Raw genomic sequence first — 60948 nt, forward strand, 5'->3', positions numbered from 1 at the left:
GACGAACCTTGGCGAAAGAGCTTGAAAAGAGCTATCGATTGCTTTTTTCCGCGGCTCTCTAGCTCTTCTAGTTTCCGAGCTACAGCGGAATATGTCCGGCAACACCGAAAACACTGAAATTTGACCTATGATGACCTCTAGCGACCTCAATATTGACCTTAGCGAAAAAATGACCGAAATACTTTCGAACGTACTTGTTATGGGCTTTCGTTTGCTTTTTTCCGCGTCTTCCTAGCCCTCTTCGTTTTCGAGTTAGACGGGGGGGGTCATTTTGGCCCCCCCCCCCACCAGGGCGAAGGTGGCTCAGACCCACACCAGGGCGCGGGTTATGAATGGGCGAATGATGGTCGCAGAACTTTGATCACCTCCACAAGTACCGGTTATTTTATAAGTAAAAGTGTTTTACCTGTAACTAGCCGATCAGGAAGCACCCACACCAAGCAGCTATATTTTATGGTCAGACGTAACCGCACAGCCGGACTTGCGGCGAGCTGTCTCGGTGAGTTCATCGATTCTCGGGTACAGCCGATGTCACCGACCACATGAGCCCTTCTGAATTGCGGAAAGAACAGTGACGGTGTGTATGATCTGCCCAAACTTGCGGTTATTAATGCGGTTATTACTTATTAGGGTGCGCTACATTGCAATAAGTTTTTTATTAATAATAAAGCAATATTTTTAGAAAACAATGAAGCTTTAATTCGAGGATAAGCTCGTCATTCAAATTTTAAATGCAACCATGCTGATAATTATATTTGCATAATATTGCAAGTGTTATCTTGTTAAAGTATATGTTGTGCCTCTTTTGCATTTTATTAACGTAAACTAGTAAGTACGACGCCACATCCTATTTGGCTAACATGAGATCGGATCCTTCCGACGAAAGCAAATGGCCCAAACCTAAATTATTGCTTTGGTACGTTTCACTCAAGAGTTATTTCGACATGTCCAAATTGATCACGGCTGTGATGGATCATTTTGCAATAGGTCCTTCCTGAATTCATTTTGTCCCATGGCATGACTGCTTGCAGGCCACAAATCACGGGCGGTGCGGCCCGAGATGCAATAGAGTACCGCGCCCAGCCGCCTAGGAGATGTCTCGGAATTTATATCACGGGCTGTGAGCGCCAATGAAATGTTTACTGTCCTGTTATGCGGGTGTTATGTTGTAATGTTGCTCGACTGTTGCCGCTGGGCGGGGACATGAAATCGTGTGGTAAGGGTTTAATGCCTAGCTTTTTTCGGATGTTAGACTCGTTGAGATTCTGATTTGGGTCGTCCAGTGTGTATTTGGTCAATGGGTTATGACAATATAATGAATGCCTTATAAGTATATTTGCAAACAAACGTCTCTTGACGGAGGTTTATTCCTAACGAGTCGTTATACAAGCAACTCAGATTGAAACAGTCAGATCACTTAATACGTGCATCGGGCATCGTGTATTTTGAAAATCATCCATTCATGTCTTGTATGTCGGTTGCCTCGAAATTGTGTCGTAGTTTTCCCCAAACCTATACTCCCGTTGGCATTTATAGGGTAGGGTGAGGCAAAGCGCCCACCCTAACTTTCCAGCCCCAGTATCTCTTTATCTTACAAATTTGAAAGACAACTAGGTAGCTGATCTGGTAGCTCATTACGTTGGCTTTCTTCGAATAACACATCAGAAACAAGTGGCATGCATGGTTTTTGAGATATGCCATCCGAATTGAGAGGACTACAAATCGGGCGTTTTGCCCCACCCATGGGGCATAACGCCCATATGAGTGGGGCATAACGCCCAGTTCTGAACGTTTCATTACACGCTCGGTACTCTGACAAAAGAATGCAGTATTTATCCATTCTCATTTCGTTTGACTTTAAATCGATAGATTACACCACTAAACACATCTTGAACACTGTTGTTACCACCCCACTCCTCATTCAGTCAACGGGCTGTCACCGCCTTGGAGAGCGGAGATAAGTTCGTGCGAATAAATTGTTCCAGGCGATACTAACCAGTATATTGCATATTTCATAAGAATCCTGAGCATTAGAAACGTATCCCGACACTCACTTTCAGCCAAAAATGTTCGCAAATACCCGTACTGTGTTAGTCCCATTAGGGGTAAAACGCCCATGATGGGCGTTCTGCCCCACACCAAAGTGGGCGTATTACCCCAACAGCACATTCAAAACGAAGTCCACCAAAATTAAGCGTGTGACGATTGTGTTGCAAACCAGTAAATGCTCAAAACATAGCTTAAATCCGCAGGTTCTGCGTAGCTAAATTTCATTGCCTACTTTAATCTCTATCAGACAAAGTTTTAGTAGTATGAAAACATGTAATTTCTAAAAATTGTCTGAAATAAACTAATCTTTATCTTACGTCCAGAACAACCCACTTGTAGAACCGAAAAAGGGGGCAAAAGTAGATTCCTGCTCGTTCTTGAAAATGGCTATCGAGAATTCTTCGAAAAGTCGAGCACTTCATAAAAAAGAGGGGTGGGCGTTTGACCCGCCCTGGGCGCTTTGCCCCACTCTACCCTATGTAAGCCGAAGCGGTTGGGAGTGCAAAATCGTCTCTCTCTTGATTCCGGCTTCCAGTATATTATAACCCAAACGCTCACGCCAGAATGCCTTGAGTATCGAGTACCGACATCAACATGTCTAACGCTCTCCGCGTCCTGAAACGTATTAAAATGCCATTAACATAAATCCCGTAATAGGAGCGCGAACCAAATTGACTAAAGCACACAAACTCATTACAGAAGCGAACATAACAAACATCCGCAAATCAGTCAAAATGATAAACTCACCGTTCAGCAGACGCACAGCACAAAACAAGCACAACGCCTTTCGCTGGCGCTCCGATCAGTTTGACCCGTCTGACGGCGCCGGCTGAACGGCCGAGCGCCGGCCGGCCCTCAGGCTACGTGGCCGCGCTCTCATTGGCTAACCACTAGAGCCGCAGAATACCGACGGTAACAAACACAGTACCTACACTCTTCCCCCTTAAGTGAAAAAAACAACAGAACAAAAGCACAGGACAAAACGGGCAAAAACTAAGCATAACATCAAACAGGTTGAGCATTACAAACAGGTCACAATTCACACATCCAGGTGGTCGACGTAGAAAGAGACGCGTTTCCATGTGGTGGAAACATGGCAACATCGGAGTCTGCGCGCTAGACACCTCAGTCGTCTGTCAGAATCCATTTCAGCCTTCACCAGCCCGGCACATTGCCCCAACAGACGGTAAATAACTTTTGAAAATACCAATTTCCAATTCTAGTGTTTTCTGGACCATAATTTTGCGAGGAATCCGATGGTGTGGTCCCCGAAATCTGAAAAATTTCCATTTTGTAGATAGCACCTATTTTTTGAAAAATAAATATTCGTCAGGCTTAATAGTCAAATAAATTTAAATATAATGAGTTAATTTTTGTAACAACACTAGAATGTGTCGAACATGAATTAGAGATATATTTTAGCTGAGATGATACTATATCTGCGCATACATGTACATGAACTAGTACATTAACCCTCGTCGGCCGAGAAGGGGTGGGGCGGGTGCCGCCTAATAGGGCTTTTCGCGATAGCTTAAAACTCGCTTAGGGTAGACAGCTGAAACTTGGCATACGTAATATTTTATTCAAGCTGGATCTTTTGACCTCAACTGCGTTTTCAGGTCAGGTCAGGTCACTGACCTATGACGTCATAAATGAGCCTCTGCGAGGTCCTCAGATGTTGCAACTTTGCAACGCCCTCAGTGCCAGAGGAACTTTCACAGGAAGATGAAACTTACAGGACGTAGTATCCTTCAGAGGTCTCACAACTTGTATATCTCGGATTTAACCTAAATGTCACATGAGGTCAGGTCGGTCACGTGACCTCACCATTATAAGTCAATGGGGGGAAATACGAAAACTGTTATTTTGGCGCCGGTAATGATCTAAAACTATCCCAAGCACATGAAATCGTGGTTTCATGATCGGACCTTACAAAGAGTACATGAAACCACGATTCCATGTGCTTGGGACAGTTTTAGATCATTTCCGGCGCCAAAATAACAGTTTTCATATTTCCCCCATTGACTTATTATGGTGAGGTCACGTGACCGAACTGACCTCATGTGACATTTGGGAAAAATCTAAGATATACAAGTTGTGAGACCTCTAAAGAATACTAGGTCCTGCAAGTTTCATTTTCCTGTGAAAGTTCCTCTGGCACTGAGGGCGTTGCAAAGTTGCAACTTTTGAGGACCGTGCAGAGGCTCATTTATGACGTCATAGGTCAGTGACCTGACCTGACCTGAAAACGCAGTTGAGGTCAAAAGATCCAGCTTGAATAAAAGATTACGTATGCCAAGTTTCAGCTGTCTACCCTAAGCGAGTTTTAAGCTATCGCGAAAAGCCCTATTAGGCGGCACCCGCCCCACCCCTTCTCGGCCGACGAGGGTTAATGTACTAGTTCATGTACATGTATGCGCAGATATAGTATCATCTCAGCTAAAATATATCTCTAATTCATGTTCGACACATTCTAGTGTTGTTACAAAAATTAACTCATTATATTTCCAATTTATTTGACTATTAAGCCTGACGAATATTTATTTTTCAAAAAATAGGTGCTATCTCCAAAATGGAAATTTTTCAGATTTCGGGGACCACACCATCGGATTCCTCGCAAAATTTTGGTCCAGAAAACACTAAAATTGGAAATTGGTATTTTCAAAAGTTATTTACCGTCTGTTGGGGCAATGTGCCGGGTCAAGAACTTTATCTGACCGTGTCCGTGCACAACGATTTACATATTACAAAACATCACACTCTACAGATCGGCATGAAATCTAACACAGTAAATATCACCTATCGTCGTACCCTAACCGATCAGGCGGAACACCTTTGGTTCGCCTGTCCGATCGTCTCGGAACGGCATCGGCCTGCCCATCGCTCTCCTGAGCGGCGGAACTCTCGCCGTCATCAGTCCCCAGACCAGGCTCCTGTTGCACTCTCTGACCAGGGGACCCACTCGGTGAACTGAACGGCACAACGGGCGTGAAACTCAACGCGAACGGATTGAGTAATGAAATGACTGGAGCTCGAGACTCGGGGATTACACTGGTAGGATCAGCTGGCTCATCAGAACGGCCATTCCACTGAGGTCCACCCGCCACCCCCTTTGAGTTACCACTCCCACATTCCATCCCTCGGGGAGACACACGCGCCTGAGTCCCAGATGAGAGATCAGCCGCAGAGCCCTGGCTAATCCGGGGCTTTAGTCTATTGTGGTGCACGAGGAGAGTCGACTTGGCACCCTCTGATCTAACACGGTAGTTCAGTTCCCCCACCTTATCCACTACAACTGCAGGCTTCCAAGGCCTGAGAAACTTATAGTAAGCTCCCTTAGGAACCACACCCTTATGAAGATACACTGCATCACCAGGGGAAAAATTAAAATCGTTGATTTTCTTCTCGTACAATGCTTTGTTTTTCTGGTGACTTAACCTAGAGTTTTCTAAAGCTACGCGATGCAAACACTTCAAACTGGACCTCAGCTCATCGAGATACTCTGAGATGCCTCGAGTGCGGCCACGCAGAGGAGCGTCGAGCTCCATCTGAGCAGGAAGACGTGGCTCCCTCCCAAACAGAACACAGTACGGTGATACACCTAGTGAGCGGTGGACCTGAGCTCGCAGGCCCAGTAGCAGCAGCGGAAGATTCTTGTCCCACTCTGAATGCTCGTGCTCTTCGAGAAACTTCGCGAACATGTTGATCAAAGTACGATTAGTGCGCTCGACAATGGAATTGGACATCGGATGAAAAGCTGTCGTGGTCGACCGACTGATACCCAACAGCTCACATGTCTTTCTCATGATCTCACCAGTGAAATTCGCGCCACGATCGGAGTGGATTCTTCTCGGACACCCAAAACGTGACACAAATTCACGAACAAAAACAGAAGCAACCTCAGCAGCCTCCTGCGTCCTCAGTGGATAGGCCTCTACCCACCGTGAGAAGTGGTCAACCACAACAAGAAGGTGGCGATGCCCACTTGGGGTCTCTGGTAAAGACGACAGAATGTCTAAACCGACTATGTCGAGCGGCTCAGAGGCCGCAAGCTCCCCCAGCGAAGCTCTGGGCGCTGGAACTGGAATGTTCCGCGAGCCGCATTGAGGACACTTCTTACAGAACGACTCTATCTCTGACAGCATCCGAGGCCACCAGAACCTGAGCTTGACCTGTTGGTACAGTTTGTCAGAGGCGAAATGGCCACCAGTCGGTCCGGTGTGAAGAGAAGCCAACACACTGCAAATCAAAGAGCGCGGTAAAACAATTTGTAACTGGTCGGTGTCAAACGGCCTTCGCTTGTACACTCGGTACAGTACACCATTCAGTAGTCGCAGGCGGTACCATTGCGAGAGAAACCGAGCTGCTGTTGCCGAAGGTTCCTTCTTTTTCGGCTTTCGACCGGCCGACAGATGCCTGCTGATCACAGACAGATCTGCATCTTGGTCCTGCTCATCTCTGAGATAGCTGACTGACCAGTCAGAACAGGACACACGAAACACATCGGGAGAAGCCTCGTCTGTCTGACAGGACTTGTCAGTGACATCCAGGGGTCGGCGACTGAGCGCGTCAGGCACGACATGCTCAGCGCCAGGACGATGCTCGATTGTGAATTGAAACTGAGCGAGAATTTCATACCAACGAGCCAAGACACCCGTCGGATTTTTGAAGTTTAACAACCAACGGAGGCTGGCGTGATCGGTTCGAATGATGAACCTGCGACCAAGTAAGTATGGGGCAAACTTGTCAACAAAGAAAACAACAGCAAACATCTCTCGTTTTGTGACGCTGTAATTCGACTGGCTCTTAGAGAATCTGTGGCTACCATAAGCTATGACCTTTTCGTCGTCACCGACACGCTGCTTCAGAACGGCACCTGCAGCGTCTTGAGACGCGTCGGTCTCCAAGATGAAAGTGCCGGCATCAGAACTGAAATCGGGAACAGTCAGGACTGGCGCTTCACATAGCGCAGCACGTAGTTTGTCGAATGACGCCTGTGCCTCCTCAGTCCAGACAAAAGCCTTGTCCTTGTGCAGCAAACGCTGCAGCGGAGCGGCGATCATAGCGAAGTCTCGAATGTGCTTCCTCATATAACTGGCCATGCCGAGGAATGAAGACAGCCGTGCCACAGAACGAGGAATGGGCCAGCTTCGAACTTTCTCAACCTTCTCTGGATCGACAGCTATTCCTTCAGCTGAGATCATGTGACCCAGAAATTTCACCGTCTTCTGGAATAGTGAACACTTCTGCAGGTTGATGGTCAGACCTGCACTGCGAAGTCGCTGCAAAACGAGCTCGAGCTTTCCCATGACATCATCAAAGCTTTTGCCACCAATCAAGATATCGTCAAAGTACGCCAGGGCGGTCTCTGGAGGAACATCACGCAGAACCAAATCGAGGAGCCTGGCGCACGTCATCGGCGCACCATTGATGCCTAGAGGCAAGCGCCTGTGCCTGTAGGATCCAAACGGAGTCACAACAGTGGTTTTGTCAGCGTCCTCGGGGGCGACTCCGATCTGATAGTAGCATTGTTTGAGATCGAGGACACAGAAAACAGAATTGCCACCGAGAGAATCAAGAAGAGTGTCAACTCTCGGAATACCATAAGCGGGAATTCGAGTCACGGCATTGACTTTCCTTAAATCGGCACATATTCGAATGTTTCCATCCTTCTTGGACACAACGCAGATGGGAGATCCCCAACTGCTACCGAAATTCTCCTCAAGAATGCCAGCATCCACCATGCGGTCCAGCTCTGCCTTGACTTTCCCTTGAAGAAACGGAGGGATCCGGCGAGCCGCGGACCGGGTAGGTGGAGCTGGAGCATCACCGGTATCAATATGATGCTGAACCAGAGGCGTGAAACCCAATCGACCATCAATCACGTCCTCGTACTTGGCGAGCAGAGAAATGACAGCTGATCGCTCCGGATCACTAAGATCGCTCTGAGAAAGATCGAGCTGCTCTCGCCAAGTCATTTTGCTGCTTTCCGTCTCAGCCAGCGGACTAGAGATGCCACAAATTTGCAATTTCATTACCCGCTCCGCCCCGCAGCTACCCCTTGCCCAACCACAACTACCCGCAAGCTGATTTTGGCTGAGCCGAACCCGCAAAAAACCCGCAATTTTAAAAACCTGCTTTTGCAAGAAAAAAATACAGCTGGGTCAATGCTAGAGCTATATAAACCTTACTTGCTTCATTGCTGTGCAGAAAAAGAGCCAAACAAATAGTAAGGACTTGAAATTGCTATGCTAAGACCTCAGGAAGTGCACACTGGATAGTGGAAAATGAATAATGCCTCAATACATTTGAAATTCCTTTCTGAAAAGAGTTCAGTAACATCTTTCTCACCTTACCCTTCAGCATTGGCTGAGGATCAAAATTTCACTCTGGCTCCCTCTCAATGTTAGGCTTCTGGAAAGATATTGTTGTCAAAATGAATGTTGATATAAAAAGATATGCGATTTCCAGTTAAAAATAAATAGTGACACGGTGAATAATGAGTATCCAGTCGATCTACACATAAAACAAATCATGCAAAATCCCAGCAAATGAACCACGCATTTTTGGAAACATGCGTCAGAAGCGTCACCAACAGCTGATTGCAAGGAATGTTACAGCGACTAAATTATTGCAGCCGTAGTTAGTGCGAACTTGTTGCGAAAACACCGTTGTATAATGCATATTCATGTGCCATTCTGATAAAATTATTGTACACAACAGCTAAAGTTTTACAATTCAGAGGTTAATCACCGGTTAAGAAATAAAGAGACAGTAAATACTAAATTAAATGTAATAATTTTATAGATGGTCTTGGTAATGCTCTCCGGCTGGTCCTCTCTCTGCATACAAATGATAAGGACGTAAAAAGACAATAGAAATAAATGCGACCAGCTACGTGGTTTTGTAACATGTATAACTGCTATTTTGAGGTATTCAAAAACCAAGACAGAAAAATTGATTGTAAAATTATTATTGCGTCATCAATGACAGCTTTCCTTCGCCTCAGAGACCAAAATTGACGCAGTCAAATGCCAATCCTTGTCAGAATGTCGGAAGTGCGCCAGTATTGTATTGCGTTATGTTTGGGCGGCATGCCAGTCAATATTCTGATTTTTTGTAAGGGTAATTGGTGTGTTATTTTCGTAATATAGGGTGGGACAGAACATAGAGTAGGATAGGTAATCAATGAATTGGCATCAAATTTTGTATAGCTGATAGCTCTTTTTTATGCCGACCAGACGCAAATAAAGTAACATGTGGCATTTGCTCTGATTTTCAACATCTCATTTTAGTCTGGGTTCTTCCATAATGTATATCTAGTGCACACTGCACATAGACTTCAGTTCAGCTTCCTATAAGTTTGCTTTCAGGTTCTTTTATGTGTTATGGAATGCTTTCATCAGCATTTATTTATGCTTTGTAGTTTGTTGCTTGTACCCTGGTTTGGTCATTGCTAGACTGTGGATGCTATTGCTGGTTGTTTTCAGTTTTGCATTTAAAATGTGCTTCCTTGATATATTTTTATATTTGGTTCTGTTTTAAAAATTGTTTTGATGAATATTGTATTGTTAACCTGAGCAAATGCACTTGGCATTGTGTTTTGCATCTAAAAAAAATAAAAAATAAGATTTATAGGTTCTTAAGTCTGACCGCCAAATACCCGCCACACGACAAGTTTTGCTTCTCGAACCCGCCAAAAACCCTGCGGGTTTTGAAAACCCGCAGAAAGCGGGTTCGCGGGTTCAAAAGTGGCATCTCTACAGCGGACACTCGGCAACGCCCACCTCAAGCTGTCCGAGCTCAGATCGTTTCCGAATTGTCACCGGTTCGCTGGAAATGTTTCTCACAATGCAGGGCACAAACTGGCCTGAAACTGAAACAAAGGAGGGCACCAGCTCCACTCCCTCCATATCAGCGTTCGGCTCAAACAAGGCTGGCCCTCGAAAGTCTGAATTCGGGATGAAGGCCGGTATCACAAGCTCATGACCAGGAGGGACAGAGATGTCTTTCTGCACAATCACTCGTCCAACAGAGACAAGCGAAGCAGAAACAGACCGGACTACTCGTGACGGCGTCAAAACCAGTTGTCCCCCAGCCAAATCAACAACACACGGACAGGATGCTAGAAATTCAAGGCCGAGCAGGACTGGGACATCGATAGATTCAGACACAAAGAACGGCATCACTGTCGTCTGACCCGCCAATTTAAGTGACACGTTTGCCCTACCGAGCAATGGCAGAGGGTCCTGAGCTGCGGTCTTGGCCACAACCGACGTCTTCTGAAGAGGCGGCCGATTAATTAGAACGTCGAAAACAGACTTGTTCATCAAATTGATACTACTCCCTGTATCGAGCAAAAGACAACATTGAACTCCTCCGACTACTCCATCAAAGGTCATATCCGGTCTCAAGGGAATCACGCGCTCGAAGTCCTCGGCGGACCCGACTCTGCTGCCGCTCGAGTCTGATGCCCCGGCGACGGCAGGTGCATCTGGGGAACAGCCATTCCCTGTGGATGTGGAAACGTGACCACCGGCGGTTGCACGCGCGGCTGGTGCGACCACTGAGCGCCGCTCTGGTGCGTTGCGCTCATCGCCCCTCGGAAACCGGGCTGGGGCCGCCCGGGCGGGACGGAACCGACGGCCCCGCTCGGGTTTTCCGTGCTCTCAGACGGACAAACCTTGGCCAAGTGTCCCTTGACGCCACATCGGTAGCAGACGGAATTGCGACTGCGGCAATCCCGACGGACGTGTCCCTCTCCACCGCAACAGTAACACGTCCTACGTCCGCTCCTGAAACTCCCTTTCCCCTGGAACCGAGCCAGCTTGGCCTCCAGTTCCTGTACCCTCTGGCGGAGCTGATCAGTCTCTGAACTGACCTGACGGACAGGGGCAGGCTGACTGATGTGCAATCGAGCTGCACAGCACATGTTGCGGACGGTCACCAGCGCAGCATCAAAAGAAGTGACCCCATCAGAAACCAACCGCGACTGGAACTGCATCGGTAGTGCCTGCATGAAGTAATTGAAAAGCAGAGCGTCCGACTCACTGTCAGGGAACGCAGCAGACACTAGTCCCCTTAACCGAATCGCGAACGCATCCAGATCAGAGTTCGGCTCGAATCGCAAACCTCGGAGCTGCACTTGGGCCTCTACAGCACTGTGTGAAGGAAAAGCCTGCTTGAGACCAGCAAATGCCAACGAAATTGACTTTTTAGACGGCTCTGGTAAGCAATCGTATGCATCACGGGCGATCCCCGATAAACACAAGGGAAGTAAACTAACTTGTTTAGTGTCATCCCAACCCTGAAAAGCTGCAAATGTCCGGAAATCAGAAATAAATCTAGAGACGGACCCCGTGTTCCCAGCAAAGGTAGGTAACCCAAGTGTAATACCAGATTGTTGAGCCATGATACCAGTATAAAGGTAATTTGGAAATAGGGAATGAATTTATAAGAGAAAAATTAATCAAAGTGCAAAGCAGCAGTAACCCGAGCCTGGGAGCTGATCGAGAGAAAAGTGGAAAGTATCCAGTACGAACGTCTGCACGGCCGCCAAATGATCTAACTATCTAACACAAGCTAATTATATCAACTCAATGACACAATATCAACTCAAGGAGCACGGCAACTAATGACAAAAAGCAAATAACAAAACACACTGCACAATACACTGTCACTTTCTCACCCTCAATTGGTCTCCCTCCCCCGCTGCACCTATCAGGAACACAGTAAGGCACCTCACAAAGTCATTAGCCCCACTTCCTCACCTCGAAAATCCACAGTCCGGCGCACCAGTAGCTCACGCGCGCGAGCAGTCCACAGCGCACGCAGTAGCTCACGGTGCAGTCAGCTGACGCTCCAGCGGTGACCCGTGTCCGCCGGTGCATCCGTCCTCCCGGCGTGCCACGTCAGGCGCCGGTCGCTGACCTTGGTCAGGCCGCAGTCAGCTGATCACGAGCCAGACAGCCGCCCGGCCGGCGGGCGAGGCAGGTCAGCTGACCAACCGCCCCAGGCCACGGCCGCCGCGACTCAGCGGAACCCGGTGTCCGCCAGCGCTGAGCCGGCCGCTGAACCGGGAATCGAGCCGGTTGGCGAGTCAAACTGAAGCTCACAGGCGATTCTGAGCCATCCAGTCTGCAGTTGCAGAGCAACTCCGGCCTCCCAAAGATGGGAAAAGACTGGAGACTCCCATCACTCTTGACGAATGGTGCCACGGCACTCCCGATCGGCCACGTGGGTCCGAAAAGACCAGGCTGCCACCAAATGTAAGCCGAAGCGGTTGGGAGTGCAAAATCGTCTCTCTCTTGATTCCGGCTTCCAGTATATTATAACCCAAACGCTCACGCCAGAATGCCTTGAGTATCGAGTACCGACATCAACATGTCTAACGCTCTCCGCGTCCTGAAACGTATTAAAATGCCATTAACATAAATCCCGTAATAGGAGCGCGAACCAAATTGACTAAAGCACACAAACTCATTACAGAAGCGAACATAACAAATATCCGCAAATCAGTCAAAATGATAAACTCACCGTTCAGCAGACGCACAGCACAAAACAAGCACAACGCCTTTCGCTGGCGCTCCGATCAGTTTGACCCGTCTGACGGCGCCGGCTGAACGGCCGAGCGCCGGCCGGCCCTCAGGCTACGTGGCCGCGCTCTCATTGGCTAACCACTAGAGCCGCAGAATACCGACGGTAACAAACACAGTACCTACATATATCACGAACTCAGGCCGTGGTTCACGCACACGCGACACTTCCCACATCCAATTAAGGCCAGTTCCCGGCCAACGAGCCTAAATTGGCCGTCGAGTCGACCGGCCGGCCTCTCTATTGTGACGTCACGCCGTCGACCCGTCGCGTCAGTGAGGGGGGGGTCACGTGACTTATTGACGTGACTGTGACGGTGTGACGTGACGATGTAACGTGACGCGGAGACCTCGAACAGGACACTTGTTTGGTGTTTGGTACACGGCCGTCGCCGTCGCCTGTTTTGTGCGATGTCTCGTCGTCGACAGTGTTACGGGCTATACGCAGCTGGGCCGTATGCTGATAGGGGTATCGAACGCCCACCTGTCCTTAGTAAGCGGCTGTGTGTGTGTGGAGAGGGGGAGGTAAGTAGTAGGTTTCCGTATGGAGTCGAAGATCATTGTACAATTTTTTTACAATGGGGGTCATACTGGCTGAAATAATTGGTAATCGGTATTAGAACATGTTTCAATACAGACGTAAATTACCAAATATAGCATTGCAAACGATCCGAACCACCTCATCGTCTCCCCTCTGCCAATAAGAGGTCATTGTTTCGTAAATTACCCGCAATACTGGGTGGCCATCATAGCATTATTGCTTTATTTTATATAACATTCTTGGTGGAATTATTTTTTAAGCGTCTTGGAAACGTTCAACCAACCAGAGGCCAGATTTGCGCTGCTTCTTTGGTGGAACCAACCACCGTCCGCGCGAAGGATGGCAGCAAATCCTGCGGAAGGCAGGTCGGTGCCTGCTTTGCTACGATTGTAGATGCTAATGGCCAGACATGTGCATGGATCCGAGAGCTGGATCTATGATCTCAGTGGATCTCTCGACAAAATAGAGGGGTTGGATCTATGATCCGAGTGGATCTCTCGACAAAATTCAGGGGTTGGATCTATGATCCGAATGGATCTCTCGACAAAATTTAGGGGTCGGATCTATGATCTCTGTGGATCCAGCGGGCAAAAATTTGTGGAGGACCTATGATCTGTATGGATCTCACGACAACATGTAGCCAATGAAACCCTTATCCTACATAATTGTACACCTTACAGTGCAATACAATTGAGAATTGTCACTTGTGAACATGCCTGGTTAAGACCAGTTGTAATCATTAGGTATCATCATTAAATTTGAATTTAAATCAACAACATTTGTACTACATTTAAAATAAACCAAGAACATGCACATTGCTACTTTTTGTGACCAATTGTAACTTTTCATGACAGCACTGATGACAATCTTATCAACAAGCTACAGCCACTTTAATTCAATGAACAAACAGTACAGACAGATGCAGTGGCAGCGGGGGAACTGCAGATTTTCATTTTGGTCCCATTCTTTCCATGCAACGCCAGTAGGGCTAATGTTAAAATGCCAAAATCTATGGGGGGGCACTGTACCCTGGTGCCACCCTCCCCCCCCCCCCCTGTTCCGCCGCCTATGGACAGATGTTAGGAAGTCAAACCTGGAAGCCAAATAGGTCAGTTTTGTTAAAAATAATCCAGCAATCCACTTCTGCCAGGTATGAAATCCCAATCCAGAATGTTCGTATGAGCTATTAGTATGTGCAACACAATTTCGTTTTAGCATAAGAATAGCAACCAACCTCTAATACTTTCCCAATAAAATTACAAGTTCAAAAATGGCATCAACTTATTCAGATTACCTACTTTTGGCATCGTGCCACATGTGGTGCCATGTTGTGCTTTCGTTATGAGAGAGCCTCCCAAAAAAAGACAAACGAAATTCACAGTCACGTTTTGGAAATATTGTTTTATTACGTCATTATCGTTTGACCAATGAAAAATCTTAATTTGACTAAAACCGTAATGATTCCAAAAGATTTCCCGTAATAGGCCCTTCAAACTAATGACGTAAGATATTGTGATCCTTTTGAAAAGTGAATAAAATAAACATCTTTTATTGTTTATCAATCAATTGTGTTAGCTGGGATTGGAAACTGGAAAGCCTCATGGTTGTCTAATGCAAGATTGTCTTATCAATATCATTATGTAGATTCTAACATGAATTGTGATGTGGTAGGTACCTAGTAATGTATTGTTCATTAGTCATTACTTTGACTTACCTCTATGTTAATTGTTAATGCAAACTTTTCTGTTGGTATGTGAACAATCTTCGTGTCACTCATTAGTCATTTCTCTGAAGTTGTGACCATCATGAGCCTCCTTTATTTTGTATTCTGTATAATGTAACTGGATGTCTTTACTAATATGGCCTTTGTATAAGATTGTTTGTTTCTAACCATACTTTGGTATTCATAACTTCTTATGAAAGAAAGTTGGTAACATTTTGAGCACCTATGAGCTATGATCCCAATGGATCTCACGACAAAATTGGGGAGCCAGATCTATGATCCGAGTGGATCTAGCGACAAAATTGAAGGGTCAGATCTATGATCCCAGTAGATCTCTCGACAAAATTGAGGGGTTGGATCTATGATCTGAATGGATCTCGGATCGGGATCCATGGGATCAGATCTCAGATCCATTTTTCCGGATCCAAGCACATGTCTGCTAATGGCAGCGTGCGCGCGCGCGCCCGTGTGTGTACATATGGATGAATGTATGCGTGTATGTCGCCATGTTTGTAAATTTGGTTCCGCATGTAAATATAACTTCTGAATGATGATAATGGTTTGTTGTCCTAGACGTCACCGAGCCGAAGACGGAATTTCTGGTTAAGTAATAAGCATGCCTTTCGCGGCGTAATTTGGCCGCTTCATTGATCTTTGCTCGAGGAAGAAAATAGGCTCTCAAAGAAGAGACGTTTTTTTGGCCCCATAGAACGAGTGCGAAAATGCAAAAAATCATTACACGTTTGTGTTAATAACAGTTAAACCATCGGCCGCCCGGGGCTGCCGTTTCATTAGTATTGGCTGGCAGTACGATATCTTTTTACTTTTCACTCTCGGGCCGCTCCGCGTGCTGGTCTGGCGGTAAAAAGGTAGACAATATACATGCAGCACATGCAAAAGAGCCATACGCAAGCTGCGAAAATACAAATTTCACAACCCATAGGCATGTATAGCACAAAACATTACCATATTGGCCCCGGCGGGCGGTCCGCAGCATGCGCTGTCTATGGGGAAAACCTGGCCGCTAGGGGCGCTGTAGTCGCCGTGACCGGGTAGACCCCATACGTCGGTGTGATATAACCACATTTTACATTCCATGGGAAAGCACTAGTCGATTTCAGGTTGGGGGAGCGTTGACTCGCGAGCGGCTGAATGAAGTGATTGCAGATTCATGTGGACCTATCTTTGATAATCAGTGATTTATCATAATAGTCACGGAGATTGCTTATCTCTTAAAAAATGTTGACTGTTGGCATTAACCGGCCGCTCAGTTGCGAATAAAGTTTTAGTTAAACATGGAACTATGGAGCTACGGCAAAGTTGTAGGCGCATCCGAGGCGCCGACCGTCAATTAACTGACCGGCGACTATCCGTCAAACTGGTCTATGACTTAGGCCACGAGGATTAATGCGCCATAGCTGTCACTGCGGCATTTCTTACTCTACCGCTGACAACGACGACATCAAATGAAAACATAACTTTTCCGCTCCGTGACCAGTATGGAGATGCATTAACATAAAAATCAAGTGATGTGTATAGTTCTTACGAGAGTTGATGCTTCTTGATTTACATCGAATCGGTATCAACGTAGATTGACTGTTACATCATACGGCTGCACTTGACCATAAAAAACTTCTACAACCATAAGAAGGTAGCTAAATAATGCGTCTTCGCAAACCGGGATTAGCAAAAACTCACATAGAAAGGTAGCCGATGTCATCTTAACAACTGAAATCATCGGAAGGCTGCAACAAAAGGAAATGTATTGGATGGCCAATGAGCTCACTGCTCCATCCTGCAGCTCTATCGGGTATGGTCCCCGATTCCGGCGGCTCTGCCTGTGACAGCTCTGTCATCCAGTGCTCCTCAGCATCGCAGAATGCACTCAGCGGATTCATGTCACGCCCAGCCGACGCAAGATTCCTCCGATTGCAGCGGCATGCGTGGCATTGGTGACTGGTGACGGCTGGTGACGACTGGTGATGGGGGGCCTAATGGACTAGTGGTTGCTGACGGTTGGTGACAACTGACAAGACTAAACCACTGATGACTGCTGATTGCCGCGGTTTCTGAGCCAAGGTGGCTGGTGACAGGACAGTGCGCTGCTGGCTGACACCTGATGACGGGAAGCTACAGGCCGATGACGGCTGGTGTGGTGATAGACGAGCGAGCTGGTGACGATTGGTGACGGTTGGTGACGGACAATCGACTGATCCCATGAATGACGACTGTTGGATGGTTTCTAGTGCAGCCGTCTCATCCCCTTACCCGCCTAGTTTGAGCTTCACCAGTCTGCCTCGATGCGGTGCCACAGCTGTGTGGACCCCTCCCCCCATGCAACACCCTCCCGGCGTATGCACCCCGCCGGGGGCCGGGGCCGGGCGACGGGGTACGCCAGGGCGACGGACGGTTCGGGTGCACGCCGGCCGGCCGGCGGCGTGCCGCGGAGGGCCTCAGTGTTGCCGTGACGCTCAGGCGAGCCAGGTGGGCCGGCCGTGCTGCTCAGAGACCGCACAGAGGTGACTGTGGTGGAGTCCCGGGAGGTCATCGCTGAGGAATACGGAATAAGGAGCAGAGGAGCGGCAGAAACGGTGGGTCTGAGAGACTACGCTACCGACGGAGAGAGGATGCAGACCGCGGCGCGGGGATACGGACCACTAAATAGTGGTATATCGTAGTATATGATAGGAATTAAAAGCGGGGTGGGTTTGACGCATAACGCATGAGTCATGACGGTATTTATTCTAAACTGGAAAGCGGCATGGGTGTACCCAATGTTATGGGGGCTTGGATAGTCGAATCCCTTGAATAAAGCTCCATGATGTCCATATCTAGGTTCGCTGCTGAGTGCTATAGTGCTGACCGATGTTCTTTTTTATACTGTAGAAATTGATTTTAGAGCATATTAGCGTTTTCGTTGTCATTGATCAGATAGGTATGTTCGTAAAGGTTATGATGCCCTTAAACTGCTTTTCATGAAGCTGCACCAGCCCATTTTCCTAACCGCCTACGACTAACCTCAATGCACATCACAATTCACATTTGAAATAGCCATTCTACAATAGCTCCCTGCACACTGCTATTGCAATGGTCATTGAGAGGCTATTTCGATGCTAAGTGGGCACTGGTCCATGATAACCAATCCATTCAGTCGCGCAGTAATGACGAAAAGTGCGCAGTTTGGCGGCAAATGTGGGCACCGGTAATTTTCGATCCGACATTAGACCCTGACACAGAAGGGCTGCACACTTGCGCCGGTGGAGGCCCCGCTGAATAAACAGTGGCCGTGTACAGCCGACTTCATCACTTTGGCCACCACTCTGGTCCATCACTTTGGTCTGTCTATGTGAAGCCGTCATCGCTACAATTAAATACTCAGGTACTGTGACCTTTTCTGTAATGGATCTGATGTCGAATCTGATGCAAAACCCGATCCATAATTTTATTTTAATATGAATACTTTTGTATTTACGGGTAATATCAGCAAATCAAAGACACTATTTTTTTTTTGTACACAGACAAAAAAAAACGACGCAATGTTCACTAATGCAGGTTTGGTGTATAAGCCAAATCTATTGAATAACTTGGTTCAATTATGGCGTTCTGGGGTCTCATGAATAACTGCTCATCAGAAACAGGGCCATTTTACACCAAAGGCCTGTTACAAATATACTCGTATATTCTCATCCCTAGAACTTGAAAATGTGAAAGAGCTTTTAGAACTCAATTTTATACCTGTTCGTCCTCATATCTTTTTTACATTTACATTTTAAATATTAAAAAAATGGCGATTGAAAGTTTCGGAATGTTCGGATGGTGAGAAGTTTTGCTTTATAATTATGCACTTGATTGCTTTTACAATGCAGGTTTATCTAAAATCAATGTTATAAACAAAGTAACTCAATCATTTAACCATTGCCTAGACCTTAAGTTCCTTTGATTATGCAAGATGCATGGCTCAACCCCAGCATTATTGGCCGTATTTATTGTCTGACTTTTGATTTACTAGATTCAATATCCTTCGCTGTTTTGCCCAATACCCATAATTCTATGGCGAAAAGATTGACAAAAACGCCTTCATCAAGGAGCTAAACTTCACTCTAAGTCGTGGTTGGTCAAATATAAAACAGGTTTGCTCGAGCGATGTTCCTGAAGGTTAACAGAGACTTTTGCCAGTTAGCTGTAACTAAGTATATCATAGTGTGCAAAATAGATGGCCATGGTTCACTTGCAGCTCTATCCATGTCCGAACACTGCCGCGTTTTAGTTTAGTCTGTCAACGTACTCAGTCGCACCGGCATGCGACAATGGCGTTGACACAGATCCCTTTTGGCTGTGAGCTGAGTGCGAGGCCATGACAGGACGGATTTTCCTTTGAGCCATGGAGCAACGAGTGGCCTTACAATCGCTCTGACATCGCGTGCAGGTCGCCGTGTCACCTGATAATGTGCTGAGTTGTAAATGTGTAATTAAGTGATAGGGAAATGTCCTCAATTACACTCAATAGCGTACATTTTCCGTAAACCTCCTCAACGTGTTCATGACTATACATTTACCTGGCACTTGACCCCTTGTCCATGACATTTGTAGCATATTACCTCAAAGGCAGGGGATACCTTTGTCCTTTTCTGGTCACTAGCCATTTAATAAACCCTTTTTTATCAAGTCATGTCTTTCATCCTCATATATGCAATATACAGTTCAAGTCAAAATAATAGATAGCGTTGACCCTCACTTTTCTCTCAAGGCCGACGAAACTAGGAACAACTGACGCTGTTTCCGCTCAGTTCCGCAGCGTGCAATGCAATTTTGATGAGGCCAGCCTCACCGGCCAACCGACGCAACACCCCGATACAATAATAAACCGATCCAACTTCCCCATCCCGTGTTCACCATCAATATCCATGGGACATTAAAGGGACTATCCCACCTTTACATTAGGTTAGAGTTGAGATAGCCAAGTTTGCGGCGAGGTCCAGAAACCACTATCTATCTTGGTTGCAACCCCCGCGGCCTCGTGGTGTTGAAGAAATTCGTTCCCTTCATTTGAAAATGAGCCCTGCGCAAGGCCCAATCTCTTAACCATTAACGGTAATCTGATGACGTCATTTGCCTTTTGAACGCCTGTTCAAGTGAAGTATCACTTGATTTACGAATAAGCCAATCAGAGACACTTTTGTTTTTGTATGAGCCGAGTCATATTTGAGAGCAAATACCTATATTTGCTGCCAAATTTCCCCCACACTGACGTGAAGTAAATCCTTCATTACGTCACAGATCCGATCTAAATGACGTCACGATGAAATATAAAAGTCGCAATATCTCAAAAAGTATACGATGAAAACGCGTAAAAACTTGCAGAATTCGTCACAATATCATGAGTAACATTTCCGAATCCTAAACGGGACTTTTTGAAGGTGGGATAGTCCCTTTAAATCACCAACCTGACAGACCAACACCTGGCGAATGTCACGTCTTATCCACTCAAAAAATGACAGCCGGGTCCGGTACTTGTCCACCACTATTAACCCGCGCCGGGCCGGGGGGGTGTTTGAACACCCCCCCTGTGGTTTTTCGCAGATATCTCAAAAACGGCGGCGCGGAGCGCCGCCGTTTTTGGCACACCTGTTTGTACATCTTTTCCGCACATGTTGTGAAAATTTCAGACCCAGGTCGCCTTAGGTCAGGTCACCAGGTCACGCCAAGTGACCTCACCTCAGAAAAAATAAGAATGCTCGTCATAGCTACACCGATTGATCGATTGCCTTGAAACTTTCAGCGATTGATAAGAGCAACAGTATCTATAAAATGTTTATCTCGGAATTTTGATATCGGTGACCTAAGGTCAGGTCAATTTTGCGGCCTCTCCATTATAAGTCAATGGGATAAAATTGAAAAGCGTCTGTTTTGCACGAACGCCATTCTAGACACTCTCAAACATCGAGATATAGATAAAATTGACACACTGAACCAGAAAATGGCAACTGTGACCCCTCGTTATGTCCCCGAGGTCATCTCAGGTCACGAACAGAATCTAACAGTTTTTCGCTAATAACTTCTGATAGAGGCGTCCTAGAGCGCTGAAAACGCCTTAGATGTGTTCGGCTCGACGTTGCAGATCGACTGATATGCAACATGACCTTTTCCGGTCAGGTCATGACCTTGACCTGAGGTCAAATTTTCAAGTTGACCTTTCAAGGTCAACTTATAGTTCATTCGACGCGTCTCGACGAGAGGAACACGATGCTGGCAAAAGTAATGTCATGGCTCTTTTGAGTCAAAAGTTATCGCCGATAAACCGATTTTCGTAAAAACGGCTATTTTTGGAGTTTTTGTCCTCTGGAGGCTAAACCGTTGACCTGATGTCAAATCTGAGAACATTACTCAGAAAGGCCTGTAAAAGGGCTATCGAATGCGCTTTTCCGCGGCGCTGTAGCTCTATCGGTTCCCGAGATAGCCGTTGGCAGTTTCCAAAATGTTGAAATAGTCAACATTTTACCTTTGGTGACCTCTGGTGACCTGACCTTTGACCTGACCCAAAAAATGACCGAAGTGTTTTCGTCCTTATTTTGGACGTTCTTTCTATTGCCGCTTACCGCGTGTCGCTACGTGGCCCAGGAGCCGAGTTAGAAGGGGGGTGTTCAGACACCCCCCCCCCGGCCCGGCGCGGAATCTCAGAGCACCGGCCCGGCGCGGGTTAATGACAACACGGACTACTTTATAACCCGGCAAGGTCGGAGTGTTTGACAAAATTTGACAAAATACGGGTCCAGGACATTCGGGTAAAAAAATGACAGCGTGTTCCAAAAGATATCACACCGCTATTAATGACGACACGGACTACCTTATTAGACCCGCGGCCGTTCTAGCAAGGTCGGCCTGTTTGACAAAATCTAGCGGCGTATCGGTGGGTCACTCCACATTTTTCGTCCCCGTAAGGCGGCGCCGACCACGTGACCTGCCACGAGTAGCCACGTGGCAAACAGCTCGCCACGTGTCAATGTCACTGTGGAGGTGTATCGCATATCAGATCTCACAGGAGTCGGCGGACACTTGTCTAGGAATCGTCCAATCGTGAGGGTATGCTAATTAACGTGGTTCTCCTATCGCCGGAACGTAGAGACATTTCCGTCCGCTTAGCGATAGGAAAACTGTAGAATGGCATATAAAATGTGTCTCCGGCAAATGAATACGCGCTGCACCGTCAAAAAGGCTGATCATTTCCGTTTAGGCAGCTCGTTTGGATGTTGGATGACCTGACCAATGTATGATGTAACGGTGCATGAGCGCGCCAGAAATGAACGGCTCAGTATTGAGATTCAGCCGACAAGTTGGACAAGTTGGGACTGGGATAAAAGTAACTATAGTAGTTTGTTGTTCACTTTATCTGCATACATTACCTGTGAAGAAATTCAGGCTGTCATTTATATTGATGGATCTTCCAAATCAAATATTTTTATAACATAACCTAGCGCAAAATATGCTACTAATATCAAATATATGTAAAGAAAATAATTTTCCGGCGCATTGATTCATGTGATTAATTCATTTCAAATGACGGCTTATTCTAACAGGCTACCGACAGTGCCGAACGTTTGAAACTTAAGTGATTACAATAGACCCATAATGCAAATAAATGTGCCCATATGGTTGCATTTAGGCGTCATTAAATCATTACATTCGAAAGGTATGACAGATGCCGGCCATTTCAGCAAACCTAATGTTTAATGCGATGGACACAAATTTATTGCATGGTTATTCTGGTCGATGAAGCTAAATAAGACCAGCCAGCCCACAGGTGCCAATTGATACAGCCCGCCATTTGCATTGTACCAAAACACGCTCTCATTCCGTTTGTATATCCTCTTGGTTCTTTTTGTATACTGGGGTACACATCGTCTTAAGTCGATCTCTACGGAATTCACTAATGGCTAGGCTATTTCATGGCCATGCGTTGCATTCTTCATGCCATGGTCCGCCACCTGGTGGCTGAATTTATATCCTCAAGTTGAATTTGGTGACGCCTCAGCGCTTCAATCTTCCCGGTATCTCGGCGGTCGCAGCATAGAGGTACGTCTCCTAATTATTTTCCTGTTATTTCTTTTTAAGAGTATGACTCATCGAAAACTGTTGTTTTGCTAAGATAACCATTCGTTGTTGATCATTGCTTGCAGGTTTTGTAAACAAAATTGTATGTTTGAAACTTTTCCAGAAAGAATTAAAGCTCATGTATACTAAGGTATACAAATGTCCTTGGCCCGAAAAATTTTGAGGTGTGCTTAAGAAGTAGCACTACAATTATTGGGAGGAATTAACCTCTGAAAAAATAAATGTACACCCGAGTGACCAACGGGATCCTGCACGACGGATAAATGTAAACGTCAATATACAACGGACTGTGCCTAGGACTAGTCATGTATACTGTAGTATACATGGTTGCTGGGTTAGTTAAAGCCATTTTTTGTGGCTCGCAAACAACATTATGCCTTCAAGTGGCTCTGTGGTTGAGCGTTGACATTCTTCGAATCGTTGGTGACCTCAATGGCCGTAAATCCTCACTCAAAGTTTGATAAATCGCCCGATGAATTAGAATCCGACCCCTAAGCACAATGACATAGGCAAGCACCTCTCTAAAACACACCATACGGCGATTTTTTAGAGATGTCGCTTCAGATAATGCTGCAAGGTCTTCCTCTACTGTTTATCGATTCGCAACAGGTGCTACAAGTTCTATATCTTCAAAGGAAATGGCAACTAAAGACCTAAGAGCAGTGGGCAAGGGGCAGAAGAAGCGGAAGTTAAGGGCGAGCGGTGTTGATTATTAAACGTGTCAATACTATTAGCCATTTTACGCCGTAAACAAACGAAAAAATACACTTTGGTGATTGTATGGAAGTTTTCATGGGTTGCATTTCAGTCAGATTTTATAGGCTTTGAGTATTTTTGTATATCCCAGTATACATGTCATTGCGCATGCGCGATGACCTTCACTGCTGAAATGTCACCAATCTGGTCATTGTTGGCACCAAAGCTCTCAGCCAAAAAAGTTTCGTTGCTCTCCATTCATGGGCTAATTGGCGGGACTCAAGAGGATATAGCGATGAAAGACTCACTGAGCCTGGCTCAGTGAACATCGAAGACACATTATCTTTTGTTGCGGTAATTGCGTTAGCATAAATAAGTACCTATAACACTCAAAAACGAAATAAGCTCAGCTTATGGGCCAAATGACCTCTTACGTAGCCTGTAAGTCCATTTGTTGCCATCACTTTTTGCTCTGTTTCGTGTTGTAAGCACTCCAATAGTTACCCGAACACAGACGTGCACGCATCATCGTGTTTGGAGCCGGCTCGGCAGCAAGTAATCAGAAAGTTCCCACCAACTCTGAGAGGGTATACGCGTAGAGAGCGCTGGGCCCAGCCGTGTTCACTACAGCAACCAAGGTAGCTAATAGAAACGGAAACTTATCAGCTCATCGTCTAACTATTTAATGAAGCTCGTAATTTCCTTGCAGATGGTTTTAACTAGTGACATTTATTTGATGTGTTAATGTTGCAGCCCATCCCATAGTGGATGCCGCATATGCTGGCAGTTGCTCCATTATGGAATAACTCAGATTTGGTTGAAAGGTGAATGAATGGCACGTACAATTACATATTGTATTCATTGATAATGATTAAGTCAGTAACGTGGCCAACTAGTTTTCGCAAACATGTTTTTGATTAAAAAAGCAAGAACTACCACACAACTGCAAATTTATAGCTTACATCTACTCACACATGATAGCAGACACATGTCTCCTAAGGGTCAAAAAGGACGAATATCATTCTTGAGAGGACCTTTGCTTACCTTTCGCAAACGCCCCTTGATAAATACATCAATCTCATCGCTGAAAACCACGGAAAGCCGTGATCCTGTTCGTGAGCCGGGGCTGATCCTGCGAACGGTTCCACCATGCGCCATCGTTTGTCTTCGTCGCGCCGGAAATGGCGCGGGAGATTGGCCCCTCGTCGGCGACCGGCGGCTCCGATCGGCGACGCTGGCGGGACGGAGACCGGTCCGAATACCAAACTGACATCTTCCCGAGGGGGGAGGGGGGGGGGGGTAGGCGACGTCTCGACAGTGGCGGATCCAGGGGGGGCTGCGGGGGCTGGCAGCCCCCACCCAAGGAAAACTGGCGCCACTGCGCCGAAGGCGCAGTGGCGCCAATTTTCAATTCGCAACTCATCGGAGTGCCGCATACTAGGACTAGGATGCAAAAATCAGTCGAATAACGTCGTTTCAGTACGCTCCGCACCGATATTTCATCTAGCAGACCCTATAATATAATATTCATTAAGTTATGCAATTATTTTGCAATACACCTAGGGATTCCGTCTAACATTTACCTCCCACTTGGTACATAATAACATACTCTTCTGAACTCGTGCTTATTCATGGCTGGATTTCGTGTCACAGGGCATGTAAAAAAATATCTGCTGCGGTTGGGATCTCTGTCACAAACTACCCAATACGTTTTCAGTCGCCGCTCGTCCACGTTTCTCTGGCTACCATCCACCGATGGATAATGGGAAAGAGTGGTTCCTAAAATCGTCATCGACGAGAGTCGAGAGATAGGCCTGGAAACTTCGGTGAAACTTGTTTTGTATCCAAACGTTGGTTGTTTACCTTTAAATAAAAAGGGAGGTAGGTAGAGATAATTTTAACAGACTCTGACTCCGAGCCGGTATCGGAGTCGAGGGATGCCAATGAACCGACTCCAACTCAGACTCCGATCAACACTGCCGACTCCAACTGACGCAACCCTACGCAACTAACAAAAAAGATCCACGATGCGACTATGGCGCCCATCCGGGGCGTGGCGCCCAATTATGACCTGCAGCCCCTCCCCAGTGAAAATCCTGGATCCGCCACTGCGTCTCGAGCACGTGCATCAAAATCATCGCGGCGTTACGATACGACTGATCGGCCGCCGGCTGCCAGGTCAGGCGACTCGTTTCACGGAATGGTCCGTTTGCGGCGAATTGGATGGGTAAATAAAGGCGCGGCGAATTGGCGGCGGCCGTGGCGGCGCTGGCACATGTCTCCCCTCCCCCTCCTCCCTCGGGGGGGGGGGGGCGCTGCAGGCCGACGGTCTCGGTTCACTGGACTTTGTTTGGCGAGGTTCAGAGCGGCGGACCGACGCGTGCCGCCCCCCCCCCCCCCCCGATCGATGTGCATAACCTGTTTACCCTATAAAGGCAGCGCCATCAATTAGGGACCAGTCATCCATGATAAATCACTATTTTATGGGTCACTAAATTATAGAGATATGCTTGACTCCTATATATTTGACTTGTCTTAATTCCCTTTCATTGTGTAATGCATGCAGATCAGCTGATAGAGAAATCGCGAGACAGCTAGACAGGCTTCTTGCGAGGACTTCTTAATTAAATAAGATATGTTTACTGTGAATACACTATGTTATAAACCAACAATATGATTAGGGCGGCGGGAAATTTGATGTATTATTCTTATTTTCATGATTTAGGGTATTTTCTGCCTAAAGGGATGCCGCACGTATTTTTGTACGTTTAGCAGTCTGATCACTTGCCTCTGTTTCCGATAAGGTGCGTAGAGTCTGACATTTTCAGCCTCAAAGGGAGTCTCTGCTTCTCTGGATTGCTGAGATGTGCAATTGAATTTCCATGAAGTGCGCGGATTCTCTTTCGGTGCACGTCTCTGTACTTCCGAAGCTGTGGCGGCTTCACCTTAGATCCTGGCTCTCTGAGGTCAGAATTGCTCAGACAGGACACATACTGCGTATAGTGCACACTCAGCAGTACTCAATTGAACTGGCTCTGTCTGTCTGGACCCCCTGACCCTGGTCCGGCCAGTGGGAAGAGGGACGTAGTCTTTGCGAATATTGGCGGAGAGACAGACTACATAGATGCGACAGAGTAGCTCACCTACAAAGACAAAGGGAGGGAAAAGAGCAATCAAACCCCTAGGGATAGACATCGCAGCGGCTCGGTCAACCTCAGACGGTCTGGTACAGTGTCACTTTACAGCCGATTCTGCCACTGCTCGCACGCCGTTAGCGGTCCCCTGAGATCACTGAGACACCGCCAGAGCTGTCCCCGTCGCCTACTGGCCCACTCGGTAGCGCTGAAATGTCACCTAGGATCAGACCGGAGCGGTGCTGTGCTGGCCCCGACGTTGGCTTCTGAGCCCTTTCCAGGGACCTCAGATTGACAAGGTGGGGAGCTAACCAGAAGTTAGCGGCTCCGCAGGCTTCAATTGCCAATCCAATAGTACGCTGTTCCTGGTAGGTAACCATGTTTCATTTCGCACCCGCGGCGTGCGGTCGTTCCCTGACATATTGCTCGCCGCAGCTCTGAAGCCGCGTCGGTCCGACAGCCGCATCAGGAGGGCGGCGGTGGTAACTCGCCATTACAGGGCTCTCCTTCCATCAGTGCGGCTGCCGGTGGGATTTGTGCGCCTCACCCGCGCCTCAATCGTCCCGTGTGGTCTGAGCAGACCGACAGGTCGACACCGAGCCACTATTTGTGGTCTGTTCGAGCTGAGTTATGACGGCCATATGCGCCAGCCCACGCTGCCGCCTCCGATGCCTCCGCCGGAGCAGCAGCAGCTATACTGCCGTCGCAGCCGTCTGTCTGTGATCGCTGCCGCGGTATATGCCGCCCGTCAGTCGCAGCTGGTGTGTCATGTCACGTGACCGCTGTATATGCAGTAGAACCGGCGGAGATAACGGGTCACGTGATTGCATCATGGGTTGCATAAGCTGGTTGAGGTAGCGACAGAAAATCTATGTCAGACAGGCCTATGAGTTGATCTGATGGATCGGTGAAATTATTCCTGAGAAGAAACAGCTCGTCCATAAAGAAAATGATAGTTCATGGCTCTACTGAAACTTAGCTCTTACAGTGCATCCACTGAAAAATATAACTCCTCCGCGCTGATATTTGCAGACGTCCCATTTCAACAGCGGAGTGTCAGAGTGGAGCGTCAGTCAGTTTTCTGGAGACGCTCCAGGACCGACTTCCCTCCCTGTCTGGGTGGTGTGTCTGGTGCTCGTCCAAAGTGACGGCGTCAGCTGCTCTTACGGTGTGATGAACCACCTTTAGTCTCCTCACGAGACGTGCGAACGATGACGACTGGAGTATGGCGAAGCGTGGGTCTGGAGCAGCCATGGTGGTCCTGCTCATAACCGCCGTCTCAAGCGTGCGACAGTGTCAGACTTTGGGACAGTGTCAGATAGGCGATGTCGGTATGTGTCTCAGATGTCACATTCACATCTGTCACATAGGTGACAGACCGACACAGTCGTCTGTCAGTCGGTGAGTCAGGGGGGCTGGGGGGCTGGGGGGGGGAGCGCAGAAGCAGAGTGGTATCTCGCCCACAGTTGACGCTAATGGCCACAGCTGGGCCGACGCGGACGGACCAACAACCCCTGTACCTCCGGTGCTAAACCGAACCCGATCCGTGCACGAGTGTGAACATATAAACAGCCGTGAGAGTGGCTTTTGATTCATCACCGCCGGCTAACGGGGCTCATTACTCGCCGTTCTGCCCGCCCATATGTCTCAGCTCGGGCGCTCCGGTAAACAGCATCAAAAACGCCCCCAGAGACTGAAATGGGCGCGTCTTTCAGTCTGACTGCGAGGCCCATCTGCTAGGGAGTCCCGTGGGGATGAGAGGGTGTCTCAGTTAGTGCCTGGGGATGTAAGCGAGGCGGCTCCAACCTACCCTGCAGACCCGCCCCAGCGCCGGTCTTTTTGAACGTCTGCATCTCATCTCAGCATGCCCAAACGCTCAGCGCTCAGACACAGGAAACGGGCTTTTATAGCCAGCCATTGACCTTAACCGCATTCGGATATATATATATATATATATATATATATATATATATATGTTCTACTCTCTCTCTCTCTCTCTCTCTCTCTATCTCTCTCTCTCTCTCTCTGTCTCTCTCTCTCTCTCTCTCTCTCTCTCTCTCTCTCTCTCTCTCTCTCTCTCTCTCTCTCTCTCTCTCTCTCTCTCTCTCTCTCTCTCTCTCTCTCTCTCTCTCTCTCTCTCTCTCTCTCTCTCTCTCTCTCTCTCTCTCTCTCTCTCTCTCTCTCTATATATATATATATATATATATATATATATATATATATATAATTATTTCTCAGCAGATTCAATAATGTTTAGATAAACTCAGCCTTTTTCTGGACAGTTTCGTGACTTGTATTGTCACTGCGTCGGCGGTTATACGAGCTTGCGTTGCACACTATCATAGTGTGCAACGCAAGCTCGTATAACCGCCGACGCAGTGACAATACAAGTCACGAAACTGTCCGGAAAAAGGCTGAGTTTATATATGTTACAGGCCGTATGAAAACTCAGTCCGTTTGCAAACGGCCTGGACAGCCCAGTCAGTATGCAAACGGACTGAAAAGTCAGGCCGTTTGAATACGGGCTGAAATTCCAGGCTGTATGCAAACCGCCTGAAATTTCAGGCCGTTTGCAGACCGTCTAGGCCGTATGACAACTTTCCAGACACCAGACCGTTTGCAAACGGTCTAGGCATTTTGAAAACAATGTGGTCTGCATAAAGTTACAGCTGGACAATGTTGAGTTTGTTGAAGCACGACCGTTTCATGACATTACATGGCACCATGAAATCCTGAGGTGCATTCGGCATCCGGAAAAATATTGTCACTTGGATATATTCTCCGTCGGAAAATTATTGTTGAGCGCCTATCTTCAGTATGTCTTGTTATCGCGATACCGTTCGTGATCCCCGATGATTCTCGCTAGTTCCGGAAAATTATCCCTCATTTTCCCGATGACGAATGCAGGCCTGGTCAGGAAGAGATTAGCAGAACTGAGAACCGTCCCGTATAGCGCCCGGTCGACCCGGGCTTCCCCCGGACTTCAAAGTTTCGCCTTCCACCGCAATGGTCATTGGTCAAGTATTGCCGGCGTATGTACGCCACCGGCCAGCCGCCGGCGGTCGACCGGGCGCGGTGAGGACTCTAATGTGAACCAGTGGCGCGGGAACTTCTTCCAGACTGGGGGGGGGGGGGGGGCTGAACCATAATAGAGATCAACCTAGGGTACCCCCAAATCTAGTTTTCTCACCGGTTTTAGGCCACTTATTTTTCAGACCTTGGCCTTTTCAACAAACAAAAAAGAACGAAAATATTTGCAAAAAAGTCCGCTATTCCTTCTCAGCTGAGTGAAGAAACTACCGTTTTGGCAGCCTGGAATAAAGGTTTTAATCTGCCAAATGAGTTGCCGAGCCAGTGAAAGAGGTGGATTTTTCACTAACATATTTTCTTCCTTTGCGACCCACAAACCCTAGTTAGGGGAGGACAAGCTGCCCCAACGGTTCCTGACCTCATGAAAAGTTGTGGGGCACCGCCCCCACGGCCCCAGAGCTGTAGGAGCAAGCTTCCCCCACTGCCCCCTCCCCCGGTTCTCGCGCCTATGTATGAATCTATGAAATTATGTTGGTAGATTTCCGATTTCGATTCCTCCAGCGGGGGGGGGGGGGGCTCAAATACATTACGAGCCCACCGTCCCCCCCCAGCCGAAAAGTTGGAGGGGCTCAGCCCCCGCTAGCCCCCCCCCCCCCCGGTTCCCGCGCCACCGATGTGAACTCCACTGAGAAAAAAAATTATTCCCCTGGAACACCTTTAAGGGTGTGTACCAAACTGCACCTCGCTGGGGTGTCAGACGGGTGTCTCTTTGACACCAATACAGGTGTCATTGGGAATGAAACACCGGGTGTCTGACACCCTTTTAGGTGTCTGACACCCTTTTGGGTGCACACCCAAAAGGGTGTCAGACACCCGGTGTTTGATTCCCAATGACACCTGTATTAGTGTCAAAAGTGACACCCGTCTGACACCCCAGCGAGGTGCAGTTTGGTACACACCCTTAAAGGTGTTACGAGAGTGTCCATTGGATGCCAAAAAAGGTGTCGACACATTCTTACATTTATTGGTTCAAACAGGCATATCGCATACATATGTACATGGCATTCCTATCTTGTATACAGCAACGAACTATAAAGTACAAAAAATATGGGCTCTATATTTACGGAGAAATCCAATGAAAACTCACCGAAACACATCGGGTCCATTCACAGTGAGAAGTTGCTCGCATTTCAGCAATGATAATTAACCGTCGATTATCTCCAACCAGATGTTATTCCGCAGTTCACTTGCTTTCGTTTCCATGGTGCAATGCTGTGTTGTCATCCTCACTCCAGACTTCAAATTTCACCGAGTACCGCCCGCCTCGTCATTTGAATAAACACGGAGCAAGCTACAAATAAAAGCTAAACATTATCATTAACGCACAATCACTTGAAGAAGTACACTGCGAACAACGTTCGGCGCCACTATATCCACATAAATTCAAAAAAGCCCTGCCATCACTCACACCGCACACGCACCACGTGGCCACGCCGCCGCCAACTGAAATCTAACGGCTTTCCTGCAAGGTGGCGCTTTTTGATCTTCGCATGGTTGACGCCGCGTGACCAGCACACAAATGACGTCACACAATGCAGCTTGCTGATTGGGTAATGATTCAAACCACTGGACCTGCTGTGGTTTCTAGCAGTGCTACGGAGTCAGAGTCGGAGTCTGATGGAGTTGGCAGTTCTGGCCGGAATAGGAGTCCATTTTGGAAGACAGAGCGGGAGTCCGAGTCACTGAAAATCCGTTAGACACCGCATCCCTGGTTCCTAACACAAGTGACGTCAGAACAATTTATGTGATGATTTAGGTTCGAATACACGACAGCTTTCAAACATTTCATGACTCATGCTGGAATGTTCCTCAACAAATGACAACACACGTGAAGGTATCACAAGGGTATCAGATCCCTTTTAAGGAACATTTTTTTACACCTTTTGAAGTGTTGACTGTTGATGGTTTAGGGTGTTTGACACCCGAATGGATGTTGGTGTAGGACACCCATTAATGTGTCTTTCTGAATCCCATTATGGTGTGTTTAAAAGCGCGTTGCACTTGAAGGTTGTCATCGTGGTGTTGTACACCTCCATGATTCCCAAAACAACATTTTTGACACCAATCTGGGCGTTATATATGACACTGCACAATGATGTCCGACACCCGTGAGACACCCCATGGGAATATTTTTCCTCATTTTTTTCACGCTGTTTTGGGGGTCAGATCCTTTTGCAAGTGTCAATGTGACACCTCTAGCAGTGTCGGACACTCTTAACATTCCGCTTCAATAAATGGCAACACCTGTGAAGGCATCATAAGGGTGTCAGATGCTTTTAAAAGAACATTTTTGACACCTTTTAGGGTGTTTGATACCTTAGAGTGTTTGATACGCGGATGGGTGTGGGTGTCGGACACCTATTAACCCGGCGGCCGCTGGGCCTCCGCGCCACCCGCCGGCCGCTGGGGGGGGGGGCATAAAGTTGCCCCCCCTTTACTTCTGCGGCGATATCGTCGCAACGCGAAGAGATAGAGAAGCGAAACTTTGCACACATCTTCCTGAATACCTAGCCGAGGTTGTGTCCAAATTTGGTGTCGATCCCATTTGAAATGACGTCACAGTGACGTCATAAGTGAAATTATAGATTTGCGTCTCTCATATTCCTCACGATACATCACATATATGGGACCGAATATAAAGGGCCGATTATTGGTCAGAAGCTAGATGGAAGTGTAGTAAGATGTTTTAGGATGACAGCAGGTGCTGTCTAGTTCATTTACAGTCGAGTTTTATGCTCAGCGTCATCAGAAACGGTCCATATCGGAAAACGACAAAACTTTATGACGTCACTGTGACGTCATCTTAGGTGCTACAACCACCAAACTTTCCTCAAACATTGCCTAGGTATTCATTTGAAGCTATGCCAAGTTTCACGTTCGTAGCTCATCAGTTTTCGGAGATATTTCACAAAACGTAAAGGGGGGGCAACTTTATGCCCCCCCCAGCGGCTCGTGGGTTAAGGTGTCATGCTGAATCCCATTAAGGTATATCTAAACGCTCGCATGCGAACGAACACTTGAAAGGGTGTCATCGTGGTGTTGTACACCTTAACCCGCGCACCGACGGGGGGGGGCGGATATCCGCCCCCCCCTGAGGTTTTTCGCGAATAGCGGGAAAACCGCGGCGCGTAGCGCCGCGAAATTTGGTATGACTATTCCCTTATCAATTTTACACATGGTGTGCAAGTTTGAACCTCCTACCTTTCAAGGTCAGGTCACCAGGTCACTTTGAATGACCCAACCTCAAGTCACTTTTTTGCAACTTTGTCACCGTGCCAGAGCTACAGTAGATGTCGGAGGCCTTTGAAAGTCGCAGGATGTTATTAGGTCATTAGTAGCTACAATTTGTATATCTCGGAATTTTGATATCGGTGACCTAAGGTCAGGTCAATTTCGCGACCTCCCCATTATAAGTCAATGGGGGAAAAATCAACTCCCTGTTTTTACCACTAAAACGGGTCGGAATGGCCCCATATACCATACATGACTTTATATACGATCAACCTTCACTACCTTGAGGTCTGTTTTGCTGTTGGGCAGCTGTGAGGTCATGTGACGTCATCAAAGGTCACCAAAGGTTTTTGGCCAATAACTCCGTACAGGAACAAGATACAGACGCGTGGATGGTCTCATTGTGTTCAGCTCGTCAAGACGCATCGAATGATATACATGATGACCTCGAGGTCACGTGACCTGAGGTCAACCTTTGACCTTGACCTTTCGAGGTCAACATATATATCATTCGATGCGGATTGACGAGAGGATCACGATGATGCCCTTAGTTTGTTCCTATCTTGACTAATTCGAAAGTTATTCGAGAAAAACTCTCTCCATATTCAGCGCCGCCATTTTGACTTTTTCGACCCCTGTGACGTCATCTTTGACCTGACCTGAAAATGACCTTAGTAAAAATTGTAGATCTTGACCGTGCGTATCCGATGCCGTTTACCGCTTGTCGCTATCTTGCTTCGTTCTCGAGATCTCAGGGGGGGGCGGTCATCCGCCCCCCCCCGTCGGTACTAAGTTGGCGCAGACCCCCGTCGGTGCGCGGGTTAATGATTCCCTAAACAGCATTTTTCAACACCAATCTGGGTGTTCGATGACACCTCCAATGGTGTCTGACACCCGTAAAACACCCCTGGGGAATATTTTTTTTTCTCAGTGTGATGTCCATTGCGCGCTCCGGCGTTTTATGCCGCAAAATAATCGGTGAGTCTTGTAGTGATACGTTTCACCAAACCTCACCAGTAGTGGCTTCAATAGGCTCCATCAACTGGATGGCCGTACACGGGCGGACCGTGAACTTGTATAATTAGTAACATTGTCGAAAAACGGCCGGGCCGAGCATCAGCACGGTAAGAAAATGTTCGACGTATATGTAGACGAGTCATTCGGCATGGAATGCGCAAGCATTCACATGGATGCAACCTGATCATCGACCAACCTGGATCCATTAACCTTCCAGGCGGTGGGGGGAGGGCATTTTTTTTGCCCCCCCCCCCTTTAGTTTTTTCGATATATCTCGAGAACCGCTGCGCCGATCGTCACCAAACTTTCAGTACCCTCCCGGGAGTAGCTAGCGCACATGGTGACCAAATTTTTTCCAAAGGCTATGATAGGTTGGCCGCTAATGACGTCAGAGTGACGTCATTTTTGCCATTTTCGACCCAAAAAAAGGTTTCGCGGGAAGAGCTGTCAGGCCTACAGCTTTAGAGATACAGAAAAATGTTCCAGACATAAAAGGTGTGGAATCAAGAGGGCTACAAAACTGCTTTTTCGGTTTTTTCGAATTTTTTGGATTTTAACCCCAAAAAATGAAAAAATAGATTTTTTGAAAATAATAGCCGAAAAATCCAAAAAGTTTTTTTGAAATTCGGAAAAACCGGAATATATGTGATAGTCCCTACCGCCTTCTATCAACATACCAAATTTGAGATCAATACCTCTCTTTTTGGCCAAGTTATAGCGAAAAAACTGTTCAAAATTGATGACGTCAAATTTTTCAAACACAATTTTTAGCAATGCTAGACCTTGTAGCGCAAAACAAAGTCCACCATTAGATTCCCCGTGACGAGCTGCATCGAATCGATACCCATTTTATGCAAAAATATCAACTTTGAAATTTGACCTTTTTTTACCTGACCTTGACCTGACCTCCACCAGAAAGTGACCTAAACCGTACCTGATGATCTTATAACCAATACCATTGAGTTGGAAATGAAAAACTGGCCATTAAACATGCATCGCACAACCTTAGTAAAGTTGGGTTCATGTGGTGACCCTTGGTGACCTTTGGTGACCTGACCTGTGACCTGACCTGGTATGACCAGTGACCTCTAATAGCAACATATGTACTAGACAACTGACGCCTTATCGCTGATTTTCGACAAAATGCGTTTTACTCGGTGTTATAGCGCTTTCCCTAGAAGCCCCGTGAACGGTGAAACATTTTATCTTTGACCTGACCTGTGGCGTCATCGGTGACCCCGAGGTCAATGAAATTTGGTTTCCTTCGATAAATTTGACAGGGCTATCGAACGCCGTTTAAATTTTCCAGATCCGTCCAGTAATTTCGGAGATACGAGGGGGGGGGGGGAAAATGCCCCCCCCCCCCACCACGCGGAAGGTGGCTGGGAGGCCCACCGCCTGCCGGGTTAAGTTCAATCTTCAGAGGCTGTTGTAGTTCGCCAGACCGTTTGAAAACTGACTAGGCCGTTTTCAAACTGTCTAGGCCGTTTTAAACTGCCTAGGCCGTTTTCATACGGCCTGATATTTCAGGCGGTTTGCAAACGGCCGGCTTTTTCAGGCCGTTTTCAAACGGCCTGACTGGGCCAGGCCGTTCGCAAACGGACTGGGTTTTCATACGGTCTGTAACATATATATATGTTACAGGCCGTATGAAAACTCAGTCCGTTTGCAAACGGCCTGACCCGATTCAGGCCGTTTGCAAACGGCCTGGGCAGCCCAGTCAGTATGCAAACGGACTGAAAAGTCAGGCCGTTTGAATACGGGCTGAATTTCCAGGCTGTATGCAAACCGCCTGAAATTTCAGGCCGTTTGCAAACCGTCTAGGCCGTATGACAACTTTCCAGACACCAGGCCGTTTGCAAACGGTCTAGGCATTTTGAAAACAATCTGGTCTGCATAAAGTTACAGCTGGACAATGTTGAGTAGGTTGAAGCACGACCGTTTCATGACATTACATGGCACCACGAAATCCTGAGGTGATTCGGCATCCGGAAAAATATTGTCACTCGGATATTCTCCGTCGAAAAATTATTGTTGAGCGCCTATCTTCAGCATGTCTCGTTATCGCGATACCGTTCGTGATCCCCGATGATTCTCGCTAGTTCCGGAAAATTCTCCCTGATTTTCCGGATGACGAATGCAGGCCTGGTCAGGAAGAGATTAGCAGAACTGAGACCCGGCCCGTATAGCGCCCGGTCGACCTGGGCTTCCCCCGGACTTCAAAGTTTCGCCTTCCACCGCAATGGTCAAATATTGCCGGCGTAGGTACGCCAACGGCCAGCCGCCGGCGGTCGACCGGGCGCGGTGAGGACTCTAATGTGAACCAGTGGCGCGGGAACTTCTTCCAGACTGGGGGGGGGGGGGGGGGGCTGAACCATAATAGAGATCAACCTAGGGTACCCCCAAATCTAGTTTTCTCACCGGTTTTAGGCCACTTATTTTTCAGACCTTGGCCTTTTCAACAAAAAAAAAACGAAAATATTTGCAAAAAAGTCAGGTATTCCGTCTCAACTGAGTGAAGAAACTACCGTTTTGGCAACCTGGAATAAAGCTTTTAATCTGCCAAATGAGTTGCCGAGCCAGTGAAAGAGGTGGATTTTTCACCTAAATGCTTTCTTCCTTTGTGACCAACAACCCCTAATTTGGGGAGGACAAGCTGCCCCAACGGTTCCTGACCTTATGAAAAGTTGTGGGGCACCGCCTCCACGGTCCCAGAGCTGTGGGAGCAAGCTTCCCTCACTGCCCCCTCCCCCGGTACCCGCGCCTATGTATGAATCTATGAAATTATGTTGGTAGATTTCCGATTTCGATTCCTCCAGCTGGGGGGGGGGGGGGGGCTCAAATACATTACGAGCCCCCCCAGCCGAAAAGTTGGGCTCAGCCCCCGCTAGCCCCCCCCCCCCCCTCCTCCCCCGGTTCCCGCGCCACTGATGTGAACTCTTATGTCCATTGCGCGCTTCGGCGTTTTATGCCGCAAAATAATCGGTGAGTCTTGTAGTGATACGTTTCACCAGACCTCACCAGTAGTGGCTTCACCAGGCTCTATCAACTGGATGGCCGTACACAGGCGGACCGTAAACTTGTATAATTAGTAATATTGTCGAAAAACGGCCGGGCCGAGCATCAGCACAGTAAGAAAATGTTCGACGTATGTAGACGAGTTATTCGGCATGGAATGCGCAAGCATTCACATGGATGCAACCTGATCATCGACCAACCTGGATCCATTTAGTTCAATCTTCAGAGGCTGTTGTACTTTGCCAGACCGTTTGAAAACTGACTAGGCCGTTTTCAAACCGTCTAGGCCGTTTCAAACTGCCTAGCCCGTTTTCATACGGCCTGATATTTCAGGCGGTTTGCAAACGGCCGGCTTTTTCAGGCCGTTTTCAAACGGCCTGACTGGGCCAGGCCGTTTGCAAACGGACTGGGTTTTCATACGGTCTGTAACATATATATATATATATATATATGTTACAGGCCGTATGAAAACTCAGTCCGTTTGCAAACGGCCTGGTCCGATTCAGGCCGTTTGCAAACGGCCTGGACAGCCCAGTCAGTATGCAAACGGACTGAAAAGTCAGGCCGTTTGAATACGGGCTGAAATTCCAGGCTGTATGCAAACCGCCTGAAATTTCAGGCTGTTTGGAAACCGTCTAGGCCGTATGACAACTTTCGAGACACCAGGCCGTTTGCAAACGGTCTAGGCACTTTGAAAACAATCTGGTCTGCATGAAGATAGCTGGACAACGTTGAGTTTGTTGAAGCACGACCATTTCATGACATTACAAGGCACCATGAAATCATGGTCAGGAAGAGATTAGCAAAACTGAGGCCCGGCCCGTATAACGCCCGGTCGACCCGGGCTTCCCCCCGGACTTCAAAGTTTCGCCTTCCACCGCAATGGTCAAGTATTGCCGGCGTACGCCACCGGCCAGCCGCCGGCGGTCAACCGGGCGCGGTGAGGACCGGGATATGATGAAGTTTTCATACAACACCACCATACTTCATACAACACCACCATACTTCAACCCGCGCCGGGCCGGTGCTCCGAGATTCCGCGCCGGGCCGGGGGAGGGTGTCTGAACACCCCCCCCCCTTCTAACTCGGCTCCTGGGGCCACGTAGCGACACGCGGTAAGCGACAATCGAAAGAACGTCCAAAATAAGGACGAAAACACTCAGTCATTTTTTGGGTCAGGTCAAAGGTCAGGTCACCAGAGGTCACCAAAGGTAAAATGTTGACTATTTCAACATTTTGGAAACTGCCGACGGCTATCTGGGGAACCGATAGAGCTACAGCGCCGGAGAAAAACGCATTCAATAGCCATTTTACAGACCTTTCTGGAGGTTGCTGTCAGATTGACCTTAGGTCAACGGTTTAGCCTCCAGAGAGCAAAAACTACAAAAATAGTCGTTTTTACGGAAAGCGTTTTTCCGGCAATAACTTTTGACTCAGAAAGAGCCATAACATTACTTTTGCCAGCATCGTGTTCCTCTCGTCGAGACGCGTCGAATGAACTATAATTTGACCTTGAAAGGTCAACTTGAAAATTTGACCTCAGGTCAAGGTAATGACCTGACCGGAAAAGGTCATGTTGCATATCAGTCGATCTGCAACGTCGAGCCGAACACATCTAAGGCGTTTTCAGCGCTCTAGCACGCCTCTATCAGAAGTTATTAGCGAAAAGCTGTTAGATTCTGTTCGTGACCTGAGATGACCTCGGGGACATAACAAGGGGTCACAGTTGCCAGTTTCCGGTTCAGTGTGTCAATTTTACCAACATCTCGATGTTTGAGAGTGTCTAGAATAACTTGCGTGCAAAATAGACGCTTTTCATTTTTCTCCCATTGACTTATAATGGAGAGGCCGCAAAATTGACCTGACCTTAGGTCACCGATATCAAAATTCCGAGATAAACATTTTATAGATAACCCTCGCCCGTATTGGTGTTTTTCCAGCCGCGAACGTATAAGGGGGGGGGGGGTCCGTTGGACCCCCCCCTTGCCGTTTCGCCCCTGATCGAGCTAGAGCTTCGCGGAAAAAACGAGCGTGTTGCCCGTGACAAAAGGAAGCCGATGATACCCAATTTTAAGGTCCTAGGTCATTGGTTGACCTTGCAGGTCAGGTCAATGACCCCAAAGGCGGGAAAATCGGGACCTGTTAGAACGTCGTAAAGTGTGGCTGCTATGGGGTTTTTCGGGGTGCTGATCACGAATATCATGTTAGTTTTGATCACAGATGATGTCTTCATGTATTTAGCCCAGTTCGGGTCAGGTCAGGTCAGGTCAACCAGTAAGGGTATTCGTAGTAGGTGGCAACCGCCTCTGACAGCTTCGTAACATGCTACGAAGGCACCAAAACTACTTCGTAGATGTTCATATGGTTGCTAAATTCGAATTCAGCTCCAAAAACTGGCCTAGAAACATGTAAAACTCGAAAAAGTGAACCGAGGTCATCAAAGGTCAATGACCTGACCTGACCTTCAGGTGACCTTGACACCCACCCTAATGCATGGGGGCAACATCATATCACATGTTTGAACGCTTGAAACCACGAAAAGACCGCAAACGCGCGGCTAATGCGAGCCGACATACGCCGAATCGCGATTCCAGCCAAACATGGTCTCGAAAAGTAGGTCACAGGTCAAAGGTCATTTGGGTCAGGGTCATGAAATTTTCAGGGTAGGTGTGAAATTGATGAACGCGAAGGTACTGAAAGTTTCGTCGCGATCGGCCTTTTTACGCGAGTTATTCGCGAAAAACCATGGGGGGGGGGGGTCCGTTCGAACCCCCCCCCCCCCCTATACGGGCGAGGGATAATGTTGCTCTTATCAATCGCTGAAAGTTTCAAGGCAATCGTTCAGTCGGTGTAGCTATGACGAGCATTCTTATTTTTTCTGAGGTGAGGTAGGTCACTTGGCGTGGTGTGGTGACCTGACGTAAGGCTACCTGGGTCTGAAATTTTCACAACATGTGCCGAAAAGATGCACAAACAGGTGTATCCGCAGGGGGGTGTTCAAACACACACCCCCGGCCCGGCGCGGGTTAATTTGTCTTGGTTCTACCCCGACTAAACCACTCTATCGTTTATATTCAGGGTTCTGCCATTTTCCCTCTCCAAACGTGCCTGAAGTTTTCCCTCCACCTCCCCTTCCCCACACATCAATAAATACGAAACAGCATCCTCAAACAAAAAGTAGAAGTGCATCAGCAACACAATTTGCTTACGTCGCCCTACGTACTGCCTGTGGTGGCTTCACCAGGCTCCATCAACTGGATGGCCGATAAACAGGCGGACCCAGATATTGTATTATTAGTAATATTGTCGGGAAAACGGCCGGGCCGAGCACCTGCACAGAAAGAAAATGTTGGACGTAGACGAGTCATTCGGCAGAATGCGCAAGTATTCATGGATACAACCTAATCATCGACCAACCTGTATCCATTAAGTCATCTTCAGAGGCTGTTGTACTTCGCCAGACCGTTTGAAAACTGACTAGACCGTTTTCAAACTGTCTAGGCCGTTTCAAACTGCCTAGGCCGTTTTCATACGGCCTGATATTTCAGGCGGTTTGCAAACGGCCGGCTTTTTCAGGCCGTTTTCAAACGGCCTGACTGGGCCAGGCCGTTTGCAAACGGACTGGGTTTTCATACGGTCTGTAACATATATATATATATATATATATATATATATATATATATATATGGTATGTTACCGCGGCACGAAGAGAACAGAAAGATGAGAAAGCGTCAATGCACCATTAGAAAAAAGAGGTTAAAAGAGTGGCACATTGTTTTGTTGCCGTGCACATAAATTCAACTAGACTTTTCTAGAGTGAAAAATAGCCAGGACCGATGCGATTTACGTGTGAAATCGGTCTGCTTTAGGAGTAGGTGAGTACCTACACAATACACATGGTGAGGGAAAAGAAGCCTCGATAAGAACATATTCCTATTTTACACATCCCTCATTTATAACCTGTTTGCTAGCCGGCTGCCCACTGTACTTCGACCTTCCCTCGCCAGCGTAAGTGGCTCAGACAGTTGGAGCCAATCGCGGCGCGTCCACTCATCACGCGGCTTTGACGGCGCGCTGGGACGGTTAGTGCTCGCATGCGTCTTCCCGCTCTCAAACAGTCGCCGCGTGTGACACTTCTGTCAGAGTGCCCAGTGCCCTCTGCCTCTGGACTGCGAACGAGGTACTCGGAGCCGCGCCACTAAATAACCGGCTGTGGGACTGGTGTGTGACTGACCCCGAGTCTGACATCGAGTCCTGACTACTGACTCTCAGCACTCAGCTAAGAATTGGTGGAGAGTCAACCAACCAAGTGAGCAAGGGAGACAGTTGTGGTAATTTGGTGATTGGCTGTGCTCGGTCTATTGTTGCATTAGGAACCTGTTATAGTATCCGTGACTCAACTCAAATAACTTTATATTGCTATTCTTCACACCGTGGACGGGACCCTGACCAACTAAAAGACAAAAACTAGATGCACCTGCCACCTGTTACTCTACATATGACAGGTGACTGTTTTGACTGTGTGACTTCCTTACCATTGCTAACCCATCGTTTCTGCATCATTTCACAGCGGCGACTGTCATATGAGAGGCGAAGTGACAGCCTAGCAGCAGCCTGGTGTCAACCCTACTCTACCCGTCACCGATACCTGGAATAGTAAGACGTGGAACGACTGCCCTGTTTGTGGAGGCAGCCACCGCTGCCGTCCCCTGCTGACGTCACTGAGGAGCTGCGTGATGACGTCACTAGGGGTATCCGGTTTCGTCCTGCTATTGACGCTCGCCATATCGCTCGCAGGTCAGTGATCCTGACGTTGTCATGGAGCATGCTGATGATGATGATGATAACGATGTTGACGTTAATGGCAATGGAGATGACAGTGGGACGATGATCTGTGGTATCATGTTTGATGTTGTTAGGCGTTGTCATTTATAAATTGTCGTTAAAAAGACGCCTTTATTTGGCATGGAACATACAGCTCAAGCCTTAGCGAAGTTTTGCATCAGCAGTTTCCATCTTAGCCTGCTGATCAACCCTTCGAATTGGCTTCACCAATCCTTGCTAAAATAGAAAATGCACGGATAATCTTGCCCTCCATTACGGACTGCACCGGACTATACATAGAGGATTCTTCATGGCTCCGAGTGGAAGATAAGGATATCTTTTCCAAGCGGGTTACTGAAAAACCGAGCGACGAAGGAGCGAGGTTTTTCTGTAACACGCGAGGAAAAGATATCCTATCTTCCACGAGTGAGCCATGAGGAATCCTATATCTTTCTATGTTGAGGTTTATTCTTAATTAATTAAATATTATATTTAAATGTTTTCATCTATGTAAAAAAAAGATTTAAAGTAATTTGTTTTTATTTCATAAGTTTCGTACATAAACAGCCATTAAAATTGTCGTTCGGTTATTGACCCATATCATCACTTGAACTCTTGATTTTTGGCTATGAACCCTCGAAACCTTATCTTTGCATCTCAGAGAGATGCAGAGATAACAAATTCTTATCTTTGCATCTCAGAACAGTGTGAGATAGAAATATCCCTGCACTGTAGACATAATGGCAAATAAACCTCAACTAGAAAGATATATCCAGTTCAGGATCCTCTCTGAAATCCAAAGTGTCCTTCATGTGTGAAGATCATGGCTACCCACATATATCTCAGGACAGAGGGCTCGAGGCTGAGAGAAAGGCATTTTTTGTTCTTGTACTTCGTTCCTTTCCCAAGTCGCGTTTTCCCAAGTCGCGATAAGTCGCGACGAGTGGCGATAAAGGGTCGCGACTCGCTCCAGATCGGCAACGCCGGAGCTGTCATTTATACAAAACTCGGGACAACTCTCGTTGGGTAGTGGGTGGGTACTACAGGTGTCCGAGAAGAAGCGATTCACTCCGTTTCATGAATTAAACAATAGTAAAATATTAAGTTGTTAACATTTTGAACGATAATCTTTGTACATACAGTTTTGTTCTTCCCCACTTTGCGAAAAACAATAAGAAACAAAACGCTGCCTGCAATTTAATCAATATTAAAGTAGCGGAGCAATTGGCCTCTGTGCATGCTATTTACAGAACTGCAATCTGCACTATTGCGAGTTGGTCGTTTGCCGGGCCGTCTACCGCCCGTGAAATTGGGCCGTCGCCCAACAACAGGCGACAGGCGAGATCAACACTGGGAGCGGGTCCGTCTGGAGCGGTGCAATGTCGCCCAAAACAGAGCAGTGTGGCACACAGTTCGATCAAAGGTGAATTGATCTGCAGCAGCTTCCGAAAACAACTATCATCAACTTCTGTGACAATGGAAACTATAAACAACAATAAAATTACAAATCGTTATGAATCGACCGTCAGAACTGTTTGAAGGCAGAAATTGTACAGCCATCAAATCACCATTGCTATCAATTAAATATCGGGCGGTAAGCTCAGGTACCCTCCTAATACCGCTATAATTTTTACTCATACCCTTCGTCCGCCAGCCGCCGCACCCCACCGAAGCGGGTGACGCCTCGGCTCCCTCATCTGTCGGTCTGTCTATCTGTCTGTCGGTCTGTGGGTCTGTTTGTTTCGCCTGTTTGAAGGAGGGTTCATGACCTGAGCAGAGCAGAGGTCGTCTCTCTCGCGCGCTCAACTGCCATCTGGAAAACATCCAGAACGGACCGTTATTCAGTCGGCTCGGTCGGCACTTGAAGACTGCATGAAAATGAATCAATCTCTTCTTCACAGCGCACAGTGTAAATACGTGCATATGCCTACGTGCCAAGTGCGGCGAGCAATGCTGAAATAGTGCCTGTTGAGAAGGCTTCAGTGACGGAAGCATAGGAATACATTTTAGTTGACAGTTTAGTTGTTTTTAGTTTTATTACGTTAGTGTTCAATAACAAATAAGAATAAATAATAAACATTTGCTCCGACCTATGGGAAGTAAAAAAAAAATCACAGGGTTTTTTGAATATTTTTTTTATTTCCTGCAGTTAAAAGAAAAAGGTTATCTATTAACCCTCGCCCGCACATGGGGTGGGGGTGGGGGGTAGTTGCCACCCCCCCAGGTAGTCTTTCTGCTCTGCACTCAACATTTTTAGAGCTAGAAGGCTGATTTTTCGTATAGCTGCTCCTCTATCCTTTCTTGATGTTCACTGAAAATTTCAAGTTTCTGTGATTTTTGGTTTTGGAGATATGAACTTGTTTTTCAGGTCATGTCATGACCCAAATGGCCAATTCTCAACATTTTGCGTTTGCCATGGGCCTTGTGAGCTTTTGACACCTTGATTTCGGCCTTTTTTGCCAGTCTTACATCACACCTATCATGGAACATGTTGTTCGACGATGTACAGGTGTCAAGGTCAGGGTTAAGGTCAACCTAGGTTATCTAAGATAATTGCGTTTTAGGCAAGCTGAATTTACTTTTTGTGATTTTTTTTTGACTGCATTTTTAGTAAAAGCTTCTCAGATCATGATTTCATGTAATATAGGACACAAAAACAATCGGTGCACTCATCATTATATACACAGACACACACAGACATACAAATTACAAACACATATAATTGACCTTGACCTAACTTGACCTGAAATAACCTCAGCAGCAAACATCTGGTCGGGTAGTGTGACAAAGAGGTTCTAGCTGGCTTGGCACCAGAAAACAGCATCGTCATCGGTATATGTTAAGCAGCGCACTTGATATCCAACGGTGACCCAAAACAGCAACATTTTTTAGTTTGACCTGACCTGGAAGGTCAATGACTGACCTGAGAAGGTAAAACTGGGTATCATTAGATTTGTTTATTGTTCATTTTGACAAATGTATACTTTAATGAAAAACAATATCAAATTCTTATCTGTATTTAATGTAAACGCGTTTCGATTATTTCTTTATCAATACATTGATACAATACATTGATACAATACATAATCTGTATTGTATCAATGTATTGATAAAGAAATAATCGAAACGCGTTTACATTGAATACAGATAAGAATTTGATATTGTTTTTCATTAAAGTGATCATTAGATTTGTCTCTTCCCAAAGAATTTGTTTGGTCTTTACTGCTAAGCTCTATCTCCAAAAGGAACGAAATGGCGCGGGGGGTGGCAACCCCTCCCCCATGTGCGTTCTAGGATGGGAAAATGGCATGTGCGGCGGGCGAGGGTTAATTCATTCTTATCGCGATCTGAAGAACAAATGATAACTTTTCAGCTCTCTGCAGAAGCATTCTCTGTAGTGCCTGAACTTGAGTGTCTAGTCTCTGAAGTCCAAGAAGCCAAGGTAGTCAGGCAGGCAACATTTTAGTGAACCATAGCACAATTATCCTGAGTAGATTGCGACTTGCGGATTGCAGGTAAATGAAATTCATACCTACCATTTAAAGCAATTACCAAACATCTTTTGATAGCGCTGTTCAAAAAAAAAAAAAATGATAGCAACTATCTTGCATGTGCTTTCCGAGATTCTTTACCGCCCGAATAATCAAGGGCCTCTACAGTTCCTATGTGTTGTAACATGGATGTATGTAACATGGATAAGACCCATGTTAAGTGCAGAGGTAGGTAGCAAAATTCCAGGACACTGTAAGCCTGCGCCATGCCTGACGACCCCGCGTAATAGGTGGTATGCAATGCCAATGATGAGCTCAAAGCGGGCAATCAATGTGCAATCCCATTTTTATTTCATGATATAGCCTCTGCGCATGGAGATTATCCCAAAACACGTCAGATGCTCAGATAGGACAGCTGAGGAGAAGCATGTTGGTACACTGCAACACTCGTCTGGATTCGGTTGAATTCATCTCGCCCCACTTTTACTCAGTTCTAGAGTTCACGGTGTTTGCAGATGCGCTCCTATCTCAAACTTTTATCACTGTTGGAAATTATTTTGCAATGTGCTGGCGTAGGTATTCTTTTCGCTTCTCGCCAGTAGTCGGCCAAAACTTCTGGGAAGGCTTTTCTGTAAAACGTCGTGATAAAGTCTTCAATGGTGCTGCCATTTCGAGACGGTGGACGCCACGGCGACTGGTTTTCGAGCACCTTTTGTTGATACTGCGCTCATTTGTGTTGCTCGTATCGCTACAGCCATGGTGTGCGGAACTACCGTGCGACTCGCAGGGGAAAATACGAGTATGCGGCGAGTTTTCCACTCCTTTTTACGTTTTATCTGTCTCAGCAGATAAGCACGAATCCTGTGAAACGTTCCGCCACAAAAGGTCGCTGGGGAGTTATTCAATTACCTCGTTTTTTTTTTTTAATCGCGTTATTGCAATGCAAAACTTCAATCAAACACAAGTGATTCGATACTTCTCATACAAACGCGCTGACCTACTTTTTCTTTTTCACAGGTGCCTCAATATCGCCATCAGCCCTGGCAGCGCCCGAGTTTATCAAAGAGCACTCTGGCAACGTCACTGCCCGAGTGAACGGCTCTGCCATCCTCAACTGCCGCGTCCGACGACTGACTGCGCGCCAGGTAGTAAGTGAATGCTGCCCGCCCGACACCGCACCCACCCTGACCTTCCCAGGGGTCAGGGTCTACCACAGCGCCTGCTGCAGGTCCGTTATCAGGGGACACTCCTAGGCTAGCCGCAGGGCTTGCCTCAGCACCTGCCACGGGCTCAATATCAGGGGGCGCCACAAGGCTCGCCCAGGGGCAATACTTACAATGCAAGCCTGCCAGAAGGACAGCAGGTCACCCTTCTCGGTCACCCACAGGCGCGCACTCTATCCTAGTCGCCTAGTTCGCACGGCCCAACTCCGGAGAGCTGCAGCTGACCCCGTCTGACTGGAGTCAGACGGTTAGGTGTAAATATGCATGCGTGATAAATACCGTGGTGTCACTGTGCGTGCATACGCATACGCGTGTACCGTGGTATGCATGCAGCCTCAAAAATATATACTGCGCCAGAGGACAAACGCAGGATTAGACGTATTTCTGAGATTGGTTTTCTTGATGGGCATGCGTTTCATATATATATATATATATATATATATATATATATATATATATATATATATATATATATACAATGCATTTGCCTTCGGGTTAGCTCTGAAATATTTAGCTTTAGATGATTTCATACAATCAATGTAAGCTATTTGATCCAACTCTTTTTTAGTGGAAGCTTGTCTCTACATTCTCTACAATCCTGATTAGTGATTAGTTCAACTATTCTTGTTGTGAGAAGACAGATGAGTGATGATTTTCATTATTCTTGCTGTGAACAGACTTGTGAGGGATTTTAATGCTTGCAATATTTTATAAGATATTGTTCAAAGAACTTTTAAATGCAGCACACGACCCAATAACATTGTTTCCAGGCAGCAGTCGTTTTATCGCTAAAATGTATGCTGAACCCTGCACAATGCGCATATCTAATCTGATTGTAAATATGAGATGCCATTTGATGATTTGATGTTATTTTCTATTTAGCCTCACCCATCCCTATACCCGACCATTTTCATATATTAAAACCGCTGCTATTCATGGTTATATAAGAGTGCATCGGAACAAAAAAAAAAACGTATAACAGTGTTTATAGCAGTGTTATTATTGAAGTTTAACTTAAAATCGATCAAAAGTACAGATACTAGTCGAGGTTACGGATGAAATGTTTTAAAAATGTATCCGAGATCAATCAGGTTGTATCTAATGTAAGTCGAATATGAGCAACTTTGTAAGTTGTTGCTTATAACAATTCATGTTATTCATGTTATCTATGCAACCGAACATATCTTTGTGGTCCTTCAGACGATACCATGAAATTCGCGGGAGTATTCAATCATCTCCGTCCGCTTTGGGATAAATGTTCCGCTCACCATCACCTCCGGCCACCTCCGTCCGCAGGTATCGTGGGGCCGAGGGTTCGAGGTGCTGGCCGTCGGTCTGATACTGTTTGCGAGTGACCGCCGGTTCCAGCCGCTGCACCAGGAGTACAGCCAGGACTGGGGCCTGCGCATACTGTCCGTGCGGGCCTCGGACGCCGGCTGGTACTTCTGCCAGATCAGCACGTCGCCGCCCGTCTCACACAACCTTTATCTCCATGTTGTCGGTGAGCGTGCACTTCTTCGCTGGTGTTCTGGCGACAGTTAGCTGACTAGCCCTGACAGGGACTGGGGAAATTTGGAGTGTGTTACAGATTAATTACATTTTTATGACCGTTTCGTCATTCAGTAGAAGAGAGCTTACGTTGCAGTATATCATTATTGATGACCTGTTTTTATCGGATTACGGTTTGCAAAGTTCCACCTAATGACTGAGTCCTGACCTGCCATAATTTCTCTGTTTTCAGACCCTCAGGTGGAAATTATCGGTGGTCCGGAGCTGTTCATACACCAGGGGAGCTCAGTCAACCTGACCTGTGTTATTCGTCGGGCGCACAAAATGCCGGAAAACGTGCGATGGACGCACGAAAACAAGGTAAATGTCTGCTGAGTAATGAGCTCTTTTCATCATTATTCAATGTTCAAATACTTACGTCCAATTTACAGTTTAATCTAAAAATTCATAAGTTTTATTGGAGAACTATGAATTCACAACTGAATCAGAACTGAACTGCCAAACATAAAATTGAAAATACATCACCAAGATCTTGGCTGAATTTTTATTTTCAAATAACTTTAACGCGTCGCCATCAAAAGAAACTCAGGCCACTGTCGAGTGGCAAACACCCAAGGTAAAATACTCTTTAGCGGCGTAGGCTGCAGTTTGTTTTTATTCGTACCCTGGCGCCTTTAGTGCCCTTTGAAAGTGCCACCTAGCATGTAACAAGCTATGATAAAGGCAAGAAATCGCAGCGGACCTATCCATCAAAACCTGTCTGCTGCTAATTTCACGCTTCTTCGCTGATCATTGGCAGCGTCGTTTTATAGCGACCGCATTGGCTCAAATAAAGCGAGAATATGATCCTTAGCAGCTCAAGGTCTGTTTTGACGGTATTTAATTTTACGGATCATAACTATGCCACTACAGACACAACCATTCTCTAATCTTTGTTTATTAGAGCTGGGACCTGTCCTATCAGCACACTCGGCCATTTCGTCAACAGCATAAACACTGGAATGGCTGGATTTAGAACTCCGTTTGTCTAATAAACTCTCCGGGTTACGGCAGCAACCGTGTGGGTGGAGAGCGCAACGCCGACAAACTTTGGCCAGAGCGCACGTGTTTTCATCAACAACCAACGGAAACACTTTCGAATACATTTATCATTCATAAAATTGATTGCAGAGCAGAGTAAAAGATATGTCTGGATTTTATGGAAACGAATAATCCAAAAATTTGTCGTGCTCGTCTTTTTTAAGCTCTTGCAGCCATTCGAACTTGACCAGCCTCCCCGCAGCCTTCCTATACACCAATAGCTAATGTATTTTGACCAGCTCTCTCTCTCTCTCTCTCTCTCTCTCTCTCTCTCTCTCTCTCTCTCTCTCTCTCTCTCTCTCTCTCTCTCTCTCTCTCTCTCTCTCTCTCTCTCTTTCTCTTTCTCTCTCTCTCTCTTTCTCTCTCTCTCTCTCTCTCTCTCTCTCTCTCTCTCTCTCTCTCTCTCTCTCTCTCTCTCTCTCTCTCACACCCCCAAGTAGTGTGCTTTGGCCAGTCACCTCTTTCCACACCCCGCTCATGGTGTATTTTGACCCCCCTTCCCTTTACACGCCATCTGACTGTATAGTTTGACCAGCCCTCTCTGTGACACCCTCAGCTGGTGGAGTTTGACCGGTCACGGTCGGGAGTTCGAGTACGCACCTTCTATGAACTCCGCCGCACAGTGAGCTCTGTGCTCATCAGTCACGTCCAACCGGCCGACTCGGGCACCTACTACTGCGATCCGGATGGGCTCGAGCACGCCAAAATCACCGTACACGTACTGGCCGGTGAGTCTGCTCGTGAGCCCGTGAGTCCGTGAGTCCGTGAGTTTGTGAGTTGAATCTTGGAGTAGACTCGTGTGATTAGTTGCTCCCTCGACAGGTGAGTCGATCTGTGAGCATGTAGGCTGGTCTGCGACTCTGATGAGATGATTTCTTGACTAGTGAGTCGATCTGTGAGCATGTGAGCTAGCTGGTCAGTGAGTTTGATAGTCGGTCGAGCCCAGTGGGTCTGTCGTTAAAACTGTGAGTCAGTAGACTGGTTACATGTGAGTTGGTCTGCTAGTCTAGTGAATTGGTTTGATGAGTGAGCAGGTTTGTTTGTGAGTTGATCTTATCATTTTTACTTATCAAACACATGACTTGCATTCTCTATGTAATAGGCTGAAGTGACCAAGTAAGGGTGTTAGCACTCCTGAATGAATGATAAACATTCTGAAAAATGATATGTTTCTATGGTGATGCGTATGTTGATTGTATTGCTTCGTTTCCTAGTGAAAGCTCTGATGAAATCGCACCAAGACGGTCACGGAATGCATCGCGGTGATTACTTTCTCGCCCACTGATGCTGTCCACTGTCCCATGGATAAGTGGACGTCCGCGCCGCCACATACATACACGGGATTACGCTCGGAGTGGACCGTGAGGATTGCGCTGTCACATGCCAGGCACCACACAACTCTCTGATACACTGCTCGGCTAGTGCCTACGAAAATTGAGTCATTTTTCAGAAGTTGTCACAAATATAGCTAATTTATCTGGCGCAAAGAATGGCAATGCAACGTGGAAGTTTCAGGAGGAGGTCATGCTGGAAAAGTTCACTATTTTGAAATGTCATACTGCTCAAATGTTTGTTCGCAGCTCAATGTAGCTTGTTTGTTGTTCCAGCATCTAAACTAAACATTTAGCAATTTCTTTGCATAACAGCTTCTGGGGTCTGGAGTCTGGAATCAATATTTGATTAATGTGTGAAACATGACAAAATAATCACGATTCAGTTATACCAGAAACATCCAGACACATCTCATACAATAAATAGCGTAATGTCGTTATAAATACGTGCTTGCCATTCGATTAGTCAGTGTTGTTGACAACATTCCACTGAATGGAATTTCGTTCTGTATATAGTCATAGTCTCTCGACCCCAACATATCAAGGCAAAACTTGTTTGGGTATATCAGAAACGCCCTGAGGCTTACTTTTTGTGTTTCGGTGCTCATTTACTCCATTGATAAGGCCTTTGATATTGAACATACGACTATACGGTTTGGTATCTTCCGAATGCGTTGAATGACGCTCGCCAAAGCCAATCTGTTTTTTTTTTTTTACATAGGTATCTGATACCCATTCAGATGCCAATGTCGTATTTGGCATACGGCATTTCAAGCTTGAGTTTGTGTTTGATACAGCATATTGTCGGTTTCGCCGTTGCATTCAATAATTTTTAGGATACCTTCAAGGCTTCTATTTGGAAGGTTTCTTCAAGGCTTCTTCTAACCGGAAACACGCCAGTGCCGCGTCATTTCTGCCGCCGCGGCGTCTGGATCGTGCACGCGGCGTCATCAGCGAGCAAAGTTCCCAAATTGTCCGCCGGGGTATGGCGGCCATTCTGTCGGTCAACAGCGCTGGCCGCGGCACGATAGCGGCTCCATCCGTCCAACGGGCTGCCATCTGGAGTCGCTCAGTGCCGCCGCTCATGGGACCATCAGCGGGACGGCCAGGCTGGGATCGTCCGCGCCAGACCGACTGCCCACGCTCATCGCGACGGGGGCGGTTAGGGGGGGGGGAGTAGGGTGGAAAGCTGGCTTGGTCTGGTCTGAGGCGGGCGCTTGGAAATGGCGGCTACCTTTTCAGATGCGTTTTCCACCAGTCGTTTGCCTATTTGAATAAAAGGGATTTTATTAAGAAAAGAAAAGAAATAGAATAACAAGGTTTGATAAACTCAAATCAAATATCTCCTGACCTGCCGAGAGAAATAGCACTGCCGGCGCAACCGCCTATTTCCTAACAATGCCGTGTCGTTTCTCCAACAGACAATAATCCGGCTGCGCGCACCACCAGCTCAGCCTCGATCACGGTGGGAGGGAGCGCTGTTCTCAGCGCAGCACTTATCATCTTCGCTACAAGATGGCTGGCAGAGCAGAAACATCCGTTGGAGACTCTATAAACTTGTGTTGCCTGACATTGCCGTAGGCTACAGCGTCTCAGTGAAGTGCCCGCGCAGATAAAACTGATGCTTTTGACGCAACGAGAGGAGAAACATGATAACCAGTGTCCAGTGATGCGTGTGTGACGTTGCCTTGCGTGAATGACGTCACAATATGCGTCACAACTTGACGTTCATGACGTCAGCAAACCAAAGAGCTGCCTGCATTCCCCGCTAGTCGACTGATCTCAGTGCTTGCCCGCCGGCTAGTGAGTGTGACCTCCCGGCGGGATCGTGTGTCGGATATAGTGATGTCAATTACGGAAAATCGGAATACCGATACCAAACCAAATACCAACCAAAACCATGGAGAAATACCGAAACCAAACCAACTTGGGAACATGAGGAAAATACCAACTTTTTACCGATTTCTAGCCTCTTAAACATTAGCAAGGGTTCATGATACCAACAAAATACCAAACACATTAGGATTGAAATACCAAATACCGAGTTGGTATCGGTTTGGTATCGGTATACCAAAAAGTTGGTATCCGATTGACATCTCTAGTCGGATATCATAGCGGCGTTATCGATGACGCAGCGGGATGCGGCGGCCGCTAAGCGGCCTGCAATTTGCAATCAAAAGCACATTCCGTTGCAAACGTATTGATGTAGCGTATTGAGGTAGCGGTATCAGATGTGGACTGTGAATATGTCTGTGTGCCAGAGACTGATGCATATGTTTCATAGGCTGACATGATATGTGTAATGCTTCAGCAAATGACTTAAGGGGATGTATCATAGCTTATCACGCCGTTTGTGTGAAAGACATCGCGTGATGCTTGATAATGCAATGCATCAATCTATCAGACACTTGCTAGTTTGATGTCGAGATGCGTGCGAGACAGGTATGCCATGATGCAACAGAGGCTAGCCAGGCAGTTGCAAATTGCAATGCACACGAGACTGGTATGCCTTGACCGATAGACTGGTATGATATGATGCATTCGACTGATATTACATATACGAATGTGAAATTAAATGGCATGATGTTTTGTAAACATGGCAGGGTGTTATTTTCTCGGGTAATGTAGGTATGTGATGTGAAATACGTGGTCATTGTTTGCGCCCATTAACAAAAAATGTCAGGGGTTTGTTTGGAAATGAAATATTCAATACCTAATGATCAAGGATGCGACACTATCCGCGAGGGTAAATACCGTTTAATTTTTGTAACACATCGTGCCTCGTAAATATAAATAAATAACAGAAGAGCATTTGCTTTGAAATGCATTATGTTGATTAACCTTCCAGGCGGTGGGGGGGGACATTTTTTTGCCCCCCTTTAGTTTTTTTCGATATATATCGAGAACCGCTGCGCCGATCGTCACCAAACTTTCAGTACCCTCCCGTGAATAGCTATTGCACATTGTGACCAAAATTTTTCCAAAGGCTATGATAGGTTGGACGCTAATGACGTCAGAGTGACGTCATTTCTGTCATTTTCGACCCAAAAAAAGGTTTCGCGAGAAGAGCTGTCAGGCCTACAGCTTTAGAGATACAGAAAAAATATTTCAACATAAAAGGTGTAGAATTTAGAGGGCTACAAAACTGCAATCTCGGATTTTTAAAAATTTTGGATTTTGACCCCTAAAAATCGAAAAGTATATTTTTTGAATATAATAGCCGAAAAATCCAAAAAGTTTTTTGAATTTCGAAAAAACCGGAAGATATGTAATAGTCCCTTCCGCCTTCTATCTACATACCAAATTTGAGATCGATACCTCTTTTTTGGCCAAGTTATAGCGAAAAAACTGTTCAAAATTGATGATGTCAAATTTTCAAACTCAACTTTTTAGCAATTCTAGACCTCGTAGCGCAAAACAAAGACCACCATTAGACTCCCCGTGACGAGCTGCATCGAATCAATACCCATTTTATGCAAAAATATCAACTTTGAAATTTGACCTTTTTTGACCTGACCTTGACCTGACTTCCACCAGAAAATGACCTAAACCGTACCTGATGGTCTTATAACCAACACCATTGAGTTGGAAATGAAAAACTGGCCATAAAACATGCATCGCACAACCTTAGTAAAGTTGGGTTTATGTGGTGACCCTTGGTGACCTTTGGTGACCTGACCTGTGACCTGACCTGGTATGACCAGTGACCTCTAATAGCAACTATGTACTAGACAATTGACGCCCTATCGCTGATCTTCGACAAAATGCGTTTTACTTGGTGTTATAGCGCTTTCCCTAGAAGCCCCGTGAACGGTGAAACATTTTATCTTTGACATGACCTGTGACGTCATCGGTGACCTCGAGGTCAATGAAATTTGGTTTCCCTCGACAAATTTGACGATAGCTGTTTGAATTTTCCGGATCCGTCCAGTAGTTTCGGAGATACGGGGGGGGGCAAAAAAATGCCCTCCCCCCCCCCCCCCCACCGCGCGGAAGGTGGCCGGGAGGCCCACCGCCTGCCGGGTTAATTTTTTGCGCTATATGCATCGATTGCTTTCAGCCTTACACATGTTCACCAGTATTTTATCCAAAGTCCAATTTTTCGATTGAGCTACAGTTCAGACTTTGGACAAGTGTATAACTTTCCAATAAACAGGGTTGGAGCCTTGTTACGCACACGTTCGAAGCACAGAGCTCTGCGTCATGCATCACAATTGGTTCGTGGAACTCTATGCATGTTATTGACAGTTTCGATGTTATGGTCTCCATGTAACGCCTCCGTGTGCTCAAAGTCAACAGCTGCTTTGAGCATTTCACTTATGCCCATATTATTTCCCTGAACTGTTGAACGGTATGATCATATTGTTTAAAATAGCGAATGAAGCGGCACTAGCCCGAATGCGTCACACCATTTGTATCTATTGATCCATACTCGAAGAACACTACGGTGCCTCCAAAAATGTTTACCATTCAACGACTGATGATGCTGTCGATGAACAATTGCATTCTTCCTATGCAGCAGAAAAACACCCGTGCACGCATATGCCCATTGGTTATGTTATAAATAACGTCTATCCAACTCCTTACAAGCCACCTCTTCTGCTTTGCATATATATCACCCTCACCATACCCTGCATTCATTTGACGTAAATATAGCGCTTTATGGACTACAAGCGGGTCGTGCCTGGCCGCCTGTATCGTGATCTAAATATACCCGCCGCACGGACCGTCCATCTCCTTCGCCATGAATGGCCGCCCTGCACCGCGCGCTCTGTTTGATGTGCACACACATACACCTGTCCCGTACCCGGCGGCGGACCGTCCCACCCTGTCCCTGCCGAGCGCCGTCCGTTCAGCATGCGTCGCGCGCTGCCGACGCTGTCCGATATTGGCCGTCGCCGAGCTGCCGCCAGCGACGTACCCACCACCGGACACAGGAGGGAGGGACGCGCTGCCGTCGACGTCAACCGCCCAGCTCGGCGGCCGCCGGAAAACAGCGAGCCGCATACGGCGGCTGGTAAACGGACGGAAAGGCCGGCGGGGATATTCGGAGCACGAATAACAGCATAAATGAAACATCAGACAGGAGGGGAGATAGGACCGACGATGGGATGTCTCTACAAGAAATAATTGACTTCGACGAGGGATGTTTTTTTTCAATAGCGAGAGTTGCGATACGACGTGGACTTTATGCGAGTTTATAAACATATTCAAAATAAAAATAAAATGTGCGATCAATTCAACGCTGAACTCATCCGCAACCTACTTTTCACTTCACAACATTTTTCAACCATTTTATTCACAATCGCGCTGCCATTTCTCGCCAAACGCCAGGGACGGTCGCTGCGCTCGTAGCCGTCAAGCCCGGGCCAGTGACGTTTTGTTTTTACCTCCGTCGGACCCAATACAGTCCGCCTTCAGGCCAGAACCGCACCGCAGATCAATATGCCTGCCCGTGTGGCCATCCGGCGTGTCTAGCCGTCCAGAACGGCGGCTTAGCGAGGTCCAAAGTGGCTGTCAGGTCCGACCAGCACCGCTGGAGCCGAGCATGGCCCTATTCGACTGTGACGCGGCTGACGGGAACGTCGGAAACAATCGCGCGCAGTTCGTCCCAGTCGAGCCAGTTTCAATTACGCGTCAATGGCGAAGAGTCGCCAGCTCCTCGAATTGACCAATGGCCATGGCTGTCTCAATCGGCATAATGCCGCGACATGCGTCATAGGAAGACGTTCTCAGAAGCAGGGCTGCGGAGTCGGAGTCGGAGTCGGAGTCGGAGTCGGTCGGAGTCGACAGTTGTGACCGGAGTCGGAGTCGGAGTCGGAGTCGATTTTAGAAACCCGAGCCGGAGTCGGAGTCGGAGTCACCGAAAATCTGTCGACTCCGCAGCCCTGCTAGGTCTGCGGAGTCGGAGTCGGGAGTTGGAGTCGGTCGGAGTCGACAATTCTGCCCGGAGTCGGAGTCGGAGTCGGAGCTGGTTTTTGAAAGCCGGAGTCGGAGTCGGAGTCGGAGTCGCCGAAAATCCATCGACTCCGCAGCCCTGCTCAGAAGGTCACTTTCCGGCCAATCAACAGGGTATTCACCCGTGACGTAAATGCTTTTTTTTCTTGTTTTCTTGTGCCACCTTTTTATGTGATTTGTTTGCTTTATTGTGGGTAGTCGCAGGAGTGCATTTTATTTTGGGAAGATTTCATTTCATATGCAACGCAACATTTTATACAATTAACAATTTCTTTTCGTGGCTCAAAACACGCACATCCGATGGCGTCCACCATTCTTCAGTATGAAGCTGATTGAAACGCATCAAATTTATCTTTTTTTTCGATCAGTGATTCGAACACCAGTATCGCGTTTGCGGTGAAGACCGTTTCCAATGGCCTCGGATGGCTCGCCAAAACAATATATCAGCAGAGGACGAGTGATGGCCTGTTTTATCTGGGTGCCCGACCGACGCGACGGGCCGAACTCAAAGTCGATTTATTGTCCCCAGTAACTACTCGGATCTGCATGGAAAGAAACGCCCACATCTTTGGGAGTGCGGTACTTTGATCATTTTGATGTACTTTTTTGCATCTGCCACACACCCTAAAATGATCCAAATGTGTTTTTTTTTTTTGCAAGTTCATCAGACTACAGGGTTGGGCAGATAAATTGGGACGAATTTCAACTTCCTCTAAAACGACTATTTTCTGAGTGATAAAGATAATTTTTTAACATAAATATAGGCTAATGAATACTTTTCCATTTTATGCAGGTTGCGTTGTAATTTTGAGCCGGCTGGTCACAGAACGTGGGCTTAAGCAAGCCACTATCAACTTAGTCCGCGCGCACATGCATGCCAATACTCTAATTATGCTCCATCAAATGGCTGAAAGTAGTGTGTATCAAACAGACGTAAACGTTGGAGGAAGAGATGATATTGACTCATCCTTACATACCTATTACATTGACACCGGCCGCTCCCCCGGTTTTCCAGGGGGGCTAAAAGGCAAAATTCAGTTAAATCAGAGGATCCTCGCGAAAACAGTGGCGCGAGCTTACAACGAAGGTAGCCGCGCCATGAGAAAGCGATATACCAGCACCTCAAACATGTACTCTTATGCATTGATGCATATCAACCTGTCAACATAGATGTTGAAGCAGCTGTGACGTTAAAAAGATTGTTTCCTCTTGAAGGGCTTGGAGAAGCGAGCAAGCACGTGCAGGTCTTTTTCGACGATGGTATCCCCATAACCGAACATATGAACAACCGCAAACACCATGTAACATCGCAACCAGCCAAGAAGACGTGATCTTAGTTCCAAAAAGCATGCAGCAGACATCGGTGAAGGCATTCCACTCGGTGACTTCTGACGGTCACGTGGGGCCCCCTTATTTTACGGAATCGGGAGGGGGTTCGCCATTACAAGGTACCTAACCATTATTCCGGCAGTTCGAATCAACAAGATGAAAGAAGGCAACATCCTGCATGGAGTGATGCTCTTCGAGGAGTCAGCTCCCCGGCATACAGTAAATTAAATACAAAATCTCCTGAAACGGAGGATCCCGCAAACTGTACCCAAGGGAAAATGCCCCCTTCCTCATTAAACCTCAGCCCACACAAGTTCTGGTTGCTGGGGCGTTTTTGCGGGTGAGTCTAACGAACGTCCCCATGTGCCTGTGGTGAGCCTCAGCAGTGCCAGTTGGCTACAATTACGAGCCATTTCAGACGGGAGATCTCGCCGCGCGTGCGGCCAGTCCAGGCACCGATAAGGACTGATGCAGGTGGACCACGGTGACCATATTTGGTGAAAATGTGTAAAATTGGTGTGACAATATGTGATCCAAATTTGAAATGCCTATGTTTATAAATTTCTAAGCTACGGCGTTCTAAATGCAAATATGTATTTTGTCCCAATTTATCTGCCCAACCCTGTATAGCAGAAAAAACGATGGCAGTTAAGCAGAAATTAGGTGTTGATCACTACGAATGCTATCGAGTAATTTCAATGAGCCAAAAGCTGTTTTGAAAAGTCGTTGCTTTATTAATCGTTTCGGGTTTGGTTTGACTGAGTCCAGTTTCAATTCACCTGTTCATCATCTGCTCCAGAAGTCGGTTCCGGTGGACCAATGAAACATAGGTACAGTTCCACCACATTCACTGCAAGTAGCCGCAATATTCCACGTTCAATAATTCTTCAAACAGTCGTCAAAAGGACGCAAATGTTCCACTATGGGTCTGCAAAGGTCGTAAAATACACCAACTCGGTTTAATTCAAACAGTGGGAAATGATCATAAGTTTTGGGGAATGAATGACTAGCAAGAACTACTTATGAGTTCCTGCGGTGTTTCCACAGAAATGCAAAACCGATACCGGAGTATATCGGCCGCACCAAGACAGTGCAGCATGGAAGTCGTGAATTTAACATGCATGGTCTCAGTACCAGGGTTGTATACCAATCAAGTCGATTGAATTGATTGATTTGTTTCAACGCGTATTTTGAGTTGATTGGATTGAGTCGATTGACTTTTCGAGATGACTGGTTGACTGACTCGTTTGACTTTAGCGACTGGTTGACTGATCTGATTCCCGAAAATTAGAGTGACTCGTATGATTGAGTCGATTGAATGGAAAGTTCAAATAAGTTTTAGTTGACGAAAAATAATGACACCAATTGATGACATCAAAGATCACAAAACTACACTGAAAACTGCTTGTCAGTTGTCATCACAACTGCAATATGGGGTAGATGGCCAAATAAAGAACAGGGCCTAAACATGAACAGCCAACTTTGACTTTCAACTGCAATAACTGCTCCAATCCTGGTGATAGAGCCTGGCGATGCACCTACCTACCTTTCTGCACTCAGCAGGAAACGTTTTTTTTTTAATCCAGATGATAAAGTGCAAGGCCCTATATACTAATAAAGTGTGATTTATTAATAATTCACAGCTCCACATCTCCTCAGAAACAACCCACTTAACTCTATAAATATCTGAAACCCCTACAAAAATAACTGAAACAAAAGCGCCGTTTTCGTCTCGCTAATTACGTTTACGTGCCTAATTAATAGCTAATTTGCTGCATTGTTTAATTTGCAGCAGAACGTTTGTTGATCCTTTTCTCCTGAGAGCCTAAGCATGACATATTTAATATATTTCATTTTCCTTAAAATATTTTACCGAATATTATTAAGTGGTTTTATTTCAAATGAAATAATAATTAAAACGAAATTGGTGTTGTACAACCGATTTATTTTATGATGATCTACCATACTACATGATAATCAATGACGTCATCCTACCAAAAAATCAAAAGACGTAGAATAAGGATTTATAAAAGCTTAGCATACTTATTGGCAAAACGTTTTCTATGTTTCGCCAAGGCTATAGAACTTGTTTCGCAGTCGCACCGTGTCGTTTTCGCGTTTTAATCCTTGTTCCTACTTCCTTTGTCCTTAACTTATCCTGTGGTTCCAGAGTCCCTGTCCTCTCCATTTCCTTTTAAATATATTTTTAATCCTCATCCCTATCCCCCAGTCCTAACAGTTTCAAATTGTATTGCAATAAAATGTTTTGAATTCTTCACATAGGTACCTAACATTGACATGCCACGTCCAGAGTCGTGGACCGCTAAATACTTCAAATCTCTTCCTTCCCAATCTGACAACATCCCACGTCCCAAATGCACATTGTGTGGACAGGTTTTTCAGGCTGCCCGTCAGTCTCTGTCTAACCGAAACCGTCACATGCAGGTAAGATATTTATTTCTATTTCCCTATGGTTAATATGTTATTGATGCATATTATCCATTAAAATAGACATGGTGTAGGGTAAATGGCCAAATCACGAACACTGCCAAAATCCGAGCAGCCAACTTTCAACTGCAATATCTGATATTTAGTGTAAATGGAGTTGGACTATGGCCCAAATTAAATTGACAACTTTTAGGTGAAAGGTGGTGATTTGGGTTAAGGGGCGAGTCAACTACTGGGTTATTTTGCACCCATTAAATGAAACTTCTGCTCCAATTCTACCCATTGAACCTCAATATCATGATCCACCTGTCCATCACTAGGTATCCTTCCTTATTACATAGAAACTTTGAATGGCATGGCAATTTATAATTTTAAATGGCAATATTTTTATGTTTCTTCTGTAGTTAGGTAGGTGGGTAGGTACACCAGACTGCTATGGACACTTTTCCAAGTTGGTGGGGCAAAAAACCTAATGTATGTCTTGGTTTGAGTCGTTTGATTGAGTTGATTGATTCCTTTCATTGTCGCGTTTGAGTCGATTGAATCAATTCC

The 60948-nt window shown here is 46.6% G+C and overlaps 1 protein-coding gene across 2 annotated transcripts; it reads left to right on the plus strand.

Annotated features, from left to right (window-relative positions):
* The first annotated feature begins 17363 nt into the window (after window positions 1-17363).
* Window positions 17364-53469, plus strand: LOC122383540 (carcinoembryonic antigen-related cell adhesion molecule 1-like). Of its 2 annotated transcripts, none has more exons than XM_043370053.1 (7): window positions 17364-17499; window positions 41774-42000; window positions 46536-46666; window positions 48038-48242; window positions 48483-48610; window positions 49887-50058; window positions 52083-53469. In XM_043370053.1, the coding sequence occupies exons 2-7, from the start codon at window positions 41940-41942 to the stop codon at window positions 52214-52216; spliced, it is 831 nt and encodes a 276-aa protein (XP_043225988.1). In that variant the 5' UTR covers window positions 17364-17499; window positions 41774-41939; the 3' UTR covers window positions 52217-53469. The 2 variants fall into 2 exon arrangements, with proteins under 2 accessions (XP_043225988.1, XP_043225989.1); XM_043370054.1 differs by having other exon boundaries at window positions 46536-46663.
* Window positions 53470-60948: the final 7479 nt, after the last annotated feature.

The sequence above is a fragment of the Amphibalanus amphitrite genome, unplaced genomic scaffold, assembly GCF_019059575.1.
Source record: "Amphibalanus amphitrite isolate SeventyFive unplaced genomic scaffold, NRLGWU_Aamphi_draft 000166F_arrow, whole genome shotgun sequence".
Classification (NCBI taxonomy): domain Eukaryota; kingdom Metazoa; phylum Arthropoda; class Thecostraca; order Balanomorpha; family Balanidae; genus Amphibalanus; species Amphibalanus amphitrite.

Excerpts from the sequence above, each read along its gene's own strand:
- LOC122383540 (XM_043370053.1), top strand. The coding sequence starts at position 41,940 with ATGACGTCACTAGGGGTATCCGGTTTCGTCCTGCTATTGACGCTCGCC. Across the intron at positions 46,667-48,037 it reads GACTGACTGCGCGCCAGGTA|GTATCGTGGGGCCGAGGGTT; the intron begins GTAAGTGAATGC and ends CTCCGTCCGCAG. Across the intron at positions 48,243-48,482 it reads CCTTTATCTCCATGTTGTCG|ACCCTCAGGTGGAAATTATC; the intron begins GTGAGCGTGCAC and ends CTCTGTTTTCAG.